Genomic DNA, 50808 nt, shown 5'->3' with positions numbered 1-50808 from the left:
CTGCTGAATTACAAATATTTTTCCTCCACTCTCACAAACAAAAGAAAGTAAATAAATGGAGTGACATCATTACACTGTCTCAGCTTTAAACAAGCCCATGAAGGTTTGTCTTCTGTCTAAGGAAGAAGGTCTGCAGGCAATATATAAGGGCTGACTTACAGTCAAAAAGGCAAGGGCAGTAATTTCAGACTCATATCAAAGACCCAAATATTAAACAAAAACATGTTTCCAGCAAGTCAGATCAATGAATGCACATGACTAGCAAGTGGAAGCATAACCCAGACCACTAGTGTTGAGAACGTGCATCTTGGTTTGATGAGCCACCTAATTCACCTGCAAATAATACAAATAGCATTCCACCAGCAATAGGTTCCTGACACAGCCCTCCAAACCCTACACAGAAAAACCAATGGCAAGATACCCATAGAAATGTTGCTTTGGAGTTGTAATACAAATGTCTTTTCCCCCCTTTAACACTGGAAAATAGAAGCTAAGCTTGGGGCAAAGATACTTCTTCAGCTGCACTAGCCCATAGTTTCTTCTCTTCTGTATCCCGTATTTTGGTTTTTTTTTATTTTCTCAACTTTGCTGTATTTTTGGAAGCCTACTTGTTTTTATCTTTCTCTGGGTTGGGCAATTCCTATTGTTTCTATTTTTACTAACCAATAACATCATAATAAAACAGAGCACAATTGAACTTCAGGAAAGCTCAAAGAAAATAAATACTCCAGTTAAGTTAGCATGTTAACAGCCCATTTCAGGAACAACACTGGACAACTGCAACAGAAGTTTTGTTTTCAAAGTAACACACAAGTCTTCTTAAGACAGCTTTTATTTGTTAATTTTGACATGGAAAAAATTATGCAAGTTACACTAGAATTTAAAAACATTCAACACATTAAACAGAAGCCCCTTTTCCTGATTAAGAATCTAAGTGAAGTAAAACTAGCAAATGAATTTTGTTGCATCCTTCATTCTCTATTTATTGATGCGACTGGTAGACAATGCTTCAGGAAAATTTGTGTAACTTCATTGCTAAAATACAAAAGTGTTCAGTACAAAAAGGTTTTGTTGAGTGTGTATGTCCTTCCCACTCCAAAAAGCACCCAAAACTGTAAAGGGACAAGAGTAGATAGCTAATCTAACAACCAAACCCCAACGTAATAGGTTTGTTCCTTGAATTAAGATATTTTAAAAGGACCAGTATAAAAGCATGAGGGCCATTTTCAAAAACAGTATATTATTCAGGGTCAATATTTCACATTTCAAAAGCTATATATATGGTTTCACTTACAAAAGCCTCCTTCTCTGTGACAAAGAAAATTAAGGCCATACACAGCTTAAAATTCATCATGGTGGGGGGAAGAATACAAAAATATGTTGTGCTTTCAAGAAGGTTCTCCTCCATAGGAAAGGTTAACACAATTGAAGAGTATAGATGACTGTAGTTTTACATGATTGCACAGCTTCTGTTGGCTGCTCGTGGGTCTCCCTGTTTTAGATAGAAGAAAGGCAGAATCATGAAAATGTTCCTACTACAGGCCTTATGTTAATCTAAGCCAGTGGTTCTCAACCTTCCTAATGCCAGGACCCTTTAATACAGTTCCTCATGTTGAGGTCACCCCCAACCATAAAATTATTTTCATTGCTAGTTCATAACTGTAATTTGTCATATAAAATACAATATCAACAATTTTCATATAATAATGCATTTGAGCATAAATTCTACTGAAATCCAGAGAAACTGGCCTCCACTGTACTGTAATATTATAATCATTTTCCAGGGACCAATACAAGCTTGCAATTCAGCCTGACTCCATGCTATTCATCCAATGAACCACGGACAAAAGTCCTGTGTTGTTTTAGAAATTTTAAAATGATATACTTGCAGCCCGGGCCAGATACCCTACCTCCCGGCAAAATGTACTTGTCTTCTCTCATGGCCCCATGCTTGTGTCCTGACTACAGCTGAATAGAAATATATATGTAAAGTGAATGTTTAACTTTACACAATAAAATATCATAATTTCCTTAGCCACTATTCATTCCTGCTCTTCAGGCACTCCCAGACAGACACATTTTCCCAAAATAGGGTGATACTCTGCCCAGGAAATTCTGCTGCAGATGGCTAGGAGTAGCAAAGGGTGGCAAAGGGTGTGGGAAATGGCAAGGGGTAGGAGGGTAGGCCTCTGCCAGGTCCCCGTGGGCCCAGTTGGCCTTTGGGGTGTGTGGGGGGACGGAAGGCCTCTGCTGGGCCCTCAAAGGCCTCTGGCGAGCCCCCAAGGCGAAGAGGAAGACCCAACACAAGACAGATTGACTTCATCAAGGAAGCCTTGCACACCCTCCCCCCATTTGCAAGATGTAAGTGGAGCTGTTAATGACAGGATGTTTTGGAGGTGGTTAATTCATAGGGTTGACATAAACTGGAAGATACTTGGCTGCACATAATGCACACAAAGATCAAATCAAACATGAATCCTTTCTAGCAGCTAAGAATGACCAAGCTGAAGCTATTGACTTTGGCCATATCATGAAAAGAAAAGACTCAGTGGAAAAGATGAGAAAGACAATAATACTAGGAAAGGCAGAAGGCATCAGGAAAAGAAGACCCAGCATGAAAAGAATTAATTCTAAAAAGGAAACCAGGTTCTCCTTCTCTTCTCTTCCCTCCACCTCCTCTCAAAAACAGGGCCAGTGACATGCCTGGTGCACTGGGACCTGGCTAGGCAGGGGCCCTAAGCAGCAGCCCCCTTAGCCTCGACCTCTTTCTTGTGCTTGCAGCAGCTGCCCCCCTCCCTTCAGCCTTGTTGCAAAGACATGAATAGGAAAGTAACTCATGGAACATGGACTATATTTCAGGAAGGGATTCTGTTTTGAGCACCACCAAAGATCTAATTAAGTCAAGGCGGTGAGACTGGCCCAAAAGCCAAACAAAAACATCCACTCCTTTATACACCAAAGGTGCTTTTGTAATGATGAACAAAATATTGATATTATACAAGCCTGCATGGTCCAAGGTTAGGGGTCATGTGGGATTTGGGCAAAAGGAGCCTCTAACCCCACCCACCCCTCTTCATCACCTTGCCCCAGCTATTTCTATGTATCTCAACAGGATGGAGGCTCTTCCCTCACCCACTGGATGTTCCCTTTCTGTTTCCCACTCTGACTTGTGGGAAACCCAGCAGCTTTTTCACTACGGAACCAGACATAAACAAGTGTGGATGTGTGGAGGGGGAGATCTAACAAATCCAGAGGGGCCATGGAAATGAAAGAGGGGGGGATAGAGGGAGGGAGGGGGAGGTAGATAAAGGTAGAGACAGAGGGAGGGAGGGAGGGAGGGAGGGAGATTAAGAGAGATAGGTAGGTAGGTAAGTAGAGAAAGAGAGAGAGATAAGATAGAGAGAGGAGAAGAGAAGGGGGGATAAAGATGATATAAAAATCACAAGCCCCCTGTTCGGGGCCAGGTGAGACAGACCCAACCTCGCCGTGGGAGGGGGATGAGAACCACCCCAACTCACCGGTGAGTAAGAGCCAAGAGGTGGGAGGGTGCCCAGATGACAGGGAAAGGCTCAGGAGTTCAGCAGAAATGGCGGTGCTATGAGCCTACCGACAGCGAGGTGGGCAGAGCCAGGATGCCTTGCTGACCCCACACCTACAGCGCAGCAGCGACACAACCCCAAGCGGGGGGCAGGGCACAGTTTAAATGTCCCAGCATTCACCCCCTGGAGCCTGAGGCTGACTGCAAAAAGGCAGGGTCAGAGGCAAGCCATGGGGATTGGTGGGAGGGCTTGAAACAGATGGAAAAGTTTAAAAGTGGGAAGGACGGAAGGCAGGGGACGGGTTGTGTGGAAGACGAGTTTGGAGGTGGAGAGGCGGTGAGACAGATCGGGAGGCGAAGAAAAAGTTACTAGTGACTAATCTTAGCCAGCCTGTCCTCGGAAGCCCCCCTGAACCAAACTTCACCAAACTTGGGGTGGCGGTATCATCAGGACAGTCTCCTGATGATACCCTGAAATTTTGGTGTTGCTAGTTTTAAAAATACTAATTTGTGTGTTTCACCACTCCTCCACATGAAGCCTGCTGGGTTCCACCGTTGTAACAATTGTAGGCATGAAGTTTTTGTTCCCAATAGATACAATGTATAACAGACTTCTCTCTGTGATACACCTCTGAAGATGCCAGCTATGATGTAGTGGTGATTTTGGGGTGACCAAGTGAAAAAATCATTAGGATCCACAGGTGCAGGCCAAACTACAGTAGCAGGACCTACCAGACCACGGCCACACAGCCTAGAAAACACACACAACGCTTGCAGCAGCTGGTTGCTCCTATAGTTTGGCCTGCACCTGTGGCTGGCATCTCCGGAGGTGCTTGAAGGTTAGGTGCCTAAGCCGGCAACAGTAAGAGGCTTGTGTGACCAAGCAACCTAACCATAGCATTGCACCCCCTGTAGCAAAGTCTCCCAAACCTGGATGGTGTCATCAAGAGACTCTCCTGAAGATACCCTGAAAGTTTTGTGACTGTGCCTTCAGAAATGTGCACTCCACAGACACCCCCAGAATCTCCCCATTGACAGCAATGCAGCAAACTCAATGCAGAACAAAGAATCTTGGGCACATTTGGGGGTGCCTGTCAGGGGTGCAAGCGTTAATCTAGTGACACCAAAATTTCAGGGTATCATCAGGAGGCTGTCCTGATGATACTTCCCAAGTTTGGTGAAGTTTGGTTCAGGGGGGCCAAAGTTATGGACCCTCAAAGGGGTATCCCCCATATACTTAGCTCCCATTGGAAAGAAAGGGGGATAGGGGCACCCCCTTTGAGGGTCCATAACTTTGGCCCGCCTGAACCAAACTGCACCAAACTTGGGGGGTGTCATCAAGACAGTCTCCCAATGATACCCTGAAATTTTGATGCCAATACGTCTAAAATTGCACCCCCTGCAGGCTGCAACACAAAAAACAACTAAAAATTTAAAATGCATCTGAGAAATGTATCCTAGCCTGGCGACCCCATGAAACGGTCATTCAACCCCCAAAGGGGTCGTGACTCCCAGGTTGAGAACCACTGATCTAAGCAAATGAAAAGTTTGTTATGCTAAACAATATTATGAAAGGTGCCTGGAGAAAAAAATCTTGCCCATTAACAACACTTTCATTGAGGAAGTAAGATGTGAACAAATTGATTTGAATATAGCAAATATCTGGAGCCTTCTATAAAACATGTTCCCAGCTTTACACTAGTTTACCCAGGTGACAGAGCAGTTCTGGTGCCAGGGAATCACTGAATTAATGTGCATACTGTGGAATACAACATTTATTAATTACAGGCCAGAGTTTTGTTAAAACTGTTAAACAGGTCTTCATGAGTCCAGGATAGCTATCTTAAAAGTCTAATAAATTGCTCTGAGCACTGCTTTTAACTCAGGAAAGCCTCATTCAGCCTCACAAGTTTCATGACTATTCTTTAAGAACCAAAAAGCAGATAAATAGCAGTTTCAGAGACAGAACTGTAATTACTTTCCCTTTTTTCAAACCAACAAGTTTGATTTGCAAAAGGTAAAATACAACTCAAATTAATAGTTAAGAAAATTACCAAAAATAGCCCTTTCCACAAATACATGGTGTTCAGTCCTTGCAACACTTACATAGTACACACATACGTTTAAAGGAAAATGCTATAGCTGAAGTTGTCTAATGTCTGAGCTTTAAAAAATATAGCAGTTAAATGCACAATATCAACATTTTTTCTATACTAAAACTTAGTTTTTAAGAAACATTATACACTGTCACACTTTCCTGACAAAATCACCATTAAGAAAATGTATGTTACATGTATCCTTGCTCATCAAAATACCTGCTGATGAAACAGATCTTCCTCCTCTACAACTTCAGCTGGTTCCTCTTCTACTTCCTCCCCCTCTTCAGCTTCAAGTAAAGTTGTTTTAAAGACGGTGCTTCTCTGAGCAACTTCCTGTAATGGACACAGCTATTTATTACCTGAAGGACACTATGTTAACATGGTCAAACATACATCAAGGCCCTTTTTGAAGCAGGACATTCACACAGGAAGAAGTGTAAGAAATTTGACAGAATTAAAAAGGTGATAAAGATGCAAAAAGAATACTTACTAAGATAAATTTATAAACTATGACCTCAATTTGACATAGAAATAGAACATGCATGATTAGATGGGCGTAAAATTTTGAGGAAGAGATATCTTTCCAACAATGAGAAATTTTATTTATGAAAGTTGCAAAATTTACAGCAAGTCAAACATTAAGAGAAAATTGGTATAAGATGTTTAAATGGTGATATATTTCCACCCAAAATTTAGGAAAGATGGACAAGAACTATGATGGAAAATATTAGAAATGCAAAGAGGTGGATGGTACCCTTTATCATATGTGGTGGTGCAAAAAGACAAAAAACAACAACCCTGGAATGAAATACATGGTGAAATACAGAAAATCTTTAAAATTAAATTGCTATGGAAGCCAAGAGTATGCTATTGAGCATTTTGCCCCCAAATATTCCAAAACCCCTGAAAGAATTGTTTAGATATATGATAATGGCAGCCACAGTTATATTTGCAACAAAATGAAAAGCAGAAGGGTGTCCACACCTCGAGGATTGGGAAAGCAGATCAGCTGAATATAGAGTAATGGGAAAATTAAGATGATGTGAATAACGGTCCAAGCATAGAATTTCAAGATGAAGGGAAAGCATACTAATCATATTATACTTTAAAAATGGGGAGAAGAAGAAGTTGTTAAAATGATATATATTGTATTGAAAGTGTCCTAAAGGGTGAAAATCTAAATATATTATGGATAGATGATAACAATGTATGAACTTAATTTTCAAAATCCAGGACATACTTTTAAAAATTTATGTTAAGATTTATAATAGTAATCACCACTGTGTTTTCTATTACAAATTTTCACAATTTACTCTGTAGTTTAACATTATCATTCTGTTAATCATTGATTGCACAGTGTACTTTATATAAAATATTTATCTATTCATTTATTCTTCAGATTTACTATATCTGAACATAGTATCACCCCTGAAGAGCTCTGGGTGATGTACAGAATCAAATAAAAACATCACAAAAACCTTAAAAACAAATCATTTTTAAGTACTTTTCCTTCTTCAATATAAAGATAAATATTTTTATTTTATATTTTATATCTTTCTTTTTCTTCAAAATAAAAATAAAAATACTACAGTGGAAAAGGCCCTTTTTGCAAGTATGTGTTAGTTGCTGGCAATTTGCCTATCCACACTGTGCAAATGATACAGGCAAGCTAAAAAAACATATGCTCAAGAAAAGCTTGGAATTGAGTGCAGTCAGGCAAAGTTTTACCACATTACCTCTCCCTGAGAGTTTTTCAGTACAACTTTTACATCTTTGCCAGTGCCCCAAGAGTTCTGGTTCTTCCAGATGAGGTTAGAAGGAGGACTGGCTGTTACTCCAGCATTAGCAGCCCAGACCTATGAAAGAGAGAACAAATCATACAGGATTAAAATGCATCTTTTATAAAACACTTATGCAAGCATGCACACCCTCCACATACAAGTTGCCAGGATACAAACAGTTTGTAAGAAATACCATATGTATTTGTAGAAAGCTTATTTTTTAAATAAACACAAAAGTTAAGTGATTTGTGGATTAATATCTATCACAATTACTACATGGGTACTTCAAAAGAAATGGGTAGGAGACCCACTCCACAGGAATCCTGTGATTCTGACCTAGATTTAGAAACCAACTGGGGAGGAAAGTCCTTCCAGAATGGGCTTTGTGTCTATTGTTCTCTGTTAAGTTGAAGAACAAGCATGGAAAGCAAGAACGGCATATGAAGGAGAGACTATTTCACAGAATGACATTTCCCCACTGCCCCCTCCCAATGGAAAAATTGCATACTTTGGAGAACAAAAGAAATCCTGTAAAATTTTACCCACCCAAAGCATCCCTATGGCTTCAAATGTTCTGAAAATTTTCCATCTCTACCTCACATGATTTCAGCTATTAGTGTTTGGAGGCTTCTAACATAGCAAGACAACAGTTTCTGTCATCACCTTCTCATGAGATGCCACCATCACTATAAGGCCTCAGATACAGCAATAGCCACTGCACTGGAAGCATGAAGGCATCCACAACAAACTAGATCTTTGAACATAATCAGAACAGATTAATGGAATAAACATTGAATTCTGCAAATACTGAACTTTTGGCAAATCAAAATAAAACCATTCTGCTATCTATAAAAACAATTTTCATTGAGCATTTACACAGCAGAATCAGCTAGAATGCTTTGCTTAAAATTTTTAGGTTTTTCTCCTTAGAAAGCAAACTGGAAATAGTGACAAAAAAGCTAGGAACATACATTTGTAGGATACACAACAGGCACTTGACTAGCTTAAAACTTCTCTCTCTTGCTCCAGATAATCCTCCTACGTGAGTGCCCACTGGCTCCCACATTTGTTTTCAATCAAGAACAGATTTGGGAATATGCACTTATCAAGATAAATTTGACCCACAAATGCATAACTTTCCAATTGAAATTTTTAACAGCAATCAAAGTCTACACAGTACTGTAGCATCAATTAGTGAAGCACCCACTGTATTAACAACTCATGCATTTGCTTAGCCCACTAATCATATTGCTTCAGCTAAATATATTTGACTTACCGTAACAGTCTGACCTGCTTTCAGCACATATCTTGAGGTATATTTATAAGCAACAGAACTGTCTCCTATTTTTCTAATCATCTCCCAGCCTCCCAATGGTTGGTCCTAAGCAAAAACAAACACAGACGCCTTACAGCTGTTGCCACAAACAGGTATGGAACATTCTTAGTGCAAAAGAATTTGAAGACTGTTGATTTCTCAGTAACTACAGGCAAATGACCACCTTCAGGAGAATGCTAATACATTTTATGGTTCATCATTTCTTCTCTCATCACCCAGAATAACAGTCACCATTAGACTTCCAAAGAGTTCAGGACTACGCACATGACCATTCCCACATTCTGTTAAACTCATAACCACCCTGAAAGATGTGTCATAATCCTGGCAGCAAGGTCATGACCACCCACCACGTACCTGATCAGAAGTGTTCTTCAAACGGATAAACTTCCCGTCTACATCTATTTCGTCAATGCACACATTTCCAGTGGCAGAAGCTGAATGAGAGATGCTAACACTACTACTGGCTTCTGATTCTTCAACATCAACCCTCTTCCGCTTTCCCCTGGTTGTGCGTACGCTGCGGCTTGATGATGCCCGAGAAACTGTCACACGAGAAGATGGGCTGGGAGTAAGCTTTAGTCTGATGAATAAAAAATTGGAATTATGTTGGAAAACATAAGCTTGAAGGCTTTGGGAGCTTGATCACCAAGTTTGTATAGTAACCTAACGTGTAGCTCTAAAAATTCATGCTGAGCGGACAGGAGGTGGCTGGTGGTGAAACAAGAAGCAGGAGGTGGGCGGCACTGGGAGGGAGCCAGTGCATGAGAGGGGCACATGCACAACCCTCTCCGGCAGCTAAGCCCTGTGGCAGGAGTCCAACTCACTGCTGTACCCACCACCTGGGCCTAATACTGACAACTTGAACAGTGGGTCAGGCAGAGGACAGGTGGCCAGTGAAACCAAAGGCAGGAGGTTAGGAGGAACTAGAAAGGAGTAAGCATGCCCTGTCCCCCACCTGGCTGCTGAATTCTGTGGCAGCAGCCCAGCTCGCTGCTGTATCCTCACCTCTACTCTCACCTTTGAATGCCAACCTGAGGGGAGAAGTGACTGCAGGCGTCAGAAGCCTGAGCAGAGGGCAGGCAGTTGGGGGCCACAGCAGAGGTGGGCAGGTGGAGGCGGGGTGCAGGAGGAGGCAGAAGGGAGTGCAGTGCTCCAGCTCCTAACTCCTGGAGTGAAGAACGAGGAAGGCTGGTGGCTGAACATGCCACCCATGTGAAATTGCACTCTCATCTGCCTTCCTCCCACCTATAGGCTTTACTGCTAGTGTGGATAAAAATGTGGTGCAGATTCTCTACCCAAGATAAGAAGAATCCTGGGATAGCTCTGAATGCCCATTCACAATTTTAAGTGGTTAGTAAAAGATGCAAAATATAAGTCTGCCTTGACAGTCTTGTTCTTCTGCCAGTAGCTCTACCTCAAACTGCCCAGCACATTTCAAGAATTGCAAGCAGCAAGATGAGCTACTAACAATCTAACCTTGCCCGGTTCACTTAAAAGGGATCTAAGCTGAAAGGTTTTTTAAATCATTAATGTTACAATCAAAATCCTTCCTCCTTGTCTCACCCAGTGGGTTGTATCAGTCTGCAAAAAGCTGAGCAGATGGCCTGACTACATGATCTTCAGCACATCTCCAGCATTCCCGATTTCAAAACCTCAACAGCTAACCTTACCTTTCTTCTTCACCTTCCAAAAGCTTCCTGTATGCATTGATTTCCATATCCAGAGCCAATTTTACATCAAGCAGTTGTTCATAGTCATTCAGTTGCTGTTGCATCTGATCTCTTATTTCTGCCATTTCTCTCTCTTTGTCAGACAGTGTTCTGCGAAAGTTATCCCTTTCTTTAGCTAGAGTATCCTCCAGTTCTTGAACCCTCTCTAGCCATCCTCTGGACTGAAATTAAAGAGAAAAAAATATCAGCTGTAAGTTATAAAAACTTTAACAATGAGATTGCAGATAAAATGCATTTTAAAAGCAGCTGTCTATGGACATGGAGCACTTTGAGATACTGAAGTGGAAGAAATACATGCTTCCTATGTTAAGCAAGAATGAACCAAGTCAGTCATTGAACAGTTGCACAACAGGCTTATGTCCGGTCTAGAGAGATGTTTTCATAATTCCCAGGCTTCAGATGTTCTCCTTTTTATTATTTTGTACTGTACTCCATGAAGATGTCTAAATAAGCAAATTAAATGCAGCCAGTTTATTGTGCCCTTTACTAAGAGAATATAGGTTCCATGTCATCTACTATTATGCAAATTAAGTAAATGCAAATAATTCGAACTGTTTCTGGTAGTTATGGGGAAGGGTTAGGGATTCTGTGAGAACCACAAGCCCTATCCTGGACTGCAAATTATACTCTGTCACCCCTTCTGACAAATCACTACTACCTACTTAATTATTTTCAAGTATAGCAAAAGAGACTAGAAAACAGATTTAACATTTAAAAGAATGTTACGAGCTAGAACTGATAGAACTGACTCTAGACTGCTGCAAAATTTAAAATATTAAAAGAGTACAAGAAGAAAACTTTTATACACTTTGTATGGTGACAAACTTAGGATCATAGATGTCTCACCTCTTTCTGCAGATTAGCCAGCTGGGAAGAGAGGCTATCAATGCGCATGCGACTTTCCATGAGTTCTTCTTTTATCGCGTTGGCTGCAGAACAACTTGTTTCAGAGACTAGTCTCGCATTTTCAAGCTACAAGGCACAGAAAAATCCCGCACGTTTAATTTACCAAGAAATATACAGGCATGCACTTCTACTTTACAACTCTGCATTGTCATTAAGAAAGGCACAAAATTTATGCAATACAGGAAACCTGTCATACAGGCTTTTACAGTAAATTGAAAGCTAAAACGTAAGTAATTAACTTCCCTGGGAGGAAACCTGCAATCCCTTAGGCACACCAGAAGCTTCTTTTTAACTTTACCTATAAATCAATCCAATATGATAAAATCTCATAAGCAAAGAAAACCATCTAACGTAACTCTGAACACCCTTTTGAGATTAATCAAAAACATCCTAACACATTCATACCAAGTTATCAGTGATCTTAATAAATTGGAATGGAATAATCCTACTTTTCATATATTTCTGCAGTGTGCACCATTCAAAACTAATGCAGTCAAATTGCAGATCTATCAGGCAGCACACAATAATTACTATTTATTTTTGCAAAGTTTTCCAGATCAAAATAGCCTGAGCAAATGCAATAAGCAGGAAATTGTTTTGACTGTTGAATGGCTGGCTCTTGGCAAAACAAATGTTCATAATGTTAAGAATTTCAGGGACTACATAACAGCAAAATAACATCTTTGGAACAGCCAGCTTGTGTACCCTCTTCTCTAAAAGAGGTAGAACAGAGCTGCTGCTTTGAGCTTTTGGAGTAGGTCTGGTTAGCAGCTAATGGTGATATAAGTTGCACAAGCTACAGTGTCTTGATACATGTTAATTTGTGTTTTAAATATGTTTATGCTCCACATTTCCACAATTTTCAAGGTGATTTACATATACATTACACACACACATGTCAATATGAAGGAGAAACTTACAGTCACTGGAAAAGTTTTGGGGGGGCCAGAAACCTGTGCTATTTGGCAGTATTTTACCCGACTGAGTAGCATTCAGAGGACACGGGCAACAGGAAACTGTTAGCAAATGTGTACTAGCAGCATGAGCTGCTTTACCTGCAATGACTGAGCAACATTTAAATGCCTGCTTTAAAATATATTTTGAACTTGCCCAATTAAGAAACCTCCCAGAGGAGCATTCTCAATATGGGTGGGTCATTATTGATCAACTTCACGTACATGCTGTAGGGTTCTTAGGGCTAAATGCTGCATGTGTCAATTTTATAGTGCCTTACAAAGGTAGATGTTGTAGACCATGTGGTGCCTTTGCAGATTTCTTTGACTGAAGCATTCTTACTCAGGGCTGCATTGGTAGCTGCACTCCACACTGAGTAGGTGGTTCAAGATTCTGAACACAATAAGCCTCTAAGATACACATCATAAGGTACTTGCTGACGGTACAGCTGAAAATGCCTTTACATAGGTTTGATGAAAAAATGGCAATGAACATTGAGTCAGTTTTTCTGATAGGTTCTGAGTATGTAAATTTTCAGGGCTCTCCTCACTTTCAGGGTGTGCCACATCACTTCTTTAGGATACCTGGGTCATGGACAGAAGAAGGGAAGGTGTATCTCCTGCTTTCAGTGAAACTTGGAGTTGACGTTGGAGGGAAATGATGGAACTGTGTAAATTACAACCTTGTCCCTACGGATGGACTGACAGTGCACACAGTTCTGAAACCCAACGTGCCAAGATTATCGCCGCTAAGAGTATAGTTTTCATTCTCAGGAACTTCAAGTGTCAAGATTTCATCCACAAAAATGTCTGCAACAGCCTCACAGTCAATATCCAAATTCACTAACATTTTCTGATTCCACAGAAAGGGATGTCAACAACTGAATTACCTTAAACAACTGTGCCAGGAGAGAACTAGTGGACACAATGGAGGCTGCATAGAACGGTCCATTGGTACTTTCACTGAAGGAGCTTCTCCTGGCAGGCTAGGAGGACATCTTGTGGGTGATTCTTGTCCATACTTAGGGAGGCAGGAAATGGAAACTTTTGCTTCTTGTTGAGGCTAGGACTCCATTTTGCTCAGGATGCTCCTGACTAAGCAGTGATAAAGAAGTGACACTCTATGATAGATATTAGTATTAACATGAATAACAGCAACAACAAGAATGTAAACAGAAAGCAACATGTTACCTTAGTAACATAATAAAATCAACCCAGCTCATATCAGAAACCAGCAATGCCAAGGGTGGTCCAAGATGTCCTCCTAGCCTGCCAGGAGAAGGCCCCTTTAGGGTAAATTCCAATGGACCGTTCTCCTGGAGGCGAAGGACATCTTGTGGGACATCCCAAAGCAGTGTCCCCAGGTAAGGGTGGGCTGATGCTAGGTTTCTACTATGTGCTCCAGGACCCTATGACCGAAGACTGTCTCCGCCGACCCCCTGGCCTGCAGCTTATAGTGTCTGATGAAGGATGAGGGAGAGGCCCATATTTCTGCTTTGCAGATTTGTTCTATGGAGACATTGGCATCAATGCCGCATTGTGGCTGCACTTCTAATAGAGTGTGCCATTATTCTGTCTGGAATCGGTAGGTTTTGTGCCTTGTGGGCCTCTATGATGCAGTTCCTCAAGAGCGAGCTTTGGACATCTGTTGTCCGAGCTTAGGAGGAGAGGTATTAATAAATAGGCTCTCTGTTTGGCGCATTGGTTCCATTCTGATAACAAAAGCCTTGACTGCTCTTCTCACATCCAAATCATGCCACAATCTCTCTCTGGGGTGAGAGGGGTGTGGGCAGAAGTTAGGCAGTACTATTTCTTGTTGATGAAAGCTCGAACTGGGCTCTGGCCTGAAAGGGGGGTCAATTCTGAGGACTATTCTGTCCTGGTGAAAAACACAAAGATTAGGGTTGATGGAGAGCGCCCTAAGCTCCGATACCTTCCATGCCTACATGACCATAACTAAAAACAGCATCTTCATGTGCAGCCAGCAAAGGTGAATGGACTGCACTGGATAAAAGAGAGATTTAGTCAGTGCCTCAAGTACTGTGTGTAGTCTCCAGGATGGGAACCCATGGAATTATGGAGGTTGACGTTGGACACCAATGATGTCAGGGTGATGGGTAATAGGGAGGACTTGAGGAGAAGACAGTGTGGTGGCCAGTGCTGCCGCCTGCTTTCTCAGTGTGGTGCAGCGTAGACCTGATTCGAAACCTGATTGCAGGAATTCCAGCATCGAAGAGATGGGTGGTGACTCAAGATCTATTTATCGATGCTTTGCCCACATGGCAAATAACCTCCATGAAGAATTATAAATCCTGACTCTTGCCGGACGACATGATGCCAGAAGAGTATTGGTGACATCAGTGGCTCTGAGGCGTCGCCTCTCAATAGGCAGGCGGTCAGACACAGCCACTACAGATTGTATTAGAAGGTCCGGGATTGATGGAAGGTGATATGGTGGTCTCACCGCTAACTGTTGGATCTCTGAGAACTAAGGTCTTCTGAGTTAATAAGGTGCTCTTAGAATGACCATTGCCCTTTCTGATGTTATTTTCCTCAGTAGCTTTGGAAGTACTGGGGTGAGCGGGAAGGCGTAGAGCAAGATCTGAGGCAAAGATGAGATGAGGGCTTCCATGTTCTTGCCTAGGCGCCATGGAGGGGGATTCTATGCTGTTGCTGGGCAGATTCTTGTTAGCCATGAGTCTCCCAGCATGAGCAGTAGCAGTGGGGGGAGGAGTCTTGCTGGCTGCAAGTTTCCCCTATTTTGGAGCGCTCACCACCGCCGCGCTCATTTCCTTTTTTCTGGTCCCCTGATCCGTTTAAGGCAGTTGCCCTGGCCTCTTCTTGGACACTTGTTTAGTTGTTGTTTTGGGCAGTTGCCCTGGCCCCTGTAGAGCTGAACGATTTTTTTGTCAGCTGGAGGGGATTTCCCCCCACGCATTGGGCTCTTTCTAATGCGGGAGGGGTAACCCGCCTCCTATTTGCCACTCTGGTGGCTTCAGCGGCCAACTTTGAGAAGGTCTCCCTAGGGGGAGAAAATTCCCAATCCGCCATTTTGGCATGGATTTAGGCAGGAAAGATAAAGGTGCTCTATTGAGTCCCTAACCAAGAATTCCTACCCCGCACAGAGAGAAATACTAGGGAGGAGACAAGGGGACTCAAACAATATCACAACACATGAAGTAGACAGGAGAGGTAGAAAGTCAGGCTGAGGAGTCGAAGAATCCGTGCACTCCCGGTCAAGGCAGGAAAAATACTGAGCAAAATGGAGTCACAGTCTCAACAGGAAGCGAAAGATTCTATTTCTTGCCTCCCTATGGGCAAGAATCACCCACAAGATGTCCTCTGCCACCAGGAGAATTGCTTCTTTGTGGCCTTCACTGCCATTTCATAGGATTTTAAGATGTTCTTTTGGTTTCGTCATGAGTACACCACCAATTTCGCTCTAAATGTCTCAGCTCCTGCTTTATCACCCGCAGCTCCCCAGTATACCAGGGAGCTTGGCAAGCATGGGAATGGAGAAGACATCAAGGAGCGATCTCCCCAATGACTTCGGAGAGCTGGGAATTCCAGGCCTCCACCAGATCATCAAGGGTACAGTCATTGGGTCAGGGATCTCGCAGAACATTCTGGAGACCAAGTGGATCCATAAGTCTCCATGGGCAGGCATAAATAAGCAGGGAGTCCACCCAGTTCTTCAGTGCAAAGTGGTCAGACCACAGCACCTCCTCAGAGGAAAGTAAATCCACATTAATCCCCATGCCAAAGATAAGATCCAATGTTTGTCCTGCTTGATGTGTGGGTCCACGTTAACCAATGAAACCCCAGTGCTGCCATGGAAGACACCAGGTCTGTTGCTTGAATAGATAGACAGCATCCACATGGATGTTGAAATCCCCCAAGACAATAAGTCTGGGAAACCTCAAGGTCCACTCCAAAACAACCTCCAGCAGTTTTGGCAGGGCCTCTTTCAGCGTATTTGGTGGGCGGTACACCAGCAGAATGCCCAAACTGTCCACAGCATCCCACATCAGACCCACACAATCAATACCAGTGTTCACTGGAGAAGCAACTCACATGGAGGACAAAGCCTCCCAGATGAGCAGCACTACTCCTTCCCTCCAGCCCTTTGTACAGGACTGATGGAGGACAAGAAACCTGGTGGGGCAAGTTCTTTCAGGCCAACAGCTTCACCCTCCCTAGTCCAGGTCTCCGTCACAAATGCCAGGTTCACGTTCTGTGCTACAAAATAATTTTGCAGCATCATGATTGAATTATTAATTATTAATTACACAACACCAGAGTCAGAGAAGGACACATCTTCTTAGACCCTCTACCCTTGTGTCTTGGGATGGGACAGAGGTCAGAAGGGGGCCAAGCTTTACTATTTCTCAACCACCCTCTCTTCCAATGTACCTCCCCCACCCAATAATTATGGGATTCCCAGCCCCATTTTGACCCCCTTCAGATGGAACAATTTCTTCCCCCCCATAAAATCTCTATCAATTTTACTAATCTCTGATACAATACAAATACAAAAGCTGTTCTCTGACCAACTAACCTAAAAGACTTAATCTCCACTAATAACAAATAAGTCCAATAATTAAATCTCTTAAAAAACAAAACAAAAAAAACTTGCTAAACCTGGGTGTTCCACCAGTAATCTGGCAATCACTCCTAATTTTCCAGCAAGTCCTCCCCACAAATAGGAAAAAACCCTACAAACTTGCCTAATTTAGTAGAGAACAAGTCATACAGGGAAATGCTAGAAATACCCTATCTTGCTGACATCCAAACAGGGGGTCCTCACATGTGAGCAATTCTAGAGTAGTAGATTGCTCAGCTGTTATGTTAAATTTAAAATACGTTAAATTTAACAGAATGTGTTAAATTCTGCACACCTACATCATTTTATATGTGGGTCAAAATGTAACTAGAATGTTATGTTCCTAAATAGACTCCAGATCTATTACAACGCAAAGTTTTTCAACACAGCTACTAGAATTTTAAGGTAGCTGAGAGGAAATATAAATACCTTGGCATGATAAGTCTCCTCAAGTTCATCCTTGTAGAGTTTTACTTGTACATCATGCAGCTCTCTCATTTCCTGAAGGGCTTGGGCCAATTTATGTTCATATTCTATTTGACGCCCAGAATCCACCTCCACCAGACGGGTCTCATGTTTTCTTCTAGTCTCATTGATTTCCTACAAATAATGCAAATTGGGGTGAATGCAATTCATTAAAAAATTTAAGACAGCATTAACAAAGCTTGTCAGATTTCTGACTTTTTTAGTCAAGACAGGATCCGGTGACTTTCTTACTGGAACCTGAGACAATATTATACTCTGTCAAATAAGAAAACACCTCTCTTAAGTACTGATATTTAACTTTTCTAAAGAATCTTAAGTGTAGAAGTGCAGAATTAGAAAGCATCCCTTCCTTAAATAGACGCAAACATGCACTAACAAATTTAAGCTATACTAGCCAGGCAGTTGTTAAAGCATTATCTTACTACAAGTTTGCACTAATATATTATTTGAGAACCCCAACAGTTACCTCTTCATACATATTTTTTCGGAACTCCAAGTCTTCAATCAAACTCTGGCAGCGATTTTCAAGATCCACCTTCAGCAATGTTTCATCTACCAACTGTTTCTTAGCAGCTGCTAAAGAAGCTTCAAGCTTTAAAGAAATAATATGACAAAGTATAAATGTGGAATAATATCACAACACAAAACTAACTTATTCATACATACATAACAGTTCATACAAATTACAGCACTTCAAACATCTGAAAGTCCAGTTTCTCCCAAATTGTGCATATAAAGGAGCAAATACCATGTTAGTTTCCATCTTATGCTACAATTTTATATCAATCACTCCATGCCCATGAAAATGGCTCATGCCTTACCTGAGCAATCTGATCTTTTAAATCCTCAACATCCCCCTCTAGACTTTTCTTATCACCAAGTGCTGTGGCAAGTGCTGCTTCTTTAGCATTTAGAGCTGCTTCAAACTCCCGAAGTTTAATCTGGGTTCCATTCAGATCAGATTCTTTTTTAATGTAACTAAAATAAACCAGAAAAATTACATTTAATTAAGTACCTAATTATGAATGAAATACTTAATACTGCAGCAGATATGCATAAGTAGGTTCCACTGTGAATTACTTCTTAAGGGAAAAAAAGCTCTGGATACGTTTGTAAAAGGACTGCAACTTGAGCACTTTATAGATATAATACATTCATAGATAGTGCTACCATATGTGTTGCTGAGCAATTAATACAAAGAATGTTGCAACTGCTATGCTGGTTTTCCTGTGAAATTCTATTTTATCATTAAAAAAAGGCATGGCTAGCTTCTGGAAATGATAAAGGACTATGAACTGTATCCAATGCCTTGCAAGTAGAAACCATTTCCTATCCCTTGCACATACACCCAGTCACTGCAAGAAACTGGAGGATCAGGGAGGACAGAGTAGAATGGAACACAAAGAGTGACAGAAATTTCCGTCCATGTCTGCACAAACTAAAATTTCACTACTTTCTTACAGAGCTATCCAACTTTAGGATTGGGGGAGGGGGGGCACAAGAAGCTGAAGAAAGGAGAAGATATCCCTGACACAAGCTTTGATCACAGAAGTTTGAATCCACTGATGTTTGATGATCAATCATGTCAGCATTTTGAACCATTAATGATTTTTACAGTGCAAACACTTTTTGCTCAAACAACACACAACTGCTAATTAAGATCAGAGAGAAGTTAAGATTAAGCACAGCGTTGATTTAAAACAGAAAATCACAAACAGTGAATTGCTGATCAAGGTTTTCTGGTGGAATGCAAATCCTGAACAGCACAGAATTCCACATGCTAAACAGCTGAAGTGCTTTCATTAGCCAAAATCAGCATGACAGTCTGCCTTATATGTATAAAATCATAGTAACTTAACACAAAGAGATCCTATGTCACACTTTATGACCTGAAATCAGACTTATTTCGGCCCACTGGCCTTCATCAGTGGTCAAAAGTGATAATACAATGTATTTGCCACCTATCTACAGATACAAATGAATAATTTAAATAACAGAGATCAATAATCTGTAAAACAAGAAAAATTTAGCCAATTATATATGACATAATCAATTCCAAAATATAGTTTCAAAAAAATTCTTATTACTTCTCACCTAAGTGCTTTTACAGCTGCTACTATCAACCATTTAATCCCTTTCAATTTCAGCTGCTCAATGCGTAACTTGGTGCCAGTTTATTGTTGCTTCCTAGTGAGAGGCTGGTAACCAAAAGCCCGCTCACATCAGAGCTGACATCATAAAGCTATAGCAGTGTGACCCTGCCCTAATCTCTAAATGGCCTCACTCTCAGACTTTCCTAGCTCCACTTGGCCCCTGATTCCTCTATCCTGTATAGTGCCAGGCAACCAGATAATGGCCCTCACCCCACTAGACGCAAACATTCTAACCTTTCCATTTCCCCCTTCAGCTGGCGGGGGTGGGTGGGCTGTGGTGCTCAAGCTATATCTCCCTTTGGCTTTCCCATGTTTCTCAGATTTGGCTATGAACAGCATGGTACCTTGCCTTGCATACATCTTCAATAAAGACTATCATTATCAGTATTGGAGTCTAATTAATGTCTGCTGATAGGCAACCTTACAACTTACTAGAAAGTTGTATACCACTGTTGTCCTGTCACAGTTATAACATATTTGAAAGTATATAAATGATAGGTTTTCACTCACAGGGCAAGAAGTCCCTTCCTATGAGCTGGATCTTGTTTCTACTACTATACTGTTGGGTGGTGTTGCATGGAGCCCCCTTGATGGTTCAGGTAGGTCTTGGCTGCTATGTTAACTGTCCTCACCAAAACATGGATCCTTTTGAAGAGATGTTATGAAGCCTTGTACTGCAAAACGTATGGCTCTCAACTCTAAGACATTGATGGGCAACTGGTATTCTGAAGCTGACCAAGGTGGAAATTGTCCAGGGCAGCGCCCCACCCCGAGAGGCTTGCATCCGTGGATACCTGCTTGGTGGAAGTAATCCAGAACATCTTGCCCTGTGACAGATTGGAAGTCTTGGTCCACCAGAGTAGGCTTGTGCATACCGGTCGAGGGAGCCGCAGGGCTATGTGAGATCTTTTGGCTATCTGCAGCTGAAAAGGGCGCAGAAACCTCTGTGGAGGCTGGACATAGAACCGGCCCCATTGAACAGCCTTCTGAGTATGCAACTAGAAGGCCCATGAGGCTGGCTAAGGAAAGAAGGCGACATTGTGACCTTATAAGGGTGGACCTGATCTGGATCTCAAAGTTTTCTGCTTGTCTTCTGGCACAAACAGTTTGCAAAATGTGTATCTATCACAAATCCCAGATGCTCTAGTCTCTGAGAAGGTGATAGGGAGCTTTTCTTCCTGTTGATTAGGAAACTAAATTGCTCCAAGACCTGAATGGTCATTAGTTAGTACCTGACAGTTTGTTCCCTGGAACCTGATCGGATTAGAATATCGTCTAAGTAAGGGTGGTGCTTTACTCCCTTAGGATTACTATGAGATTTATGAGCACCTTCGAGAAGACTTTCGGAATGGTGCAGAGGCCAAATGATAAGGCTTTGAACTGGAAATATTCTTTCGCTATGCCGAATCAGAGAACTTTTATGTGGCCCTTGAGGATTGGGATGTGCAAGTAAACCTCTGACAGGTCTATTGATGTTAGGAATTCCTTGGGCTAAAGAGAATTGGCAATGGACCTGAGGGCAATGGACCTGAAATGGCGGAGCCAGACAAACCGATTTATGAACTTTAGATCTAAAATGGCTTGCCACTATCTGTTCTGTTTGGAAACAATAAAGAGGATGGAGTACACCCCTTCACCCCTCTGGTAGGGGGGAACTGGTTCGATGGCTCTTATCTGTTCTAGATGAAAGGTAGCGTCCAATGTTCTTCTCCTTTTGTCTGGGTTGTTTGACAAGGGAGATAGAAGGAATCTGTTGGGGGGGGGTGAAGGCTTGGAACTCTATGGAGTAGTCTGCCGTTATTATTTCCTGGGACCACCTGTCTGCGTCAGCCTGGGACCAAATGGTGGCAAAATGTTAGAGTCTGGGCCCCACCGGAACGCTTCTGGCATCATGACTTAGCAGACCCGCCGTCCTGATCGGACGTGTCCTGTCCAAATGGCTTGTGCAGAGCAAAACCTTTTCTGGGTTGGAATTTTCTGGTGTTCCAGGAAGCGCCTCTGGTGTCTCATCTGGGACGAAAGGAGCTCTGGTAAGAACAAAAGGAGGGGTCAAAGGTCAATTTACGCTCCTGCTTTTTAAAGTACTTGGGTATTGACTTAGTCTTATCTTGGGATTCTACTACAATACTGTTAAGCTCCTCTCCAAAGAGCTTGCTATCCTGAAAACACAACTTAGAAACAGCAGACTTGGTTTTCCAGTCAACCTGCCATGGTTTTAGCCAGAAAAGTCTTCTGGTAGCCACGGAAGATGCCATTGCGCGAGATGCAAAGGTTAAGTTGTAACACCTCATTGGTATAGGTAGGTAAGGCATATAATTTGCGTAAGAAATTAGGATAGTGTCTATTAGTCCCTGGTTTATCCCATTCATTTGAGACCTGGTCCTCAAAATACCCAGGGAAGGGAAAAACCTTCTTTTCCGGCCCTGCTGGTGGGAAATATCCAGCATCACCCCTATGCCTTGATCTGCATTTGCGTTGATTGGCTTCCTCCTCACCCGTAGTCTCATCTAAATGTAGGGCTGCCACTGCTTTGGAAAGAAAGTATTGGTAATCCTCCATCTTAAAGAAGCGGGAAGCCTGTTCTGGGACTGCAATATCATCAGCTAGATCCTCTCCCAAGGAAAAACCACCTTCTTCCTGAAGAACTATGTCAGAATCTGAAGTGGCTGGCGATCTGGATGCTGGGATAAACCTTTTCAATGCAGTCTTGGTCTTCTAGACTGAGGCTCCCTGTTTCAGTTCACCTGATGGGGAAGGGAGAGGGGAAAGAGAATGGCTAGCTCTGTGGGACCCTTGGACAGAGGTGCTGGAAAATGAGCCCTAAATAGGGCGCAAACCTCTTCTCTCATGGCTGTCCTTTCCCCTTTGAGAAAGTCACTAACAATCTTGACCACCTCTGCTTTTGAACAGGAATCCTTGGTGTCAGCCGCTGACACAGGCGATCCGGGGCGATCCACTGGAGCCGTTTCCAGGTTCTGGCTCCCCGGCTCCAGCGCACAATGTGGACCTCGCCACCACATCGCGCCTCCCCGCTTTAACTGCAGTCATCTTGCCAGTGCCCTTCTCCTTGGCACCCGGGCCTCCATGAGGGGGACTTGCCTGACGGTGAGTTCCTGTGCAGGGAGGGTAGAGTGGGCAGCCCAGTCTGGGGACCTGCCTTCACCCACTGACGAAAGGTCCTTAGAGGCCCTGAGGTCCTCTTCAGAGGACAGAAAATGCTCCTCTCTTCGGGGCATATCTGCATGTCCACTAACAAAGGTTGACAGAACGGCTGCTGCTGAGGTAAAAGACCGTCTGCATCAAAAAGCACTGTGGCATTAACTGCTCCCTTTTTTTGTGAAAGGGCAGCTCGTCTCCTCTACAAGGAAGTAAGAAAAACTGACCGAGAGGAGAGGTACAAAGCCACAGGTAAGATAGGTAGTAAAAAGGTAGAACTAGACTAAGGCAGAACAATTGGAAAGCTCAACTGCTCTCCCCTGAGGCAGGAACAGAACTGGAAGAGAGTGGGTGGTCTCCAGCGATTCCAGGAAGTTGAAATCTTTTTCAGATTCCTGACTCGCCAATTGGATTCTACAGAGAATCCCAGATGTCCTGGAACTATATGGAGAAAATTATGTTATTTGGTAAACTTCTAGGCCGGGGTTACCAACCTTTTCCATCCCGTGAGCCCCTTTGGAATTTTGACACAGGATGGTAGATACAAGCACAAATTGGCTGCCACAAGAGGCAGAGCCAGCCCACAAAATGTCAGCCACAAAATGTATAGCTGCAATAGGATCTCTTCAACATTTTAGGCAGAAGATCTTTTTAGTGGGATCCCTTACTAAATGAACATAGCATTTAGAAATATTTTCCTGCATGTACACAGCTCATCTTCGGAAACATAGTTGAGATCTTTGTGCTGTGGAGCCAGCTGCTGTCAAAACAGAGACTGAACAGTGGTAATGAGCTCAGCTTTTGATTGAAACAAAGTACCAGGGTGGTATAGTGGTTAGGGTGATCTTGGAGATACTGGTTCAAATCCCTAATTTGTCACAGAAGCTTGCTGGATGATTTTGGACTAGTAACACACACAGAGACTAATCTGCCTGATAGGGCTCTTGTGAGGACAAAATGGAAGAGAGGCATACAATAAACTGCTTTGGGAGGAAAGGTGGGATATTGTCAAGAGAGTACCCATCTTGAAGGAATTTTCCAGTCTTAGCTAGTTCTTTTCATCTGCAGGTGCACAGTGCACCTCCACCCCCAGCTGCTTATCTCAAGGACAAATTCTCAAGTAAGCTTAATTCCATGATGCATTTCAGCTGAGAGTTTCTGTTCGGAGGGAATGGTCCACTGGAACTGTGAAGGGTCCTGGTAGGCTAAGAGGACATCTTGGTGTGGGTGATGGACACCCAGGTGGCTGCCCACAAATCTCTTTGACCAATATACGTTTCCTGAGGGCTGCATTTGTGGCGCGCTGCAGATAGAGTCAGCCATAATCCCTGGAGGGATCGGTAGATCGATCGCTCTGTGAGACTATGATGCAGGCTTTCAACATGGAACTAATTGCTGCCTTGGATATCTGATGTTCCAGATACTGTGAAGTGACATTGATGAAGAGACTCTCTGTTTTGTAGACGTTTCAGTACATATGATAAATGCCTTAAGAGAATCTTGTACATCCAGGTTGTGCCAAAGTCTTTCTCAAGGATGCAATGGTTTGGGGCAAAAGTTAGGCACCACGATTTCCTGGCGCAAGTGAAAACTGGAACTTGTTTGAATGTAGGATCAGTTCTCAAGACCACCTTGTTCCTATGAAGCACACATAGGTTCGAATTCACATATAAGGCCCTCAGTTCTGATACCCTCTTGGCGGAAGTAACTGCCACCAGGAACAATAATGTCATCCTTGACTAGTGAAGATGTATTGGCTGAACTGGTTCGAAGGGTGAACGCGTTAGAGCTGACAGAATGAAGTCTCCATGAAGGGAACCTGTGGAGGTTCAATTTGGTGAACGCCCTTCAAAAACCAAGCAATGTCCAGGTGGCGAGAGGCTGGTAGACCCTGAAACAAGGGCCAAACCCTGGTGAGGGTCGCCACCTGACGACATAGGGTGGCACTACAAAGACTGGAATCAAAACCGTCTTGTAAGAACTCCAAGACAGATGCCAGTGAAGGCGTCTCCAGCATGATTTGTTTTCCTCTGCACCAGTGAACAAACGCCTTCCAGGAAAAATTATAAATCCTGATGGTGGACGGTTGCCACAACGTTAGTAGAACAGTGGTCACTCTGTCCAAAAACCTTTCCCTTTCAGTCTGCCCTGTTCCAGAGCCATGTGGTCAAACTGAACCCTCTGGATGCCACAAAGGTACCCTGGGACAACAAATTTGGAATCGTTGAAAGGGTGAAAAGGGGTCCCACCGACAATTCTTGTATCATTGAAAACCAGGGATGTCTTGGCCTGTAAGGCGCCACCAAGATGACCCCCGCTCTTTCTGTTGCGATCTTTCACAGAAACTTCGGAATCACCAGGACCAGAGGAAAGGTGTACAGCAGACAACAAGGCCATTGAGCGTTGAGAGCGTATGCTCATGAGTGGAAATATCTCGTCATGAAGAATGGAAGGTGCACATTCTCGACTGTTGCGAAGAGGTCTACTTCCAGAATCTAGAATCTGTTGATTATGGATCGAAAAACAGAGTGGTTGAGTCTTCATTCGGCTTCCGAGACTGACGGCTTAACCAGTCTGCTCTGATGTTCAGGCACTCCTAAATGGGTTCGACTTGGATCGAGAGTAGATGCTCCTCTGCCCAGGAAAGAATCTTGACCGCCTCTCAGTGAAGACACGATGATCTGCCCCCCCCCCACGCCGATCATTCAATTACATCTTCGCTGACGTACTGTCTGTGTGAATCAGCACGTGACGGTGGTGGAGTGATGTCTGGGAGTGTTGCAGGGTTTCCAGGATTGCCTGGGTTTCCAGGATGTTGATCAGAAGGTGTGACTAAACTGAGGACCATTTACCCTAGACAAATTGGTCCTCTAACACAGTGGTAGTGAACCTATGGAATTCCAGATGTTCATGGACTACAATTCCCATCTGCCCCTGCCAGCATATCCAATTGGCAGGGGCTGATGGGAATTGTAGTCCATGAACATCTGGCGTGTCATAGGTTCGCCACCATGGCTCTAACATACCCAGCTCACACTCCACTTGGTGTTAAGGCTAGCCTTATCTAGTGGACCAAAATGTCCACCCTTTGACAGGGAACAATATACTGGATCTAAGAAGCTAAACAGATTTTCAGAGGCTAGTCTGTCCGGTTTGTGCATAATATTAGACAGAGAGCCTCTATAAAGCCAGTCTTTCTTCAGGCTTTCCAGCTTCATGTTGCCTGATTAAGTGGGAGAATGGTGGAAGCAAGGAGATTTAAGGAATGAAAAAAGTACTAATTGTCACTTGAGGATTACTATGCACCAACAAGTGGCACATTGATGTTTTCTCTCTGACTGCTACCTTCTGTCTCAAACCTGGAGAAATTAGCACAGTCACTATAAGGCTGACCCATGGATTTCAGCATAAGTGAGGCGGTTGTTCAAGATGTCATGGCTGACCAAATTGAATGCTGCTGTCAGTTTGAGCAATAACAATAGTGCCAAACTCCCAAACCTGTCAGTTTGAGCAATAACAATAGTGCCAAACCTATGACACTCCAGATGTCCAGGTGTCTCCAGAGATAATCTGTAAGGTGACCAGAGCCATCTCTGTCGCACGACCAGTGCAGAAACTGGATTGAAATGGGTCCAAGACTGATGTGACTTCCAGCAAGGCCTGGAGGTGCTCCACAGCAACTCTCTCAATGTCCTTGCCCAAGAAAGAAAGATGGGACACTGGGTGGTAACTGGAAGTATCCATAGGATCCAAGGGTGGATTTTCAAAAGCAGCCTTACTCCAGCCTTTCAGTCCCTCAGAGAACAGTTGATAATATTCCCCAAGGTGGCCTGCACTGCATCTCCACTGGCCTCCACTAGCTATGGGTCCAAAAGGCATGTGGTAGACTTCACAGCTCTCAGGACTCTGTCAAAATCTTGGGAGAGCTGGCTGAATTGGTGCAATGTAGGACCTCCAAATGGTCAAGGAACCTCTAGTTCACTCACCGCATCCAAGGTGGTGGAGAGGTCCTGGCTGAGTGATGAGATCTCATCCACAAAAAAGCTCACAAATGCCTCATAGCTAACGGTCGGATTTCTAATAATTTGGAGCTGTCAATGACTAAATTATCCTAAACAATTGAACAAGGTGAGAGATAGAGGATGCAATAGTCCTTTTTTAATGACTTTCACTGCTATCTCATAGGCTTGTATAAGCATCCTATAAGATGTACTTACTACATCATGTGTTCTTCTCCAAACTTGTTCTAGTCATACCAGTTTCTGCTTTTTCCTCCTCAGCTCCAACACGCTAATTTGGTGTAGAAATGGGAGGTCATCAGGGAGCGATGCTGCAGATGTCTCCAGAAAGTTGGCTATGCCAGTCCTCTATCAGTTCATCTAATGAGTTGCTGGGAGGCACTGGATTCCGCAGAGCATTCCTCAAAACTAAAAAATCCATAATTTTCCACAGGTGAGCATAAACCAGCCCACTGTCTATACAGGAAGAGTATGGTAAGCTAAGATGGGCCTTCAGGGCAAAATGGTCCAACTGTGGCACATGGATAATAGATACTGGTGCCTTATTCATTCTCATCCCAAAGATTAGATCTAAGTTATGGCCTGCTTGGTGCATGGAACCGGATAGAAATTGGGAGAGTCCTAGTGCTACACAATTACTAACTAAATTCTTATTTTAAGATGAATAACTTTTGGACGATACTGTATCTTAAATAGAAAACTATTTACACTATCTTCAGATAATTTTTCCCCTCAAAAGGTCTGCTATTTTAAAAGGCCAATTTAATTTAAAAAAACTATTTTTAATTTTTAAAAACACTGATTTGTATCCACCCTGTTTTACAGGTGATGTAGCTTTGAATTTGGATCATCTGTGAGTGATATTATTGGCAAACTGTTTAGCTGATGACAGAAAGTCTCCCAATTATTAGCATGTGCTGTCAACACTGAACAGTGGTAATAGTGGTAGAGAAGCTTTTTGGCCAACACTTCCCAGACCCATGTATGTGCTTGGTCAGATTCAGGTTGTGGCAGGAACAAATTTTGGCTACATAGCAAGACCAGCAAACCAATCTGAACCCCTATTCCAACAATTACAAAGTCTTCTATTGGGTTTCTTTCAAGAAAGATTCAGCTACCTGAAAGGTCTACTGTTTTTCTCTCCTTCATGGAAAAGGTCACTCTCAGTGAGCAAGGGAAGCAGTAAGGGAAACTGAGTAGCAAGAATATTCAGGGTGCCTTAAAAGGAGTAGTACAAACTTTCTTTGAGATAAAACTTTTAGACCAGGTTTGAACTTGTCATTGTTTGGGCTGGATTTCCAAACAGGACATCAACTGCCTCCTGACAGCCTTGATTAGAAATCTGTCATCTTACCAGAGCCAGTTAGACTGCCTAAGAGTTCTTTATACTTCTAAAGCAGTATTGACAAATGCTAGGCACTCTAACAAGTGAAGTTAACAATAAATTCTTATACCTTAGGAGCCAAGAAATAGTGTAAGAGCTCAGAAGACTCATTCAAATATCTTTCCCGGATTAGGACCACATCATTGAAAGCTCTTCAGAGCTGGTAACACAGAAAGTTACCAGGGCAGGAAAGAGACTAGACTAGATTTCCCCCCCTCACAACACTATGTTTAAACACCAATTTTTTCTAAAGGTTTTAGATAAAGTGATCACAAAATGCATATCCTATATGCCATTTAGGAAGCAGCCAACACGGAAGTGACATACTAACAAACATTTCCAAAGAAGGGAAAATTCTGAATTTTGACAATCCTATTGTCCCTCTTGAATAATACCATTTCATTTCCACTTTTTATAAAAATGCTGCAATGAACAATTCCATCATATATTTTACAAAAGATAAAAGCATGTGAACCTTCTTAAACTTACTAGGCACACCATGTCACCAGGCAAGAGCCACCACGGAAAAGTTTCATATATCCACAGCTATTAATCATACCTATTTACGGAGTGGCATCTTCAGAAAGCTTTGCACAGACTGGTGATCCTGTCCTGGCAGAGCATATTGAGAGAGATGGGTCTGTTCATCCTAGTGCATGAAGAACTTTTTAAGTAGTAACCAAACACTCTAAATTAAATTGAACTGATCTGGGAATTAATCAGTAACCAAAAGAGTGGTGCAGAACACATGTAATATCCAAACTCTACTTAACTCCCAATAGTAGCTGAGCTGCAGCATTCTTAATAATACTGAAGAATGAATATAGTAACACTTTTGGAATTAGTGTTACAGCGGCATATTATCCTTAAAAAACAGTATTCATAGAATTCTAATTGCCTTTCAAGCAACAAACGTACAAAGGAAAACAGTAACTCAGACTACCAAAAGAATGAAATAGCATTTCTACAACCATTAGCCAAGGTACAAACAAGGATCTTCAGAGCCAAATACTACAGCATTGACCAACACTGCCTCTTTCTGTACAACAGACACCATATCCAATGCTGCTTCCCCCTCACCAACTGAAACCATAAATGTATATATGCCTTACTTAAAAATGCAAGTATACTGTTAGTTCAACTATCTTTCATAATTATATTAACAGTTACAGAACTGAGCACTTAAAGGATATACATCCCATGTTCATGACAGTCAAAAAGGCACATACCTTGATCATCACCTTCTCTTTGCAGAATAAAATATTTAAACTCAGCAGTAAGACAGGTTATTCTTCCTCTCAAACACAGATTTTATGTTCTAAGTACCTCATACTAGACATGCTAAAAGGTATTATTTGCGGTTATGAGCAATGTTTCATAGCAGTTTTCCCAATGTTTAAAGCATACCTATTAGGAATAATACAACTGCAAATGTTGCTGAACAAGCACTTTAAAATAAGGGGATGCTCAACACAAGAGCACTTACAGAAGATATATGTTGTAATAAGATGACAAGGTAGAGAAAAATAAAAGTGGAGTTTGGAATACTCTGATGCCACATCTCTGAATTTGTACATAGTATGTTGGAAATGTGGTTAGCAGTTCAAAAGTGTCAGCAAAACCAAGATATATATGAACTCATAAAGAGTGACACCAGAAATCTAACAGTAAAGACCATTTCCCCCCACAATGGTACCTTAAATTTAACACAGCCAGTGGCACAGATACAGCCAATCCACCTCTCTCACCAAATGTTACTCAAGGAAGATGAAACACCTGCCCACAATTTCACTGCTTAAGACAGAGAAATACCAATTGTTAAGGAACACAATGTAGTGGTACATTTTTCTGGATTTTGTATATATATGCTCATCCCCATAACCATGAAACTCTTTATGGTAGATGATACCGACCAGAGCCAAATCTACAAATAAGTTATTCTGTGTGAAGACTCAGATTGACCCTGACAATATAGAAGTTGGTCATCGTCACCTGAAGTTACAGGAATACTCAAAGCAACATTACAACTGCAGAGTAGTGATCTTTGAATGTTCTTCCCTGGGCAACAGCTGCCAAAGTCACTACATCTGAAACTAGACAAACTGTGCTACAAAGAGAGATTTTAGAAACCAAGACTGACTTCTAAAGAGTAGGAAATCAAGCCTAGATGGAATTTGGCCTATATGTAGCTTGTTGATAGCTATTCAGACATTATACAAACAATGGACAACCAGGAATAACAGTTACAAAAAGATTCCAAATATCTATTGGTCCAAACACTCTCAGAAATGTGTTGAAAACATTGGAGATGGACTAGAATGTTCAGGGCACTAGACTTAAATGAAATTAAAACTTTTACAATGCTCTGCCAAATCTCAAAACCAGGCAATAATATCAAATGTGAGTTACTTTTACTCAGAGTACAGAAATGAATTCCGTGGTCTGCTACAAGAATAAAATTGATTTACAAAGAATTAAATATTCAAAGGAGTATTCTTACAACTAAATTTTATGAAAATGCTGATAGATGTTTCACCAATATATTGACAGTGACCATAAACCTTTGATAAGGTTCGGGGATCGGGCGGTATATAAATTTGATAAGGTTCGGGGATCGGGCGGTATATAAATTTAAGCCCTTCGGGGATCGGGCGGTATAGAAATTTAAGAAATAAATAAATAAAAAAACAGAAATGAATGCCACATTTTAAAGCTTCTCTGAGACTCCTATTTACAGTTGTCAAAGCAGAGGCAACAGAGGTACAACATCTACCATGGAATCAATTTAGGTATTCATCTGTCCATGCTTTGTATCAATGAACAAAAACATAATGCTATTAAGTGCAAACACCCATTTTACAAGGGAAGGTCAGTAGCACAAGTCATACAACCAATATCCCAGAATGATATCATGAATCATGTGATTGTACCCTGGCGTAAGTCAGTCTTATAATCAATGAGCACAAGGGACATCTAACTTGACTTCGAGTGAAACACTCTCAAGTAATTCCGCAATTAGTTAGAAAAACTTATATTCAGCAGCAGCACTTTTCCTTAAGTACACTGACTACTCCAGGCAGACAGCTCTAAACTACAACCCCAGCCCAAGTCACACATCATTTCTATGTCACCACAACAATACTTGGCAAACTATTTTTTAATCAGAATTGGAAAAAGTTATCTTAACGAAGTCTCTTTTAATTGCAAGTTTAACAGTAAGACCAACAATGACTGTGGAAATAGTTGAAACAATTAATCTCAGAACACTGTAAATCAACAAAAACAAAATGAAGGATTCCCTCCTTTTATTTTAGAAATGTTCAGAAATCATTTTAAATAAAATGTTCAGAAATCACTTTTTAAATAAACAGATGAACAATTTAAATCCAGCAACAGTTTATGAGAGCTATCTAAAGTTGTCACTACCAGCAGTGCATGACAGTTCCTTAAAGCATATGAATACAGAGAATGTGTTTGAATGCTGCCCGGCACTACACTGAATGTTGTGACGTCTTCCAGAAGGCCTGGAAGGCCGTCCTCAGGCAAAAAACGGGGCTGCCAAAGGAAAGTGCAGGGACATTCTCATTCATTCATTCAAATATGCCAGCCATGACCACACATGGCAGCAACTGGAACTAGACTAGCATACACACTACTACAAAAAAAAGGAATGGGAAAAAGGGAAGGAGATAACAAAATGTCAGAAACAAAAGGGGAAAAGTGTATGTGTGGGTATGTGGAGGGGTGTTATCTTGGTACAGAAGTCTACATGATCAAAAGCATCTACACAGGTTTCAACCGTATTTGACACATGGTCCATCCATGTCAGTGTACTAACAGCAAATATATCATTATGGAAATATAGACGAGTCAAGTAAGTAGAAGGTAAAGAAACTGGGAAGGATAGGATTCTCAGTCTGCTTTATCCTACACCCCGCTATACAGTGGACTCCAAGAACATCGAGGGCGTGAAAACAATGAATTTTAAAAAGCTTCAGCATCTCTCAACAACTGAACACTACAAAACAAGGTCAGAAGGAAACCTCTTATCAGGTATCAGACGTCCAATTACACTTTTATCAACACAAGGGGAACCTTGGCGAAGAAAGCTCTGTCTGGTAAGCAGAGGGGGCGATTTTATACAGCGAAATGGCAAGATCTGACGGGGGGCTCTTATATCGGTTACACCAAGGAAACTTAACTCCCACAGCCAAATACAGTAACCGAACTCCCAAATTAGGAAGCAGGATCCTGGACAGAAGCCTTACGGAGACGAAGGGAAACCGCACGCTTTCCCCGTCGAGGATGCCCTGCCTCGGCCTGGCGGCCCCCTTCCCCAAAAGGCGCGCCAGAGGCGGCGAAGCGGCTACTTACTTGCCCAGGAGTTGGTCATGGTCGGCGCGGATCTTGCCCAGCTCGATCTGCAGTTTGGCCCTCTCGCGGGCCGTGTCGTCCAAGGTGCGCCGGGCATCGGCCAGCTCGGCCTCGTAGAGCGCCTTGAGGCCGGTGAGCTCTCGGCCGCGCACCTCCTCGCGCTCGGTGACCTGGAGGTGGAGCGCGCTGTTCTCGATCTCCAGGCTGCGCACCTTGTCGATGTACACGGCCAGGCGGTCATTGAGCTGCCGCAGTTCCTCCTTCTCCTGAAGCCGGGTGATGCGCGTCGGGCTCAGAGGGGTGGAAGCAGCGCTGCTCCGGGTACGCTGCCCCACCGGCGTGGAGGCCGCCACCGCCGCAGCCATGGCGCGAACAATGCGCGGGGGAAGCGGGAGGAAAAGAGAAGGGGCTGTACGGCGGGCAAAGGAGACCTGGCTGGTTGGCTAGCGGTGGTCGGGGAGGGTGGCAGAAAACGGAGGGGAGGGTGCCTTCCGTGCTGCACCAAGCGATAACTCGTAAATGCAAATAAAAACGTGCTCTAATTTAGTCGCACGAGCAACAGCAAAACAGAAAGTTGCAATTACTAAACGAAGCGCGCAGGGAATACGAATGAATGAAGTAAAAAATCTGGAAAAAGGAGTCAGGAAGGGGGGAGGGGGAGGGAAAACAAATGAAGCATCCCCCGCAGGTATGAAATAAAAGCAAAAGAAACCCTTTTTTTAAAAAAAAGGGGGAGAAAAGAAGGGGGAAAAACAAGTTCCGGATGGTATCTAATGTTCAAAGGAGCAAGCCCGCGCGCGCGTATTTCTCCTCCTGCCGCTTCTCCCCAGGCAAAATAAAACAAAACAGGCGGGCTCAGCACAGAGCCAATATGGCCGTCGCGCGCTCAGAACGAGGCCTCCCTCCCTGCGCCTCCCCCACAACGCTAAACAGATGTCCTTTCACGTGACCCAGGTTTAGCCAATAGGATAGTGAAGCGCGCGGAGCTTCCCTCTTTATGGCAGTCTAGACGCTAAATTCAAAACCCGCCAACAGCAACTGTCAGCGAAGTCGGTGCGCGCGCTCGCTCGCTAGCTCTCCACCCTTCTTCCCAATAAACTGTCCATCCGCTGGAGGGTGACTTGAATGAGGACGTCCTGCCCGTTCTTTGCTTCTCAGATTCTACGCAGCAGGAAGAAGGGGCTGTTCCTAGACCCTGCCTGCATTGAAGGAGCAGTTGTTCTCTTCTCTGTGTTCTGGAGATGACCTTAAATTGCTTCTTGCAATTTAAATTTTGCAAGTTCAGTTTGCTTTTTGCAATATAACTGCACGAATAGGCTTGTGCAGTTTACCCTGTCTGTCTTTCTGAACACAATTTACCCGTGTAGGTTTCAGGCACACACACACAAAAGGGACAGGGTAAAAGCTGGAATGGCTGGGAACGGCCATTAAATGAGTTAGATGACCACAAAAAACTGTGGCATGCATCAGATGCACTCCAGAACTACAATCTAGAACAAAAAGCACAGGGAGAACGTGGATTTATTAACCCTTTCCAGGCCAAAAATGCCTGCAGAACTTCAAAAAAGACCAAGAACAAGCATCAAATGAGCTAAAGGACCTCAAAAAACTGTGGCATGCATTAGATGCATTCCAGAACTAGAATCTATAACAAAAAATATATAGCCAACCTGCCCCTCTTACCCTATCCCGGGCCAAAATGCTTTTGGAGCCAGAAAATGGCTCAGAACGGGCATTAAACTAACTACAGGGCCACAACAAACAGTGGCATGCATGATTAGAGGCACTCCAGAACTGCAACCTAGAACAAAAAACAAAGAGCCAACCTGTCTCTCTTACCCTGTTCCAGGACAAAATGCCTTAATAGCCAGAAAACAGCCCAGAACGGGGATCAAACGAATTAGAGGGCCAGAAAAACTGTAGCATGCATTAGAGACACTCCAGAACTACAATCTAGACCAAAAAACACAAAACCAACCTGCCTCTCTTACCCTGTTCCAGACTAAAATGCTTTTGGAGTCAGAAAATGGTCCGGAACGGCCTGGAATGACCATTATACAAATTACAGGGAGTACAACAAACAGTGGCATCCATTAGAGACCTTCCGGAACTACAATCTGGAACAGAATACTTATAGCCAACTTGCCTCTCTTATCCCATTGGGGGCCAAAATGCCTTAAGAGCCAGAGAATGGCCCGGAACGGGCACTAAATGAATTAGAGGGCCACAAAAAACCGTGGCACGCATTAGATACACTCCAGAACTACAATCTAAAACAGAAAACGCACAGCGAACCTGCCTCTCTTACCCCCTTCCAGGCCATTTTGGAAAATTAGTTATAAACAGTGAAAAAAAGTAGTTTCTAACATATATAATCTTCTAATGGATGCTAATAGTAAGCCAGAGCAAACATTTTTGCCTGGAATGGGGTAAGAGAAGCAGGTTGGCTATAAGTTTTTTGTTCTAGATTCTAGTTCTGGAATGCATCTAATGAATGCCACAGTTTTTTGTGGCCCTGTAGCTCATTTGACGCTTGTTCTGAGCCTTTTTTGCAGTTCTGCAGGCATTTTTGGCCTGGAAAGGGTTAATAAATGCACGTTCTCTCTGTGTTTTTTGGTCTAGATTGTAGTTCTAGAATGCATCTGATCAGAGGTGGGATCCAGCAGGTTCTCACCAGTTCCCGAGAGTGGGTTACTAATTATTTGTGTGTGCCGAGAGGGGGTTACTAATTGGGTCCGCTTTTCCATCTCCACGCACTCACCTCCCCGAGAGGCATACTGCCTTTGAACGTGAAGGTTCCATATAGCAATTGTGACTAATAATGTAACTCCCTGAACTGGGTTAATCCCTTTCAGGTACTGCAATTCATGGCTTCTCAGCCTTTCGTACCTTTTATCTCACCAGTCTCTATCAAAGAACCTGTGTGTTTCACCATTGCTGTGTTCAGATTTGTGAGTTGTGGCATTTTCTATAATGTGATGATGATTTAGAAATTACCTGGTGCAAAAAAATTTTGGGGTCGTGGTGGGGTGGCTGCCCATGGGGGAGGGGCATCCAACTCAGGTTTTGCCCAGGGCTCAGGTTTGCCTAGGTACGCCTCTGCCCCCTTTGCTGAGGGGGGGCTGGCGAGGGAACCTGTTACTAAAATTTTGGATCCCACCACTGCATCTGATGCATGCCACAGTTTTTTTGTGGTCCTCTAACTTGTTTAATGCCCGTTCCTGGTCGTTCCTGGCTTTTTTTTTTTTGCTGTACCAGAGACATTTTGGTCCTGGAAAGGGTTAATAAAAGTGTGTTCTCTCTGCATTTTTGTTCTAGATTGTAGTTTTGGAGTGCATTTAATGCATTCCGCTCTGGTCTTTACCCTGTCCCCACACAAAAGTTGGGTTTTATCCTGCTGACAGAGACAGCAAAACATCATCTGTGGCTGTTTTGAGCAAAGTTTGTTAAATACCATGGCAGATTAAAATTTCTCAAATGCCTACAATGCTTGCACAGAATGACAGAAATCGGCCGAGTCACACTTTCATCCAGCCATCTCATGAAAGACAGGGAGCAAAAGAACATAAAGCCTTTCGTGGGGCTAATTGGTGAACAAGACAAAAGCCACGATTTACTCTGCGCTGCAACCCAACCCTTTGCCATGGGACTCAGAAGTAACTACCATTTTGTTCAGTGTCTGACGCCTACATTAAATGTGTTTAGCAGTGTCCTTTTAGTCCCATAGGTATATGTGGATTTAACTGGCTAAATCTGTGCTGGGAGAGAGAAGGCATTATGGTGCACTGTAGCCTGATCTGGTCAGATATCAGAAGCTAAACAATGCCCTTACTTGGATGGCAGAATACCAAGGAAGACAGCAGAGAAAAGCCATAGCAAACCACCTCTGTGTATCATTTGCCTTGAAATCCCCTTGTTGGGGTTGCCATTAGTCTAGTGCAATCTGAGGCTCTCCAGATGTTCATGGACTACAATTCCCATCAGCCCCTGCCAGCATGGCCAATTGATTCCTAACCAATTGGTTCCTAACCAATTGGCCATGCTGGCAGGGGCTGATGGGATTTGTAGTCCATGAACTTCTGGAGAGCCGCAGGTTGCAGACCCCTGGCTGGTGTAACACAGGCACACACAAATCTGTGCTGGATTCTGACTGGAGGATATTTCCCAAAGGCAAATATTTCAGATGGAGAGAAGAAGCCACTCAAAGCCAGAAAGCTTCCTGAACAGGGTTGCAGTCTCTTTCTGGTTGTGAAGAGGTTTCAGTGGCAAAAGAGCAAACAAGCATCTCAGAGTGAGGTCCGAAAAGCAGTGGTGGAGCGGCAAGGGGACTGGGGGAGGTGCGTTGCGCACCGGGCGCACCCTTGTGGGGGGCGGGAAATTGCCCCCGGCCCCTCCCCCTTTTCCTTGCGCCCCCCCCCCCACGGTGCCCCCTGCTCCCCTTCCCACATTTACCTTAGTTCCTTTTCTTTTTCTAGTACTTTTTCAGGCTGAAAAAAGCGGCCTATTTACAGTTCAGGCTTAAAAATGGCCTGAGGAACTACAGTTCCCAGGAGACCTTGGGGCTCACAAGGTCTCCTGAGAAGTATAGTTCCTCAGGCAGTTTGCCAGCAGCAGTTCTGGGACGCTGGTGCAGGGTCGGCACAACATCCTAGCGCCGGGGAAGACCACAATGGCTGCACACCAGCAGATTTGCCCTCTGCCAAGGCAAGTGCCCCAGGGAGGGCAAATCCACTGGCACACCATGCACCACTTCCATCTGTGGATCCCGCCCCCTCAATAGGGCATGAGTCAACTTTGACTGATAGACCTTTGTTTTAGGGTCAGGTTCCTAACCAACTCTTATACTTAATTTGCTAGGATAAAATAAATTGTGTGGCACCTTAAAAACTAACAAGTTTATCCTAACATAATTTTTGAGGACTACACAGCCCATTACCTCAGATGCATGATTTGTTAAATGCTCCCGTTATACTCCATATCACTGAAAGAAAAAACAAAATTGTAACTTCATCCACCACATGCTGGACCGTTTTTGTTTTAGAATGGACCCAAACAGAACATTCTAAAACAAAGATGGTGGATGAGGTTACAATTTTGTTTTTTCTTTCAGTGAGACAGAATATAGGCAACAACAAACTTTGCTCTTGTTCTTCCCTCTGAGGGGGGAGTTACATTGTTACAATTTTAAAAGAAAAAAAAAGAATGGTACCACTTGGACTATGACTGAAAAATAGTGAAGTGAGCAGGGAGTGAGAATGAGACTATGTAACTGTTTCCTGCTGGGCTATTTTCCCACTGAAAATTGCTCCTTTCCCAACTTATCCCATTTGAGAAAATTTATAGGCCTCTAAAATTAATAGGCCCCTATTAATTTTAGGACCCTATGCTGAAGAAGAATTAATACAAGCTAAACTAAGTGCAAGTAAGAAGTAAAGATCACAGGTGTGGAGGATATATGTACACACTGGTATAGTTGAGAACAAGCAACCAAGCTACAGAATTAATTTACAGTGCAATATGACTGAAAGCTCTATCTGCTACAGCTTAATAGGTCCAAAACCAAGTAGAAGCCTAACAGAGTCATGAATCTCTATACTTTCTAGTTTATTATTAAGAAATATTAACAAACTCAGACTGGGTGGTGGGTTGGGGGGGATCTAGAAAACCTATTGAAAATAGTGAAAACTGCAAAAGAAACCTAACCTGCAATTTCATCATCCTATGTGTACTGAACATTTTTAAAAAATATATTTACAAATGCTGATTTTAAAATGGCCATTGGGTTAATATCAATCAAGAAAAATAGGGGCACTGCCAAAACAAAGAACAAGACCAAGGCAGAGCCAAAACAGTACAACAGAAAATGTTTAGTAAAAATATTGAAAACAGTTGCTGACATGTTTTCAAAATCTTTTTTTCAGAGCATTATGAGAAATAATGTGGAAATATTGCTAGTAAAACAAAGGTTGCATTATGGCAGACATGCTACCTTAGGTTAAGGTTCTATTCAAAATAGAAGTCGTTATCAAATTCTTGTACTGGAAGAGAGTTGTCCATACATATACAGACTGGTTTCATCTGGACACCATGTTCTTCACAAGTTGGTACTCAGCAGCACTATCTTTGGATTTTCCAGTTGAAGAAGTATTGATGAGATATGTAAAAAGGGTGAGGGAAAATTTCTTTTCAATATGACTCTTTTCAGATACGCTGGAATTAATTGTGTATATTACAGCCCAATCCAGACTGGGCTGGCAGGCAGGGACGATGCCACTCTGGCACCCCAACCCCTCACAAAGGGGCTTTCCTGCAGTGCAGGAAGACCAAAAAGCTTTTAAAAAAAGATTCACCTTTAAATATCCCATAGTAGTAGTAAAGCTTTTACTGGCATATATAATATCTCCCTTAGGCAAGAATAGAGATATGCATTGAAAATCGTGGCATATCTCTGCCAGTTATCCCATCAATGAATGGGAGCCAACTGGGCTCTGGAGGCCAACTAGGGTCCACCCTGCCCCGGAATGCCCCCAACTTGGTGACACAACTCAGTGTGGCATGAAAGCATCAGTGCAGAGTTGGGTGCCAGGTATCCCAGGGCCCCACAGCAGCCAGGTGTGAGCAGATTTGCTCCTCTGCTCGGGTAAATGTCCCAGGGAGGGCAAATCTGCCAGTGTAAGCCCGCAATACTTCCAAAGACGGATTGGGGGGGGGGGATCTCTGGATTGGGCTGAATGTCAATCAAATGAATAGCATAAGAACAGCTCAAACTTAGTACAGGAAAGATATGATAAAAGTACCTATAGTATATTATTATTGTCAGACAGGAACCCAATCAGCAATCATTGACCTCCTCAAACAATTGCTGATACAACAAAGCCTGTTAAGCAGATTATTTTGAAGTTAATGGTAGAAAAATATGTTTCACAATACATATTCAAGAAAGCAACCCAGGTTTTGACGCTAATAATAAATCTTAAAACTACATATAGCAACAGTTCCTTTTCTGATTTTTAATTTCAACATCAAATAGTAAACAAAGATATTAGATATGAAAGGTTAGAACCCACCTGCACTTTCTTACTACTATGGATGATTGAGAGCCAGTTTTTCCCAAATCATTGTAGGTTATAGTTAGTAGAGAAATCACACAACAGTCTTTGATGGTTTCAAAGGATGTTTGAATATGGATTGTTACAGTTGTAGAATGATTTTCTTCTCAAAGTTGATCTAAAAATAATTGCAACCACAAAAAAAAACTATGTTTAACAAATGTGAGCCTAATTGATGAATTAATTAAATACTCTTGTATTCTTTTTGAATAAAGTCTTATCCAAAAGGTCTTTAAGTTGAATTGAAGCGTAGAGAAGAGTTTGTTGTTTATACCCCTGTTTTGTTTTCTTGCTTTAATTTTTTGTGTGATTTTATTTATTTTTGATTGGCTTGTATTTTAACCTATTAGCTGTCTTGAAGACTAATGTGGGTGGGAAGGCATAAACATAAACAAATAATATAAACAATAAACAAATAATATAAACATAATATATGTTTATAAGACTAATGTAGGTGGAAAGGCATAAACATTAACAAATAATATAAACATAAGCAAATAATAGTACATATATGAGACATCTAAAAGGTATGATGAACATGAAGGTAAACCTGACAAAACATTTAAAAGAATGATCATTTCCTTTTTTATTAGATGAAAAATGGGGTCATGAATATCCTAAGTGTAAAATTGCTAGATAGCAGTTGCCAACGATTAGCACAAATGGTGATTCAGACTAATAGTGTACACTTATAAAATTAACATTTTAATTCTACCTCAGAATATTGGGAAGGGTATGCTCATGTTCATTAAATAACAAGATTATTTTTATTGTATGAAAATGAGAACATTTTAGGTTTTCATAAATATTGGAGGTGCCCCTTATTTCCTTTGGGGAAATAAATTTGGCTTTCCAGAGTGGATATTTTTAAGCAAATGGCACCAAATTTACATTTAACCTAGTCTTTCCTCTTTCCTAAAGACCTAGTCCCATGTTTGAAGGGAATTGGACCAAGGAGTGAAATTTTACAACTCCTGAGACAGTATTTCCTAAACCAAAATTGGCAACCTTAAGGAGTCCTGTTTCTTAGCCTCTCATGACCAGCAAGCAGTAGTCCATGGTTCTGCAAATGGGGGAGGGAGAGAGGAGGAAGACATGAAAACAAAACAAACAGAAGCAACTGTTATTTATTATAACCATGAAGCAGCAAACATTATTGCATCCTAATATCATAATCTTTTAATTCAAAATGGATATATTTGTCCCTGTATGTTCTTAATTTCAATATTATTTTATTAGTACCCTGTTTATATTAGCATTATGCCTCTTGGTCCATAGACACAGTTTTTCTAAAAGCTGTTTGCTTTTTAATTAAGAAATGCATAAAGCTAATGCTGCCATTTAATTGCGAGAACAAAAGCCATCAACCTCTTCTAACAAAGGAGCAGCACCTGTCATTAACAGCCCCCTGGATGTTTAGTACCCCTGAACATGCCATTATTGAATCATTAAGAGCAGTTTCCAGTTGGAAATTTTCTTTGAGTAATCTATTGTTTTAAACTGCTGTTTTGCCAGCAATATACAATGTACTAATTTCTAGTTGTGGACTTTTAAAAGCCTGGTCTACTTAGTGTTGAATATAGCAACTAATTAAGATATGCTGGCAAAAGCAAGAGATATGCCAGCATATCTGAAGCTATGCTTGTGTGTTGACACCATGCCAGCACAACCCCTGTGCTAGAAAAGAAATGAGTAGCATTGGGGGTGGGACAATAATAAGCCAACATACCAGTGAAAACACTGGTGTAGATCAAAACACTCTCAGGGGGTTTCCTTACACTCAACTTATTCCTGATTTTCCCTGCAATTTGCAAGCATTGGAAGATTTCAGCACAGTTCTTTCACACATCTGCTCTCCTTCATTTTCACAGTTTTTGAGTCAGTTTTTTTAATATGCCTTAAATAATGAAGATTTTCAAGAAAGAGTTCTGACATCATCAGTGGCATCATCTTTTTATTTTTGTGCACCATTATATTGATATCATAGTTGCATTTATAAAGGGTACTAAAGTATTGATATACCAATATACTGCTGTAATGATTGTTAAAGCAGGTTCTGTGAATTCCCAGCTTACTTTTTAAAAACATAAATCTCTATCCCTTCCCCTTGTGGTAATATAAAGAACAACAACAACAACAACAACAAAATGAAACCAATCATCTTCAGGGGGAGTGGGAGCAGAAAGAATGGTTTGATAACAATCTAGTCCCAGAAAAAATGGACTGGAGATGGGAGGGAGTGACTGGGACAAAGAAAAACTAACAGATGCATTACATAGAAGAACAAAGTCAACTCAAAATCATCTTCCAGAAAAAGATAAGAGTAAAAGTGGTCTCCAGAAAAAGATAGGGGTAAAAGAACCAGGAAAGAAACCAGGGGGCAATGAAGAACTTAATTGAAAACAAAAGGCACAAAAATGCTTGCAGAAATCAGGGGAGGAAACAAAAGCAGCATGGGACCAGAACTAAAGGGGGGGAGGACCCATGAGGAAAAGCCTCCAGAAAAGTCAAGGACAGTAAAAAATAAATTCTGCTCCCCAGTCTTTGGCCACTTTCCAAGCCATGCCATAGCTTTGGATGCAAACTAAACCTACAGCCAATCATATTGGTTGGATCAAGGCTAAAAAGGCAGTTTCTACCAATTCCTCCTTCCTGTTGCCAATCCACCTCACGTTGTTTACTCAGGTCACTTTCCCCACAGGAGCCCAATTTCAGTAGAAGGTGCAATTTCAGTAGAAGGTGCAGGCAAGAAAGTTCTGTTTTGCTAGTGGAGAATTTAGTCAGGATCAAACCTATCCTTCCAAGCACTGTAAAAACCCCATCCAGAACAGCCATACCTCAGACGATAGGATGTGAAGAAATGTGGGTTTTTCCCCCCACTACAGGTTTGAATGAACTATTTTAACCATTTTCCTTCCACTGGCCAGGAGTAAAGGAGAATTCAGTTCAATTGCTTTCCAGTCTCTTCTCAGTCATCTTTTTAGAAATGCTAATAGAGATAGCACTGTGGTATAGAGTAGTAAGCTATAGTACTACAGTCCAAGCTCTGTTCATGATCTGAGTTTCATCCCAATAGAAGTTGGTTTCAGATAGCTGGCTCAAGGTTGACTCAGTCTTCCATCTCTCATTAAAATGAGTACCCAGCTTGCTGGTGGGAAAGTGTAAACCATCCTAAAAACATAGTCTGCCTAGTAATTATAATTGAACTTCAGACAACAGAGATCTGGCCTCCTGAAGAACATGGCTGCTTTGGAGAGCGGAATCTATGGTATTATACCCTGCTGAGGCCTCTTGCCTCCCCAAACCCTGCCCCCCTCAGACTTCACCACAAATTTTTCAAGAATTTCTCTGGAGCTGGCAATCCTAGTCAGGCCTGGTCTCAGTGAGTCTTCTGTCAAAGACCAAAAGAGGCCTTTTACTGACTGAAACCGAAGCTTGGAATTCTGTGATTCTGAAACTTGGAATTCTGTGGTTGCCTAGCAACAACCACTGAGGGAATCTGTTACTAAAAGCTAAAATGCTCCTTTATCATTTTAAGATATTTTTACTCCCCAGTCTTTTTTTCTTTAGATTTCAGATTTTTCTGCAAACTCACTGACTTTTTCAGATTTGTTTTGCCCATTGGAAGATCTAGTCATTGAATTTAAGTATCCAAAGATCTGACTGACTTGTTTTTAGAATGTAAGACAAATGGGACCCACAAGATACATGCAGGAATGGACATCCAATTATCCCCAACATGGATTCCTCCATTCTACCACATCTCTTAGTGCCTGCCTCTTTCACTCTTCCCCATTCCCTCTTATTTTCTGTCTACTGTAACTTTTTCTTTCTGCCCTCACCCCTCAATCTTACTTTCTCTTTCTGTTTCCTACCCGATCACTCGTTCTTCCCATTCACTCCATCACTTTCTCTTTCTGGCTTCATCACACTGTTTTTCTGCTCAGCCCCTCTATCACTCTTTCTACTCTTTCTGCCTCATTATAACTTTCACTTCCATGGTGGCAGTTCACCTGCTCCACCCCCCACCCCCCCCGGTCACCTTTGCCACCTCAGCAGTTCTGCTGGCTGCTCCCCTGGCCTTTTTGGGTGCTCTCTTGGCCTCTTCCACAGTGGCAGTTGTAGCTTATCAACCCCCTGCCAACATCATCAACTCATCAGCTCGGCCAAATGCTTGCCTGGCCACTTGCTCAGCTGCCTAGCCTCTTCACTGCTGCTCACAGCAGCATGGATCCTGGCCTCCTGATCTCTGCCATAGAGTCTGAGCATGTATCCTCTGAGTCACTAGGGCCACCCTTATGCCCCCCAGGCGCACGCCTTTCAGTTATGGGGATCACACCACACTTGACCAAATGGCATGTGCCCCAGTTGCACGCCCCCAAGCCCAGCCCCCAGGAGATGGCTTGCAGAGAGGCAGGGGCAGGGCTTGGCAGCCACGATTCCCACCTGGACCACCCACTGCCACCAGGCCCCACCCCCACCTCCTCACAGGCCAGCTTTCAAAAGCTGGCTTTCCTGCATGGAGGCTGGGGGTGTGGCTCGGGGGCATGGCCCCACCCCCCAGCACTCAGTGCATGGTTCAGGGGTGTGATCCCCCCCCCAATCCCCTCACATCCATGCAGGAAAGCCAGCTTTTGAAAGCTATCAAAAGCCTGCTCTCCTGCATGGAGGCGAGGGGTGAGGCTCAGGGGCATGGCCCTGCCTCCTTCCACTCCCGAGGGCATGGCTTGGGGGCATGTCCGTGCCCCGAGCCCTCCCCCATCTCAGTGCAGGCTGGCTTTTGAAAGCCAGCTTTTGAAAGCTGGCTTGCGGGGGGGTGGCTCTGGGGTGGGGCCACACCCCCAAGCCATGCCCCCAAGCACAGGGGGCTGCCTGTAGAAGGCGTTGTCTCCAGGAGCCATTCCCTCCCCCCCAATGCCTCTGAGAAAGAGCAGTCAAAGTCAGAGTCAGTCCAAGAAGTCAGGATACTAGGTGTCTGAAATCTAGCAGAGATACATGGCTGATACACAGGGTGGTTGCAACAAGTTTGTTCCCACAACAGCCAAGTCTAATTGCCTGCTTAAATAGGATCTTATCTCACTAGGATAGAAGAGCCAGCTGTTGCTAATTAGGCTGTTCCAGAATTCAAAGCCAGATGGCATGCATCAGCCTTGCCCAATCTCATTGCTGCTGTCCAAGACTGATCTATGCTGGGCTTGCAGCCAGACATTCCATCCTCTTCCTTGTATTTTGCATCAATGCTGTTTTCGCCTTTGCTCTGGTGACTCTAGTTGTTGCTGAGCTTCAGGCACATCTGGAGTCCTTGAGCTGGAAAGCTGCAGAGATGGTGAGACCTCTTCTGAGGCTGAATGAGGCCATTCCTCTGTTCTTAGCTTCCAGGCTCTGCCACTGCAACAACACAGCAGATGCATACTCTTTGGCTGGCTAGGTTGAAGGCAGGTATTCTGTATCCAACTGGGCAAATGGGAGATGGTGGCAGCAGTAAAAGGTAAGTGCATTCTCTATGCATGCACAGATATCACTTTTGAAGGTGGCAATTTAAAACTCACTTTTTGTTTTTGTTTTTCACGTTCAGATTTTCTGAAAACTTATGAAGTATCCTAAGTTTGAAGAAACATCTGTGTAGGATAAGTGTGCCTTCAATTGCCGATTTAAATGTCCACAGATGGGGCCACTCCTGGGGATTAAAAATAAAGATTTTATCAGCTCCAAAACAATGGCCCCAACTAGAAATGACAGTAGCACAATTTGTATGTTAGAATGGAAATTATGCTGAACAGTCCAAGTGCAGTTAAGGAGGGAATTCAAAATAGATAGCCAAATAAGATGTGGGGCACTGAAGCCCAATCCAGAGTTTTTCCTCCTGAAATCCTCTGTCCCCTTCAGTTTTTCTCTTAGAATTTGGAGCATGGTTGGGGAAAAAGGCTGAGGGGGACAGTTACTTTTGTGGAGAAGCATATACATTAGAAGGGAGCAGAGAGCCCCACTCATTCCATGTAACATTGCCTCCCTACCTCTTTTGTCATTGTTAGTGACCCATATGAAACATGAGTCTGACATCATCAAGCCTAACTAATACTAATTTTTAATCTAACACAGGCAAATGCTTTTCTGAGGAAATTTAAAAGAAAATTTAATTTAAATTCAACCTTTTTTGGCATAGAGTTTATTTGCATATCAAATGATGATATCCTAATTTTCAATTTTTAGTTCTTGCTTCAAAAAAAGGTTGATAATTTAAAAAAATTATGGCACCTCTTTAGTGAACCATTTTGGAACTACTTGGTTTTGCATTTAATATATCATCAGTTTTGATTAACTAGTCATAAAATATGCATTTCTTTAATGTATTTTTTTCTGAAAAAAATTGAATCATCACTCTTTTTCCTACTGTGTAAGAAAGACAAACCATTCAAAATGAAATGGAAATTCTTCCTCTCCACCATGTCAACACTAGGAAATGTATACTTTTATAAACATAGTCTTCTCATCAGAGATGTAGCTAGGAAAAATGGAGCCCAGGGAAAAATCTGAGGTTTTTTTTTGGGGGGGGGGGGCTTGTATGGGCATTTGCCCTCCCCCACCACGACCAAACAAAGTTTTTTTGCACTAGGTCATCTCAAAGTCACCATCACATTAAGGACATGCCCCAACTCACAAATCTGGGCAGTGGCACAAAAACCTGCTTGAAAAACACAGATCCTCATGATTTTTGCACTAAGTCATCCCAAAATCACTAGAACATCACAACCCCAGCCATTAGCCACATGTCCGAACACAACAATCACACATCCAATGCTTTGTGGTGCCGCAGTGGCACAAAAACCTGCTTAAAAATGTGGATCCTTGTGGATCCTCATGATTTTTCCACTTGGTCACCCTAAAATCACCTGCATATCACAGCTCATACCCCTATAATAATCCTGCATTCCATGCTCCATGATGCCGCAGTGGCATAAAAATGTAGTTAAAACACATGGATCCTCATGGATCCTCCTGATTTTTGTACTTGGTCACCCCAAAATCACCAGCACATCACAGCTCATGCACCTGGCAACATGTCTAAACACAATGAGCACACATCCCATGCTCCATGGTGCCGCAGTGGAACAAAAACATGCTTGGAAAACATGGATCCTCATGATTTTTTCACTGTCACCCCAAAATCACCAGCACATCACAGCTGAAGAGCCCTGGCCACATGTCTGAGCACAACAATCACGCATCCCATGCTCCGTGGTGCTGCTGTGGTGCAAAAACCTGCTTGAAAAACATGGATCCTTGTGATTTTTGCACTAAGTCACCCCAAAGTCACCATCAAATCACCGCTTAGGGTGGAAAAGGGTAGAGGAGGGTGGGTAGGGATAGGAGAAGGTGGCAAGGGATTGCTAGAAGTGGGGGAGGGCGGGAAGGGGTGGCTAGGGGTTGGATAGGGTGTCAAGGGGTGGGGGAGATTGGAAGAGATGGCTAAGGGTGGGGGAAATGAGAAGGGGTGGGTAGGGATTGGAGAAGGTGGCAAGGGATGACTAGGGATGGGGGAGATGGGAAGGGATGGCTAGGGGTGGGGGAAATGTGAAGGGGTGACTTGGGGTGGCGAAAGGTGGGAAAGAGTGGGTAGAGATTGGAGAAGGTGGCAGGGGATAACTAGGGGTGGGGGAGATGGGAAGGGGTGGCTAGGGTAGGGGAAGGTGGCAAGTGGGTGGGGGTGGCTCTCGTTGGGCCCTCTGTGGCCCAGGGAGTCCAAAGGTGGGCAGGGTGGGGGCAGCTCCTGCCAGGCTCAGTGAGAGCTTCCCCACCTCTGCTCACCCTGACAGGGAAGCTCTCACCAGGCTCTCGGCAGCCCAGTGAACTTAAGGGTGAGCGGAGGTGGGGAAGCTCTCACTTACCATAATTATTTTATAATAATATTATTTATAATAATAAAATATTATTTTCACATTTTTAGTGTCAGCATCAACGTATCAATATTGTTATTTAATGTTTTTAATCTAATGTTTTTAATTTAATCTAATGTTTTTAATGTAATGTTCTAAAGATATGCAGGAGCATCGAAGCCATGGACAATAGAAATGATACAGCAGGACAAGAAACAGGAAGTAGTCAGCAACAGGAAGGAGAGCGAGGGGGAAGAGTGCAAAGCAGCTTCAGGGTGTGTGGTGGTAAGACTAGGAGGACTGGCTGTGGGCAAAGGGAAGAGGTCTAAGGCAAAGCTGTGCTGACTAGCAAATCTGTCCTGCTCTGGTAGTGAAGCAACATTAAAATCATGCTATAAGTGGAGTTGCTTGCAACTGAGAGAGTGGAAAGTGAAAGCAGGACTAGAAGAAATAAATCCATACAAGAAATCGTGCCATGGCAGATGTTTGTCTCAGAGTTATATTGGGAGGAAATGGCGCTTGGGGACAACCCCTGCTCCAGGCGCCCCGCCCCCACTCCCACCCACTCCATGCTCAAGGGCGGGACTCGGGGGCCAGGTGGCTTGGACAAGCACTGCAGTGGCAGGCCAGCTCCTGGGCCAGCATGCTGCTGCAGCGCCCATCCAAGCCAACACCACCACCCCGCCTCCCTGCAGGCTGCCTCCTGCAGAATCCAGCCTGCAGGTAGGTGGCGGGGGGCAGGGCACTGCAGCAGGCAGCCCAGGAAGTGGTCTACCACCGTGGTGCCCATCCGAGCCACCTCCACGCCCCACCCCCGAGGGCCTGGGGAGGGAGGAGGCGGCTTAGTTGGGCACTGTGTACTGCCTATGGGGACAGGAGGATCAAATGACACCAGGGTCAGCATGGGGGAGGAGGGGGGTGGGGTGCCCCTTGGTGGTTGTGCCCCCTTGCCGATACACCCAGGGTCATTTGACCCCCTGTCTCCATGGGTGGTATGCCCCTGGTTTGCCTCCACCATGCAGCAAACACCTTGTGCGTAATTGGCCAATCTCTCAATGGAAAATGCTAAAATGCCAATATTGGTTTAACTTATTCTGAGGTGGACAGCTAATACAGCAGGTTTCTCTTTATGATTAAATGCTCACATTTTTGAGATATATGAATTAATGAACTAATATGTAGGTACTTGCAATGTTCAGCATCTCTCTAGAATGTCATTGTCCTCAGTATGTCTGATGAGATTAGATGCAATATCATGCATCATGCTGTCTCCAGAATGAATGAACTCCCCACAGAATACAGAATACATTCGCGCAACATTGGCAGTTCCTCATTTTGTCTTTCAAGAGTAGCATGTGAAGATTCACATATACCTTCTGGGAGAGGCAAATTAATTGTTTCTTAATCAGGGCACTGTTCTGCCATGTCTGACAGGGCAGTATTCCAGGAGAAATAATTCTCTCTCCCTCCGCACCACCCAGGTCAGGTTGACTACAGGAGCAAGGCCTGGTGTGCTGATGGGGGGGCACCCCCCTGAACCCTGCCCTCATTTTCCCACCATACGTTTCTGCTCACATGTCTATCATTTTGCAAAATATATAAATAAATCTTGTGATTTCATTCTACAGTAGCATTGTTTTCCTTTCTGCTTGATAATAACTGGTGCAGCTGTATAAATATTCTTGCTGAGGAAAGAAATATCCCACGTAAGAATCACTATTGCATAGCAATGCATAAAAATAGTTTTTATTGGTTTTCCTTCTTACTTCATGCACCATTCACACCAGGTAATTTTATAAATAACCAGTTTTTTACATGTACAAAGGATGTATTCTAGTAGGAAACCTCTGAAGAAACAAAAAGTCAACCAGAAACCAATATGCATGAGCCATGGAAAGCATTATTATCCCAACAAAAAGAAATTAAATTTGCAATCCATCCTGGTCTCCATTTTTACAATAAAAAGCTAATTTTTATTTTCAAGGATATTTTGCAATGTACTTCAAAAGCTAAAGAAAACAACTAATAAGGAAGGTTATACAATATCTGTTTTAGATTAAAACATTTCCTGTGCGTGCACAGGCAGGATACAGTAGCTGATATTTATTGCCTCCCAGACAGATAAAGCTTATAGCTGAAGTGCTGTACTTTCTCATTCACCAAACATAATACCAGCAAAAAGAAACCATAGGCAAGAGCAGTTGCATGAACCAGCCCAAATAGTCTAAGCAACAAGGTGAAATTACCTAAGTGTGGAAAAAGAAATATATTTGTTATATCAGGTTAGCATGTCAGAATAGGAATTTAGCATCACTCTGCAGAAATGCACTCATATGGGATTTATTTTCTGCTGCTTGGAAAACCGACAAGAGACTGTGCAACTGATCCACAGGATGAATGCAAACAAAATACGTACAATAATTCTTTCAAGTTGGAGGCCACATTTTGTTAGCATTCTTTGGTGATTAATCATCACTAGACAAACACACTCATAACAATGGCTAACTTGAACTCACCACTCCCACAGAACCTCAATCCCTCCAAGAACAATATCTGTCAATCTCCATATAATCTTATCTACAGGGAGGAATTTCCTTTGTTCAAACATGTTAGGGCTGTCAACGAACTCTCCTCTTGAACTTAATAAGCACACTAATAAACATGCAGTTGGGTATTAATTCCAGTTTTCTTGATAGCGTGATTTTCTTTCTGAATAACTCTACTGCAGTTTGACTTCCAGACCTTGGGAAGTTCATGGGAATGTTAGAGCACAAAGCGGGAGCTGCAAACTGGAACCATCTGCACTGGCTTACTGCACTGCACTGCACTACACTGCACTGGCTAACTGAAGATACCTCTAATTTCACTTTGAGTGGTCTAAAAGAAACTGTGGAATCTAACCTCATTCTCCAGATAAGGGCAAAGAGTGTTTCCAAAAACATTTTTCAAAATCTGCTCTTTTCCAGCTGTTCTCATGGAAGCCCCTTATGTCATTCTTGATAGGTAGGATGTTTTCACATAGAGATTTTGTTGCAGTTTGACATGCAAACTGCATCACTTTTTCAAGCATCTATGCAATGTTGTCCTCTAATTGTATGTTTACAGGACTTTCTCCTTTGATGGGATCATTCCCAAGTCCCAGTATGATGCAATCTTCTTTGAAAAATCATAATCCCCTTTATACACCATGTGGACATAAGGTGTGCATTTTTGAAGATCCTGTATAACTCTTTTCCTCACTGCCAAAAAGACAAATAAGTGGGTTCCAGATCAAATCAAGCTTGAACCGGCCACAGAATGACTGAAT

The 50808-nt window shown here is 42.8% G+C and overlaps 1 protein-coding gene across 1 annotated transcript; it reads right to left on the bottom strand.

Moving 5' to 3' along the window:
• Nucleotides 1-816: 816 nt before the first annotated feature.
• On the bottom strand, nucleotides 817-33432 carry LMNB1 (lamin B1). Its single transcript, XM_048503390.1, has 11 exons — nucleotides 32519-33432; nucleotides 18254-18410; nucleotides 17899-18024; nucleotides 17376-17546; nucleotides 11331-11456; nucleotides 10425-10645; nucleotides 9109-9334; nucleotides 8695-8799; nucleotides 7374-7493; nucleotides 5854-5970; nucleotides 817-1492 (listed from the first exon to the last, which is right to left on the bottom strand). The coding sequence occupies exons 1-11, from the start codon at nucleotides 32881-32883 to the stop codon at nucleotides 1451-1453; spliced, it is 1776 nt and encodes a 591-aa protein (XP_048359347.1). The 5' UTR covers nucleotides 32884-33432; the 3' UTR covers nucleotides 817-1450.
• Nucleotides 33433-50808: the final 17376 nt, after the last annotated feature.

The sequence above is a fragment of the Sphaerodactylus townsendi genome, linkage group LG07 (assembly GCF_021028975.2).
Source record: "Sphaerodactylus townsendi isolate TG3544 linkage group LG07, MPM_Stown_v2.3, whole genome shotgun sequence".
NCBI classification, from domain to species: Eukaryota; Metazoa; Chordata; class Lepidosauria; order Squamata; family Sphaerodactylidae; genus Sphaerodactylus; species Sphaerodactylus townsendi.
The sequence above is the reverse complement of the archived record's forward strand: the minus strand, read 5'-3'. Positions and strand labels throughout refer to the sequence as shown.

What these genes read in the sequence shown, in the direction of transcription:
- LMNB1 (XM_048503390.1), bottom strand. Translation starts at nt 32,883, where the DNA reads ATGGCTGCGGCGGTGGCGGCCTCCACGCCGGTGGGGCAGCGTACCCGG. An exon ending in TTGGAAGGTGAAGAAGAAAG is followed by an intron (nt 9,335 to 10,424) that starts GTAAGGTTAGCT and finishes TTTATTCATCAG; the next exon opens with ACTAAAGCTTACTCCCAGCC. An exon ending in AAGCAGGTCAGACTGTTACG is followed by an intron (nt 7,494 to 8,694) that starts GTAAGTCAAATA and finishes TCTCTTTCATAG; the next exon opens with GTCTGGGCTGCTAATGCTGG.